This window comes from Hyaena hyaena, unplaced genomic scaffold (assembly GCF_003009895.1).
Source record: "Hyaena hyaena isolate Hyena2069 unplaced genomic scaffold, ASM300989v1 scaffold_292, whole genome shotgun sequence".
NCBI lineage: Eukaryota > Metazoa > Chordata > Mammalia > Carnivora > Hyaenidae > Hyaena > Hyaena hyaena.
The window spans coordinates 1455508-1527596 of NW_024080924.1; the positions used below are offsets into that span (position 1 = coordinate 1455508).

At 42.0% G+C, this 72089-nt stretch overlaps 1 protein-coding gene across 1 annotated transcript; it reads right to left on the reverse strand.

The window, feature by feature from the left end:
• Positions 1-49526: 49526 nt before the first annotated feature.
• Positions 49527-51640, reverse strand: GJD2 (gap junction protein delta 2). Its single transcript, XM_039247274.1, has 2 exons — positions 51570-51640; positions 49527-50512 (listed from the first exon to the last, which is right to left on the reverse strand). Exons 1-2 carry the CDS (start codon positions 51638-51640, stop codon positions 49618-49620), a joined length of 966 nt encoding a protein of 321 aa, XP_039103205.1. The 3' UTR covers positions 49527-49617.
• Between the last annotated feature and the right edge of the window lie 20449 nt (positions 51641-72089).

Consider the following 72089-nt stretch of genomic DNA (forward strand, 5'->3'; position numbering starts at 1 on the left):
CCTAAATAGCATCCATTACTTCTTCTTCTGGGGGTCACTTAACCTAAGCCTGGGCAGTCAGAGCTACTCTGACCACAAGGTTTGCTTCAGGGAGGGACATAGGATGCTAGGTCCATGGAATGCCATCCAAGACTTTTGGCAGAAGAACTGGGGGAGAAAAACCCTTGTACAGATATAAGCTCAGAGCACCTGAAGGCCATCCTTCCTCTAGGAAAGTAAAACCTGAATAAAAAAGAAGCCAACAGAGATGAAAAGTTGACTTGCAAATGGAGAAAAAAATGTTTGTGGCGGTGTCCCTTGAACACTTAGATCAAGTCATACCTGAAGGTAGGGGAGGTCTCTCCTTAGACATCCCATTTAATTTCATTTCTTTGAGCCAATAAAGTAGATGCTGTCACTCAGATTTTAAAAGTTCTGATTTATATACAAGCATGTAAAAAAATATACCACATAGTGCTACCCTAGGAACAAGCTTGAGTATTTTCTTGTAAGAACATACTCTGAAACACCAATCTTCCTGTAACAACATGGAGATCAAATTCAATGGTCTATCCTAATCCATGATACTGCGTTACTGTGTTGGTCAGGTAAGCAACCTTGGGAAAGCAGCAGAGGGTGGGATCTGGAGTTAGACCTGAGCTGGAATTCCAGCCCTTCCACTGGTTAGTCCCTTCTCCTTGGCTGGTTATTTAACCACCTGAGCCTCAGATTCCTTATTGGGGTAGATTTATTGCAAGGGCACAATGAGACAATGCTTGCAAAATGCTAAGAATTAAGAACACAATAGTGACAATAATAAGGATGGCTAATGTTTATGGATGTGTACTAGCCTGCATTGGGTATTTCATGGATATTAACTCACTGACTTCTCACAACAACTCCATACGATAGAGCCTCCGTTCCTCATTTTCCAGCTGAGGAAACTGAGAGACAGAGAGGTTAAATAATTTGCAAAAATCTCAATAACTAGTAAGTGCTGGAGCCAGAATTCTTGTTTCAGAAGACAAGCTAATTACAAATGCCTCTCATGTTTTCCGATAACTATTGGCTGCTAAGATTGTTGCTACTGATAACTGACTCATGACTAAGTTCAAATGTTGATTTAGATTGACATAGTGATTTTGAAGCAGTTGGGCCCAAAGTTTCAAGGATGCATGAGACACAGGCCCTTCTCTAAAGGTGTTTACAATTTAGCTAGGAGTGTGGTTGGGTGAGGAGAGATGAGGGTTATTTTGGAGAAGTTACAGTAAACTCTCTGAACCTTGGTTTCCTCATCTGTAAAATGGATTTACATATGTCCCAGGTTTTAGTAAATGTTAAAACACATCATTATAAAGAGCATTTAGCAAGCTGCCTAGGGATCATCATCATTATTATTATCAATATTTTTTCCCAACAATGTCTGTAAAAACAGGTAGGTCATTACAAATACTCGCAGAATTTAGCTTTTTTTAATGATCTTTTTTGGTGAACAGATCTTGTCTATGTGTTTAAACAAAAAAGGAAATTTAAAAAATCCCTGCAATCTGAGAGTCTGTTTATTAGCTGCCTCCTAATAGCAAGCAAAATAGCTCAGGAAGAGCTTCAAAAGCAGAGTCATGGAAACTGCACACATCCCTCAGTGTCCCTCATCAGTGGCCTACATCCCAGAAAGGGATGCAGCCCATGGGAAGGGGCAAAGTTCTAGCACGGAAGAGCTGTTCAACAACAGAAGACCACCTCTGCTCACTTGTACAGTTCGTTTTAGGCAAACAGCTAACTGGGCCTGATCCTCCCCAAATATGATCTAAATGAACATTTTTATACTCTTGTTTCTATTCCCTTGAGATGGTCCATTTTGGGCTTTGGCTATGTCTTTACCTCCATACTTCTCAGCAGAGTCATTATTTCCAATGTCATGACCACACTCACCTAATCTTTCCAGGTGGCACATTCACACACAGACCCCTCTCCTTACAGTGAGACTTGGGTCTTCTGTTTCTTACCACCTCCACCCAACTGCAATCTCCTGGTCAGCGGGACTCAGGGACCAAACCTCTGCCCGGCACTGAAAGTGTAAATAAAAGAGGTCTTTGTTCCTGTCGGGCAGAGCAGAACTATAGGAACTACAGGAACCGCTTTATCTCTAGTATGTACCATCCAATTGATGGATGGATAGAAAAGCAAGAATGGAGTCTGCTTGCTTTGGTGGGTGAGGTTTATCTATTCCCTTTTCTGAGGATTCATAGTTGGCTTCTGGTCATCCACCATAACCCAGAACAAGACTCCCCTGAAGACAGAACAGCAAAAGCAAGAGTGGACAGTCTTAAATCAGCGTTGTGCTTACCCTTCTATCATAGCAAGACAAACCTGGTGGTTTGCCCTGCCTGCCTTGGTAAAATATTTTCAAGATTTAAAACATTTCAGCAGTAAGAACAAACAACATGAATAAGTAAAAGTGCCTTATCGGGCAGGAGGTCATGTGTCTTAACAAAAAGCTCACAGTTTTCATATATTTTATCTCCTCTTATCTTTTCCTTTTTCTGGTGACAAAATGATAGGAATGAATATTTTCAGATGCTTTACTGTTGATTATTTTATTGTGGAGCTGTATATTTGCTCACTGCAAAACAAATGAATCAGACAATACAATAAAGCATGAAAAGTAAAAGATCACACAGATGATCCCATCATTCAGTGCTGAGATTTTTCAGACATTTCATTGTACATTTTAACATATTTTGCAGAAAAAAAAAGATCAGATCTTGTAGCTTGCTTTTATCAAGATATTCTTAGCATTTTATAATATGTTAAAACATGTAGACCTACTTTAAACTTCAGAAAAATTCCTCCATAAGGAGGACACTTGTGGGGATGAGCACTGAGTGTTATGTGGAAACTAATTTGACAATAAACTATTTGTAAAAAAAAAAAAGAGAGAGAGAAAAATAAAAATTCCTCCATAGCGTTCCCTTATATGGAGTTACTTGATTTACTTAACCAGTTCCTTATCGATAGACATTTAGATTGTTCTTAAATTTTTTTTTAACAATGAACAACTCATTGATACATCTTTCAATACTTGTTTGGTTATTTTCTTAGGATGTATTCCTAGATTCTGTAGGAGAAGCGTTTACAACTTTTAAACTCCTTTGTCAACTATAGTTAAATTACCTTCCAGAAACGTTTTTGGGAAATAGAATTACTTTCCACTTTTCCATAGGCCACAGCATAGAAATATTCAATGGCCTCCCGAAAATAATTCATTTACTCAGTGAGGTGCCTACATGTCCACCTGTTAGTGGAGATGTTTTAGACCTGGAGAAATGCATTAAAATCAGTCCATCCAAAGTCCACTCATTTTACAGACAAACTGCGGAAGGAACGTGTGTGCTTTCTGAACTCAAGGGCCTCCCTCCTCAGTCCTTCCTTGAATTGGAAGATGTTGTCTGAAACTTCGTGTGGAACCATCCTGTGTCTGCTGCTTTTTTAAGCTCTGGATTTTCTGCCATAGGTCTGTAGTTTTCTGGTAATCAGTCCTTTCCACCACAACTTTAACCAACCCCATTATGTAGACCAGTGGTCAGGGTACAGACAGGATCTCAAACCTGGTGTTTTAAAACAATTTTTTTTAAAGCTGGAAATTGTTCTCTTTAAGTCTCTTCCGGTCCTAGGATTCAGGGATGCTGTTGAGACATTTCTTCTTGTAACATGTGTGGTTAGTTCCAGGCCCTCCCTGATGACCACTAGGCGTCAGACTTTCCCATCTCTCCTCCAAATGTGCTGCTTACCCAGTAATTAACTCATTTGCTCAGTCATTAGCTCTTATCTAAGGGGGCTTCTTTGTCATCATATGAAGATGGTCATTATGATGCACAATCCTCACAGATTTCAACAGGACTTATTAAGTCTGACGGTCTCCTAGTTACTAGCCTTTCAACAGAGCTGTTCATGGCAAAGCTCAAGACTTAAACCAGAGGAAGCTGGAAGAAAGATTCATAACCAGGCTTTTCACTATTCCCAAGGGAACCCACATAATGCCACTGCCTTTCACTGAATAGACATCTGTATCCTTTTTGTTAGTAGGCTGTCAATGTGGAGAGTTCTGAACACCACCCTTCATTCATCTTAAAGACAATGAATTGCCAAAGCTGTCCATAGCAGGCTCTGAATAAACCCACATAATGTGGGTTAAAATGTAATGGCAAAGCATCAATGACGCATTTATTCAATGCCCAGGCATACAGGGCACTGCACTTAAAGTCCAGAAAAGGGTATTTTCATTCATCCAGTCATTCAGTTATTTACTCAGTACTTGTTGAACACCTCCATGGGACTGGAAACCCAGAGATTAAAAAAAAAATGAACATGGGGTGAATACAACCAGCAAAACACCTTGTGTGATGACAAGACCATTTCCACACCTCACCCAATTCCAAACTGCTTCATCCCTCCTGCCTTACAAGAGGCTGTACAGGTGGGATTAAAGCCATGGTCATGTCTCCCAGCCAAAGTGACTTTCCCTTGCAATCCATGTCACCTTCTTAAAAGTTCTTTGTGTCATAGCCTCAGCACTTTCTCACTTCCTCCTGACAATATCTCTGAGAGAGGGAGACAAATAAGATCCTCATCTCAGATATGGGGGCACTCAGAGAGAAAAGTGGAAGAGATTCTCAAACCACAGAGAAGGACAGAGGCTGATCCAGCATTCTGGGCTCCATGAGCTGCATCACAGGGAACCTTGTAAAAATGATTTTCAATCAAGACACAGATAAAAACACTAAGTACAGTGCCTTGCAGAGAGCAGCTATTCAATATTAAGAGACTGATGAATGGGAACAGAAAGCTTTATTGTTTGAACTAGTTTCCATAAAACATAGAATCTTGACTATTATGCCTCTGAGGAAGAAAACTCCTAGAGATAGCCATCTTCTCATCATCCTTTCCTGGAGAAAGAAGTAACATTCCCTGACAGGTACTAACTTACCTGGGAAAAGGCATTAATTCTGATTTCCCACAGTATATGTCAAACTTCTGCAGAATTGCTCAGACAAAATAATAGCCCAATCCTTGTAGCTGACATTCATTCAGATCTATCTTAATTTGTCCAAGAAACCACCATTACCAGAGTATCTCCCCAAATAAGTGGGTGTTTCTTGTTTGATTATTTTGAACTTTGCTTAACATAGGATTTAAAAATTAATAATGTCTCCATAAGATATGGGTTAAAAAAAGTATTATTTCCAAAGCAAATAAACACAACAACAAAACAATATCAGCATCTTCAGAGATCATGAGTCTCAGACCTTCCTTTTCAATTTGCATTGTCAGACCCTAAATGATCCAATAATAGAATTGTCCCCTACTTCCTAAGAATGCTTATAGTGGGTCTGGAAGCCACATTTCTTTCCTTTTCCACAGCTCTTAAAAAAGGGATGTGACAGCATTGATTCACCCATCCAACCCAATGTTAGGGCAGCGCCTCACCTACCAGCCTTGCTCTGGGTTGCTGGAGCCTTCAGGTCAGTTCAGCTCTTACCACATAAGTCATCTGAAAAATCAAACTGGGCAGTTCAGCTCTTGAATAGCCATTCCACTCTTGTGAAGATATTTTCTAAATAAGCATTCAGTAAGCACACTAGCTTCACTTGAGAAACAGGCTTCGAGCATTTCCTTTAGAGCTGGGCTAAAGAGCTGGCTTCTTTTGGGCATAGGAAGAAGGCAACACTAAGGCGAGACTAGTACTTTTAAACTGTGAGCATTGAGATATTTGTAATTCTTAATTTCTCAACTAAACACTATATGCTGAATACAAATTATGGACGGTCTAGAAATGGGAGCTTGCATCCTTATTTGAAACATGAAGAGCTGGACTAGGAATAGAAGGTTCCAGCACATACTTCTACTCAGGATCCTATATCTCCTACATCTTTCCCACTTCTGGTAGGAAGATAAGAGTGGCAACATCACTAATCATCATGGAAATGCAAATCAAAATCACAACATATCACCTCAAACCAGTCAGAATGGCTAGTATCAAAAAGACAAGAAGAACAAGTGTCGGTGAGGATGTGGAGAAAAAGGAACCTTTGTACACTGTTGGTGGGAATACCAATTGCTGAAGTCACTCTGTAAAGCAGTATGGAGGTTCCTCAAAAAACTGAAAATAGAAGTACCACAAGGTCCAGTAACTCCACTTCTCATATTTACCCAAATAAAACAAAAACACTAATCTGAAAAGACATGACCATTATGTTTATTGTAACATTATTTACAATAGCCAAGATATGGAAGCAACCTACATCCATTGATAGACAAATGGATAAAGAAGATATAGATATATAGATATATAGATATATGTATATATATGTATATGTACACATATATGTATGTATATATGTATATATATGTATATATACACCATATATATATGTATGTATATATATATGTATATATACACCACCACCACCATATATATACACATATATATGGAATATTACTCAGCTATAAAAATAATGAGATCTTGAGGTGTGTGACAACATGGATGGATGGACCTGGAGAATATTATGCTAATCAAAATTAGTCAGATCGAGAAAGACAAATACCATATGATTCACTTATGTGGAATTGAAAACTCCCAAAAAAACAAATAGCCACAACAAAAAATAGAAAGAGACTCATAAATACAGAGAACTGGTAGTTGTCAGAGGGGAAGGGGTTGAGGGATGGGTGAAATAGGTGATGAGGATTAAGAGGCACAAAGTTTCAGTTATAAGATAAATAAGCCACAGAAAAGCACAGCATAGGGAATATGGTCAATAACACTGTAATAATGTTGTACGGTAATTGATGGTGACTACACTTACCATGGTGAGCACTGAGTAATGTTTTTAATTGTCAAATCATTATATTGTACATCTGAAACTAATATGTTGTTTGTCAACTATCCTTCAATTAAAGGTGGAAAACTGAAAGAATAGCAATTAAAAAAAAAAAAAAAACCTAAGAGAGGGAGTCTGTGAATTTAAGTACCTAGCAAACAACTCAGATGATTGCTTGGCTTAGCTTATTGACTTGCCAAGATCTTACAGAGTTCAAAACCTGAACATTTCATCACAATTAACTAATGAAAATAGTTGATCAAATAAGAGAATTGCTTTTTTGGACAGCTCCTAATTGCTGCTGGATAATGTTTACTAAGAGTTCCTCAGGTGTTCAGGGAAGTATATTAATTCATTCTGATTTTCAACGAACATTTACATAACTGTACTCAGTGCCATGGGAAATAAAAAGAATTGTGGTCTGTGGGGAGATTACAGTGTTGTATAGACTGCATTGCATTTAAGTAAGATCTACAATTCAAAACAATTCCCAATGTTATATGTAAGTAAATTCTACTCCTAAAACCAATATTGAACTGTAAGTTAACTAACTAGAATTTAAGTAAAAATTTAAAAATATATGGGGCACCTGGGTGGCTTAGTCAGTTAAGCATCAGACTCTTGATTTTGGCTCAGGTCATGATCCAAGGATCATGGGATCAAGCCCCATGTCAGGCTCCACTCTGAGAATGGAGTCTGCCTAAGATTCTCTCTCTCCCAGAGGCAAACCATGAGAGACTTTTTTTTTTTTTTTTTTTGAGAGACTCTTGAATGCTGAGAACAAACTGAGGACTGATGGGTGTGTGTGGGGGAGGGGGGAGATGGGCATGGAGGAGGGCACTTGTTGGAATGAGCACTGGGTGTTATATGGAAACCAATTTGGCAATAAACTATTTGTAAAAAAAAAAAAAAAAAAGATTCTCTCTCCCTCTGCCCTTCTCCCCTGCTCATGCTGTCTCTCTCTCTAAAATTAAAATAAAATAAAAAATAAATTAAGTAAAATAAATAATATAAAAGGTCAGGATTGGGGCCAAAAGAAATACAACAGCCAACAACAAACCAAAACAAAATAATATCCAAGAATGGCCCATTAGGTGATAGAGAATATGTGACATATGTGTGCATATGTATGTGGGAAAAGTCTGGAAGTGGACATAACAGAGTGTTCTACTGAGGTGAAGTTTTCTTTCAGGGAGAAAGCTCAGAAAAGGGGAATGTAGTATAGGATGTATAACCATAGCGACGAGGATGATTTTCAGATGTAGCTACAGAATTATTCTCTTTATTATATAGACACATATGAAAAGTGGATAAAATTTGATTGTTGGTGGGCCATTCTATGTGAAGGCATGCACAAGAGAGGGATAGCTAAGCTGGTCAGCAGACATCAAGAGAACATCAGGTTCCAGAGGAGAAAGAGTTCCTGGCTCTCAGATCTGAAGGGAATGTCCTCATTAGGTTGTAGCACAGGGTTCCCTGACCTGGGGGAAGGTCACTTTCCCTTCAAATGATTGGAGTGTTCTAAATGCTGAACTGTGCAATGCCCCGAGCAAATTTAGCAGATGGAGCAGTGGGAGAGGCTTTTGGAAAATGCACTACCATTTCAGTAATTTGATACTACTTGTTCTTATGAAGCATTTTCAAGCTTGGCTTTATATCTATCACAACTCAGAGATGCAGGCAAGCCATGCTCACTTTGCTGGGAAGAGGCATGGCCTTGATGCCACCTTCTTAACAGGTTATAAAATATCTATTCCAATTGCTGGTGGTCAAAACTAAAATTCTTAAGCTTTCAGAAATCATCACACTTGGGTGCTCACCACTTTATGTGAATCCAGCCCTGATTTCTCATTGCCCCAGTCACTGTTTCAATATTATTTCTTCTTCATTTCATCATAAAGGCTTAAAAGTTGGAGTCCTTTTTGTTCACCCCAATCCTTACTCTGTGATCAGTCATCAACTTGCCTTGGCAGATATTGAGACTGGTAAATTTATCAGCAACCAGAATAATTATCCCCTTAATACTCATTTGCATACACTAATTTTTGGTCAAATGAAAACAGGATGCAGTATAGCCGTATTTGCAATCCTACACACACATGAAATAGTACCTGTAAAAAGACTTCCCTGGTATACTCTTGATCACATACATATGAAAACCTGCATATGAGACAGGACCAAAGACTTTAGCATGTCTCTGCTGTCACTCAGGGAACGCTTGTGGGTGACATGTGGTCTTGCACCTTCTGCCCCAAGCAGGTGATGGAGACCTGGAGCTGTACAGTAACTAAGATGTGTTTACTCATTGCACAACCCAGAGAAGGACTTAGAAAGATAATGTAAACACGTTTCTGGGTTTTCTGGGTAAGTACTGAAGAGCCGGACTTCAGCAAAGGTATTGGCTTGGCATAGCTAGATATTGGCTGTGTCTGGTGTTTTGCTCCATGATAAGCTTAAAGAATGGATCTATTTGTCCTTTATAGTCAACAGGAACTTCCTGGTACTTTCTGGACCTCTTGGGCTTCCCCAAGAGGGAAGCCACAGAGTGCCAATTCCTTTCACTGCACTGCGTAGGTCTCTATAACCTCATTGCTGATGAGGTGCTGGTGTAGGTGGCCCTGAGCTTCACCCTTCATTCATCATAAGAATGATGCCATGCCATAGCAGTTGATACTAGGCTTTAAGTTCTGTACACAAAATGAATTGAAATAGAACATCATCAATCAAACACTTGAGTGGCTACTCAATATATGACCCTGCACTTCAAGTCCAGGACAGGGTATTTTCATTCATCCAGTCATTCAGTTATTTACTAAGTATTCACTGAACACCTCCAGTGGACTGGAAACCCAGTGGTGGAAAAAAACAAAATGCGTAAATACACCAGCAATGCAGCTTGTGTGATAACAAGACTACTTTCGTACCTCACCCAAGTCCAGCCTTAGAAGAGGCTGTATAGGTGGGATTAAAGCCATAGCCATGTCTCCCAGCCAAAGTGACTTTCCCTCTGGCAACCCATGTCACCTTCTTAGAGTTTCTTAGTGTCATAGCCTCACTACCTTCTCACGTCCTTCACACCCTCCTGACAATATCCCTGAGAGAGGGAGGCAAATAAAATCCTCATCTCAGATGTGGGGGAACTCAGAGAGAAAAGTGGAAGAGGTTCTCAAATCATATAGAAGGACAGAGGCTGAACCAGCATTCTGGGCTCCATGAAGTGCATCACAGGGGACCCCAGGGAAATGGTTTTCAACCAAACCACAAATAACAGCAATTCATGCTCTTCAAGTTTTGCTTTCTCTTTGACATTGGAGAGATATCAATTATGTGAGAAGGAAAGTGAGGGAGAATCAAGTTGAGGAGACAGAGTTAATCCACCAGTAATAATCCACAGGAGCATTTTGAACTCATTCAAACAAGGACTCCAAGGGAAAGGAGTTTGAATTGTGCTGCGGAAAGGTGGTGAGACTACATCCACCGAAATACCTCCAGTGAGAGTTTGACGACTGACCATCATTTTCTCAGACCAACAGTGCATAAAATGTGTTCAGCAATATGAAGTAATTCCCATCTTAAACCTTGTCCTCAGTCCCCAGGATTGACTGACCATAAAAGCCAGCTCTAACATGAAAAGTTAGCAACACAAAACAATCAGTTCTTAGGACATTTCTTTCTGTAAATGAGTGCGGGAAACCACGTGTGTGAAGCAGCTCATGTTTCTTCATGACTGAACTGTTCCTATGGATCAAGAGCACGGAGCTGGTGAACAGCCATGCCCTTGCTGCCTCCAGCCATCTCTGCCCTGTCCAGCTGCCAGGACCGCTTGGACAGAGACTGGAAAGGACATGGTGTTTCCTGCCCTTCAGCCCTCCCGAGTGACCACATCGTCCCTTGTCTTTCAGAACAAGACCCTGATGTCCCTCAGGCAAGATGCTCATAGATTTGGGTATGTCAGTAGTTTTGGCCTGCAGGCCACTCTGCTGTGGGGACATCTCCCCTTTAAAATGACTATGTAAGGGGCGCCTGGGTGGCTTAGTCGGTTAAGCGTCGGACTTTCGCTTAGGTCATGATCTCGCGGTTCGTGGATTCGAGCCCCGCGTCGGGCTCTGTGCTGACTGCCAGCTCGGAGCCTGGAGCCTCTTTCAGTCTGTGACTCCCTCTCTCTCTGACCCTCCCCTGCTCACGCTGTCTCTCTCTCTCTCTCTCTCCTAGAAATAAATTAAAAATATTTTAAAAAATAATAAAATGAATATGTAACTATTTAAATCCATACAGCCGGGAGTGGCAGTAATAGTGTTGATAGGGCCAGGTGGGTTTCCTGGAGGACTCTGTTAGGAAAGAGTTTAAGAAGAGCAGGAATGGGGTGCACAGAGCAAATCTGCCAGAAATCTTGAAAATTTTTGTCAGACGGCTTGTTGTTAAAATCATGTCCAATGTTTACAATAAGCATATTAGAATAAACATATGAGCAGTTTCTGGGGGGGGGGAATGTCAAGCAATATGGAACTGAATTCAGTTTGCTAAAACACTGTATTTCCTTTGAATGGCCAAGCTGTGGGTTTGTAAGTGAGAACAATAGAAGGGGCCATATCTGGGGTGTTTTGAAGGGCACTGGGAAAATGCCCCTCATCCAAAACAATCACAACCCACTTACCCCATCCGCATCTTGCCAAGACCCCTGCAATTCCAGCATTCGAGAGATGAGAGATGGCTCTTTCAATTTTTACCTTTTCCTTTAATATGTAAGTGCTTTAAAAAGGGGTCCCTGTTAACCCCCGATAGGTTGCTGGGCATGACCTTTTGGCTTGCTTTCAGCCTCGTCCCATAGGAAACGCCTGGGTCTTTGGAAGAGCTCTCTCTTTGGGTTTTAGGATGATCTGGGAACACAGGTGGCAAAAGGGGACAAAGAGGCCCAAAAGGGGCATTGGAAACAGTCTTTGCTATGCCACGTAGGGCTGTCCCACACTAAGCTAGGCACGAGTCTGCAAAACTGGCTGACAAAAATTCCCCTCTGTAAGCACAAAACTTCGGTTTCACATCAAGTCCTCTGGTATTAGATTCTGACAATTCCTTCCCAATCATTATTAGAAGGTAGAATAAACTTGAGGAACTGATGTTCAGATGATGTCTGGGTCCCCTGTGTGTGTGCACGTGTGCGTGCATGCTTGACTTCCCTATACCCTCTGAAATAAATTGAGACCAAGCTTTGCAATAGTTAATTTACTATAAATACTCTAAGCAATGTGAGTTACTAACCAGACTCTTCACCATAAATGTCCTATGTGAAAACTGACCCCTGTTTGACACCTCAGCTATTTTAAAGCTACTCGTACAAATTCCTCAGCTCTGCTAATCTGTAAAGGCTAAAATGTCCCTGCTTCTAGGCTCTGTGGGGCTCTCCTGACAAGGAAAGTTGGTGTCAGGGAATAATTAGGTTCTGTTTGAGAGGAGGAGGGAAATGTCAAGAGCTTATTATTTCTGGTCACCTTGTTAGACATTTATATTGAAATGTTGCAGAAAATAACACAGACATGCAGAATATTCAAGTCAAAGACAAGAACTGCATTGGCTAAAGAGAAATTAATTCGTTTCATTTCTAGTCATCTGGCTGTTTAGTTTTAGAGCATAGACCCTAAGTAAAATAAAAATGTATCAGATTAGTTTCTCCAAAGAAGACCGAGCAAAAACCCAGGTCTCATCTCATTGTCTAAACACACTGGCTGTTAACAAACACAAGTGAAGTATGTACATCAGTGACACCCTACATCCCACCCCACAGTAGAGTGTTCTATAGATCACTCATCTCCTTCAGCCTCTCTCTCACCCCACTTCCACAAAGATTTAGTTATATAAGTCACAAAAAGAGGTTCATAGCAAATGTGATTGTTTTTAAATGTTTACTTACTTTGAGAGAAAGAGAGACGGCACAAGTGGGAGAGGGACAGAGAGAGAGGGAGACACAGAATCTGAAGCAGGCTCCAGGCTCTGAGTTGTCAGCACAGAGCCCAACATGAGGCTCGAACTCCTGAACTGCGAGATGGTGACTTGAGCTGAAGTCAGATGCCTAGCTGACTGAGCCACCCAGAAGCCCTGTCAATGAGATTTTCTTGGAATGTGTGAAAACTGGTTTGTAATTCACAATCTCCTTGAACAGAATATCGATGCTCAAGAGAAACCATTATTTTTGCTTCTGACAAGTGCAGAATAATTGAGTACTTTCAGATCCAGATTCCAAAGTGATCAGCTCTTAGCTAAATTAAACATAGATTAATAAAAAGATGACATTTTTCTTTTTACCTAGAGACTAGGGAATACAGGGAGAGCAAAATCTCTGAGAAACCCAAGCAAAGTAAGAAACCTGAAGTATAAATGTCTGTGTGATAATCTAGGACTCTTCATCTACATGGCGAACCACGCTAAGATTTACCTGACCAGTTTGCAGGTCAAGTCAGGAACTACAGAGGCACATGAAATAGTGTGCTCTATTTCATTACACCATGATGACTGAGGCTAGCACATCTGTGGGGTACTCAGCCTGGTGAGGAGGGGTATATCAGCCTGAGTTAGTGAGAACACTTAACCCAAATGCATGGGATGGAGAAACGCAATAGCAACATGCGTATCCAAAAGTCACTACAAAGGCTTTATTGTGTTTCTTAATACTTTGTATCCATAGAAAAGGAATTCTACTAACATTCTCTCTCTCCTCCTCTCCCTCCCTCTTTTCCCCCTCAATTAACCCTTTGTGTAGCTGATTAGCTTAGCTGGTCAGCACCACAGCTCCTGATTTACATGTGGAGAAATTGAGAAAGGGAGAGGTTAAGTGATTTGCTCAAGGTCACCAACAGCAGAGTTTGATTTAGAAATGACTGCTTCTTGATTCTCTGGGCACTGAGCCAGTCTGCCTCTCCTCACTTCTGTGTGAATGTTAAATACCTTTATCTGAATTCATTTTTATTTCAGATTTCTGTCTGTGTACACAGATGATGTAACCCAGCCCCCTTGCTTTTTCTAGCAGGCCGTTCCATCCTCCTCTGGAGCAAGGTGCCATTGACCCCAGGCCTGGGTCCAGAACCCCTCTGAGGGCAGTATCTTCACATCTGATCCTGCACAAGGAAATAATACTCACAGCAGCTCAGATCAGGTTCACGTTCCCCAGCTCCTACATGCTGCCCCGCCCTTGTGCCTCCAGATGCCCCACGGGAGGCTTCAAAAGAGAGCCTTTGGCTGACAAGGGACAGACTTGTCACACACTCTATTTGGGCCTACTCAGCAGAATATGCATTCCCAAGGTGGCAGAAAGGGCACAACCCTTAATACACAGTGACTCATCTATAATCTCTAGCCAACAGGGAATTTAAGCAAAACCTGCATTAGAACCAAAGTGTGTGCAACTGTAGGTCAGTGTGGGGCAGAAACTATTCAGGTCAGTGGGAGGGCTGGAGCCCGAGCCTAAAGATGCATTTTGTCCCCCAGACCTTTTCCAGAAGCACTGATGCTCTCTTGTAACCTTCAAGCCTTTGGCTCCTCTTTTCTCTGCTTCCCTTTTCAGCCACCATTTTAATCATCTGCCTGTGGCTTTTCATTTTTGCTGCCCAGTGTCACTCATCTCCTCCTCCTTCCCCAGCCTCCCCAGCCAGGGCCAAAGGTTGTTTAAGGTCCCTGAAAATTAACTTAGGCCTCCTGCAAGGTGAATTGTTGCTTTCTGATGAAGCCTCACACCTTCAATGAGCTTGTGAAAATATGCCACACAAAAATAGCCTCATGCTTACTGTGTGAGACTCAAGAGTTTTCATGCCCTCAGCCTCAGATTGTTCCCTCTGATTTTTCTCCTTGCTTAGAAGATACAGTCAATCATTTCTGGATCTTTCCAAAGAATTATTTTAGGTGATACACACACACACACACACACACACACACACACACACACACACACACACACACGATGTCTTGTATGGCTTGCAATAGTTAGGTTTGGAATCTTTACTGAAAACTAGACTGGCTCTCTCCTCCCTACTCACTTTGGATGGGATGATAAAGGATGTTAGGAAAAATGAGAATCTGCCCTACTGAAAAGATGGACTTCACAGTGAAGAGTAGGACGCACAATTCCTACTTCTTCCTCCAAAGCCTGGATTACTTAAGGGCCAATCCTAGGAGACTGGAAGCAAAGAAACATGAATGACGCTTCAAGTCCACCCTAGAGGTACCTGCCATGTTGCTTCAGCCTCCAAAGAGTCCTCCAAACACAAGGTGGCCCTGAGGCGGGTCCCTGAGCAGCTCTCACAGGTTACCCTCGATTATTCCTAAACTTCAGAACCAGTTCAGAGGAAACTTCACCATCAGTACGAGTCGTTGTCACTCTGTCATAGCCTTTCCAGGTGTCTTGTCTGGGCTGCTTTCAGCATTACCCACTGTCTCCTTTGTGAACCCCCTGTGAACCCTCTGTGAAACAGGGGGTTAAGGACAATAGAATTCACTATTTTCTGGGCTATTCTATTTTCTGGCTTAACATATACTCACCCATATGTTCTGTGTGTGTAAACTGGAGATGCTTTTGAGTGAGGTGATGGAAACATATGTACGCACAAGGGGCTTTTTTTTTTAATTAAAAAAAAAACACAAAGAAGTTTCATTTATAAAATCAAGTGCGAAATTATATATATATATCATGAGAGAATAATTTTAATAGACAACACTGCATTGCACTTTATATGCTGGGCACAGTGTGCATGTTTTGTTGAGGTGAAAATATACATACAAAATTTACCATGTTAGCCATTTTTAAGTGCAAAATTTAGTGGCATTAAATACATTCACATTCTTGTGCAATCATCACTGCCATCCATCTCCAGAACTTTTTCTATCTTCCCAAACTGAAGTTCTGTACCCATTAAACACTAACTCCCCATTCTCCCCTGCCTTTGAGCCCTGGAAACTATCATTCTGCTTTCTGATATTCTGTCTCTATGAATTTGACTACTCTAGGCATTTCATATAAAGGAATCATTCAATATTTGTCCTTTTCAGAAGCTATAGGCACTTTCTATGTATTGGATATCATAACACTAGCCTTAGGAGGTAAGTAAAATTATAATCTCCATTTTACAGATGAGGAGAGGGAGATAAAAACAGGCTAAATGAGAGGTAGAAAATAAATGCTCAGAGATCAGAAGGAAATGTCTCCCTTAATTTGGTTCTCTGTGCCCAGGGTTCCATGAGCCACGTAGAAGGAAGCAAACAGTCCTGAGGTTGGAGGCCCGCCCCAAGCACCTGCTAGTTGTATCTCTGTTTTCTGCACAAGGGCTCAGCAGCTGGTCACGGAGGGCACTTGTGCAGGAGAGAAGGGGGAATGTGCTGAATGAGTTAAGTGCCCCTTGTCCCCCCCAACCCCTCCCCAGCACGTCGCGCAGGCTGAGCTGGTGACCCGGGCAGGATCCGAGCCAAGGATTAATCCATCACAATGAGACATTCTATTTTGGGCAGGCAGTTCGAGCAGATGCCGGCACATCGCAGAGGCCGGGCACCCAGAAAGGCGGCCGCACAGGCTCACTGGCACCCACCACTCCACTTGCTGCCTAAAGATGAGAGAGGAACCGGACAGAGACAGGCGGTTCCCTGCTGACTGACGCCTGAGGAGTATCAAAATTAGACTTGTAGATGCCCATGGAATTTCTTAGCTGGGCCCTTCTGAGAAACACAATTTTCTTTTTCTTTTTCTTTTTTTTAATTTTATTTTTGAGAAAGAGACAGCGTGAGCAGGGGAGGGTCAGAGAGAGAGGGAGATACAGAATCCGAAGACAGGCTCCAGGCTCTGAGCTGTCAGCACAGAGCCGGCTGTGGGGCTTGAACCCACGAAGCATGAGATCATGACCAGAGCCGAAGTCGACTGAGCCACCCAGGTGCCCGAGAAACCCAATTTTTCTACCTAGACTGTGTTTAGAATCTGCAGAGGCCATCTGGGTTACCTCCTTTCTCCTGCAGATCCACCCTGCTCTTCACCTCTCACCCACCCTCTCCGGCCTCTGGGCTCCTGCACTTCCACTCCCTTGGCAGTGGGGTTTTCTCCAAAATGCACATTCGGCATCACCAACCAGACCACACTCCAGGCTGGGATGAGGGCTGGTGTGTATCACCCCCTGGCCTCTGCGTGTGGAAAAGGAAACCAACTCACTGCTGCTGCGCCCAGGTTTAGACCCAGCTCAGGGCAGGTCAGTGCCCGCAAGGCCTCAGTTTTTCCAGGAAGCCACACTCCCACTCCCCTGGAGAGATTATGCCCTGCGGCCTCCTCCTTCTCACAACCTTTGGCCATTTGAGCTCCTGTTGATGTTGAGCTGGACAGGGCAGCCCAGTGATTCTTTCAGGGGTTGCCTTCCAAAGATTTGTCAGGGAGGAGAGGGAAAAAAAAAAAGATAAAACAGTAGTTACATACTCTGGGGTAAGAAGCCCAATTTTGAATGGAAATTGCATTTTAAGTCAATTTTGACGGCTGACTTTTTTTTTTTTTTTTTTTTTGGTCTCTCATCAGCCCCTCCCAAGCAGAAGGAAGCATATTTTGGATCATGGAGAACATTTTTGCAGGTTTTATTAATGACTCTGTAAGAGAGTTTTGAAAACCTAAAGCTTTAAATATCTAACTATTAGATATTTAGATAGTACCTAAACATGTTGGGGCACCTGGGTGGCTCAGTTGATTAAGGGTTCAACTTTGGCTCTAGTCTGACCTCACCATTTGTGAGTTCGAGCCTGGCCTCGGGCTCTCTTTGCTGACAGCTCAGAAACTGGAGCCTGCTTTGGATTCTGTTGTCTCCCTCTCTCTGCCCCTCCCCAACTCTCACTCTGTGTCTCTCTCTCAAAAATAAATAAACATTAAAAAAAATTTTTTTAATGGGTGGTTTAGACAGAAACAAGGAAAACATTAAGTAGTAGTCGGGTTAGGCAAAACATGCTGGCAGGGTTAGAAAATTTAGGGGGAAATAATCTCAACCACTTTGAAAATCAGGCCAAAAATACCAATAAAAACATAGACAATCTTTTCCTCTCTAAGTGTTGTCCTAACATTTAGGTGTTTAGGTACTATCTATTTTTTTTAATGTTTATTTATTTTTGAGAGAGAGAGAGAGAGTGAGCAGGGAGAGGCAGAGAGAGAGGGAGACAGAATCTGCAGCAAGCTCCAGGCTCTGAGCTGTCAGCACAGAGCCCCACGTGGGGACTGCAGTGAGATCTTGACCTGAGCTCAAGTCAGAAGCTTACTGAGTAAAGTTAATCACCCATTCTTTAAGTTTCAATCTTTCTAAAGATTTAGTCAATGAAGATTTTTGTCTGATTCAAATGTCAGATTTCTATCTTACAGATCTCAGGGTAGGGAGTAAGTACAAAATGGCTTCTATGTGGTTCGAAGCATATGCTTTATAAGCATAAATGGTAACTCAAAAGGCCCAGAGCTCTGGGGCCCTACACAGACTTCTGTGCATGCACACTTGAGCTCATCATGTTGCCCTTTGCCCTCTGCCAACCCCTCAGGCTTCCTTACTCAGCCCACACAGGAAGCCAACCACACAGGAGGAGCATCTAACCAAAACCAGGCACTGGAAGCCCATTGGGACTAATGGTACAGGAACACTCTAGGCCATGAATGGACCACAGCCAAACACCACCTCAGGTGAGCTGCTGGCCTGTGTTTCCTGCCTGAGAACACAGAAGTAATCCCTGCCTGGTTTGCTCTTAAAAGCCTCTCACTTTTACCACTGAGACTCAGCCCTTTTCTTGGCCCTTAGTTGCTTCATGTGTTTCAACACCAGGCTCACTCTTTGAGCTTTGACTTCTCTTCCAGTCTCTATCCCACCCTTGCCCCAACACATGGAATCCCTTCTTATCCCCAGAGCCATACTTGCTTCATTGGTATAATGGAAAACAGGAGTTGACTGTGCCTCAGACATCAGTTAGTGCAGTGATTTTTAAATAATGTTCAAGGAGCCTTGGAATTCCTACGTGGCAAGCAACCGAGGCCACTGAGGACGCGGATATGCATGTGAGTGAGTAAATAAGCACACACAGCAGTGATTGTCTAGAAAAATAAAGGCTCCCAAAGTCCCTTATGCACATAGATGTATTTGTCAACCAGATCAAGAGACGGTTTATCTCTTTTCTGTAATGGGACACTTCCTTGTTTCATAAAAGGATTCTGTTAGTTAAAGAATATCATTTGAAAAAGACTGTGAACCCATCGTACCCTTTCTTTACCCACAGGGATGCCCCTGGGTGTGCCCAGGTAGGATTCTCATGCCTGCTTTCCTCTACACAGAGGAGCTCTCTTCAGGTTCCAGCCCTGAATAAAGAGGACAGAGCCTCATGACTCTACCTGGGACAAGGTGGGTTATTGCCAAGAATAACCTGGCATCAGGATATTCGAACTCTTGGCCTTTAAGCTCTGGCATTCCAGTAGAGGCTGAGTTAGAGCTGTCACAGAGAAGTTCAGCAGACTGGGGACCGTAAATGCAATCTAGCCTTTGGTGGAAACTAGAGTGTGGCTCAAAAATGAGCACAATGAATAAAAGTTGGAGGCATCTTTCTTTAAACAAATATATGCATGGTGCTAAGTCCTTCTGCAAAAGGACTTGAATTTTGTTGCTGTGCACTCTTGGATTCCAAAGAATCACCCAAGACAGCTCCAGCTTATTCTTGTTCTTCAGAAAGAGTGTTTCCCCAGGAACCTGTGTATAAGTAAATATACATGCTATTTCTAAGAGGAGGATGCCTATGTTCTTCACACTTAGAGTACTTCAAAGCAAGTTACACAGGACACTATGTATACCTAAGTGAGATTAAGCTACAGTCCAAAGGGAATCCTAGTCTCACCCTAGATCCACAGTGCTTGCTAATGTATATAATGCAGACTATGATAATAATGATGATCCTAATATTATTGATGGAGTCCTTCTGTGTCACATATGCAATGCTATGTATTATACATTTAATCTTCACGAGCTTCCTAGAAGATGGGTTCTCTCACCATCCTAGCTCTACAGAAGAAAACATTGAGGTTAAAATTCAAGAAGAAATACACCCAAGGTCAAAACTTGGGTGTGGCAGAAGTAAGATTCACACAAATTTTGCCTGGCTCCAAAACCCACATTCTTAATCTCAATGTAACATTTTGTTATCCTGCCCCCCTTTGGGACCCAGACACAGTCCTCATTAAATGGGAGTGGCCAAGGTGAGAGACTAGGAGAGAAGAGGAAGCTCATCTTGACTGAAACTTCTCTGGGCTTCTACTCTCGATACCAGGAGACTTTTCTCAACTAATAATGAGGAGTTGAAGAGCAGCGTGTACTCAAGAGATTTATTTTGGATCCATCAGTCCCTTGCCATGTCTATTGAAATAGTCAAATACCTAAGGCGTTGATCAGACCCAGCTGCCAGTCCCTGCCCTGGAGCCACTAAGCCATACCGGAAAGGGATCCCACTCAACACAAGCTAAGAGAGGCCGAAGCCAAATCAAGTAAAAAAAAAGAGATTTAAGAAATATGGATGGCATCTGACTAGCTCATACATTCAGCTGTTGTGCATTGAGTACATAACTGAGGGCTGAGCTTTGGCATTCCGATGTATCTTCTCCTCACCCATCAGTCAGGTGTCTGGCCAACTGCAGTGACAACTGGCTCGTATCTCTCTCTCTCTCTCTCTCTCTCTCTCTCTCTTTCTCTTTCTCTCTGACTCTGAGTATACTTTATATGTAATGTCACTTAATGACTAACACTGGAGAGTAGGCTTTATGGTAGGGAACTAATGACCACAGTTTTTTAATGTTTATTTATTTTGAGAGAGGGTGAGAGAGTATGTGCACATGTGCACAAGTAGGGTAGGGGCAGAGACAGAGAGAGAATCTCAAGCAGGTTCTGCACCATCAGCATGAAGCCCTAGTCAGGGCTCGAATCCACGAACTGTGAGATCATAACCTGAGCTGAAATCAAGAGTCAGATGCTTAACTGACTGAGCCACCCAGGTGCGCCACTGATGACCTCAACTTTTAGGAGATGAAAGAAGGAACAAAGTGCACTATCCCCTCTGCATAATAAATGTCCTAATGTCAGGGCATTTATCCCAGTGGTATCCATGTAAGGGTTGTACAGAGCAGTGATTCACAAATTATAAAGTGCATAAAAATCACCTAGGGATCTTATTACAATTCAGAATTTGACTCATTAGGTGGAGGCTGGGAGTCTGCATTTCTGTCAAGCATAGGTAATGCCACAGGAGCTGGTCTCAAGACTATACTTTGAATAGCAAAGACCCAGAGTCCGAGGAAGGTGAAAGAGATCAGAGGAATATGGGGGGAAAGACAGGAGACCATAGCCCCCTAAAGGACACTCCTTAGTCACTACAAAGCGGGGAGAGTGGGAGAGGGGAGGATGTGGGTTCTGGCAAAACTGCGTGAAAGAGCATTGCAGGAATCTAATTCTCCTCAGAATCCGTTGGCTAATCCAACAGTGTCTTGGTCCTACGTGGGCTATTGCTGTGGAATGGTTCAAATGAGTGCATCTCACAATAGTAGCATTTTATTTTTATTATTTTAAAAAATGTTTATTTATTTTGAGAGAGAAAGAGTGAGTGTGAGCATGTGCACATGAGTGAAGGAGGGACAAAGAGAGAGAATCCCAAGCTGGCTCCATGCTGTCAGCACAGAGCTTGATGTGGGGCTTGAACTCACAATCTGTGAGATCATGACCTGAGCAGAAATCAAGAGTTAACCAACTGAGCCACCCAGGCGCCCCCAAATGATTGCATTTTAGATTCACTAGAGTTCTGAAAATGAATCATGCTAGATTTCCATCCAGAGAATTAAGTCTTAATATCTGGAGGTAGAGCTCTAGCTCCAAGTTTGTTTCCTTGTTTTAACTCTCCAGGTTGAGAACCCTTGGTCTAACTGTTCCATGTAGCAAAGATTATGTGCCAAAAAAAAAAAATCCTGGACACAGAAGTTCATACTCTGGCTGGAACAGGGCTAACCCCAGAGTCTGATTCAATGGAACAAGTTGTCCTACTTAGCTGAAGAACTGTAGCTTGGTCATTTTGCTATTTGGGGATTGCTGGATTCTACTTGAAGATTTTTTTCAGAGGGATACCAGGTAGAACCATGAACAGAACATTGCCAGTGCAAATCTGGTCACAAAACTTCCTTGCATCACTTGGATAGTCTTTTCTTTTCATTTCTGATTTTTTTAAAAAATACTTTTTATTTATTTCTGAGAGAGAGAGACAGCATGAACAGGGGAGGATCAGAGAAAGAGAGGGAGACACAGAATCCAAAGCAGACTCCAGGCTCTGAGCTGTCAGCACAGAGCCCAATGTGGGGCTTGAACCCACGAACTGTGAGATCATGACCTGAGCTGAAGTCGGACACTTAACTGACTGAGCCACCCGGGCGCTCCTTTTCATTTCTGATTTTACGTGTTATGGAAAGCCATACTGTTTCAATAAAGTCTCTCTAAGAAGTCTGAGAAGTCTTTGGCCAGAAGAAGGGCTACTCAGATCCAATCCTTTGCCTCTGGGTCTTCTTGTCTATCCAGACTTATGTAGGAATCCCTCTAGTTCTAGGCTACACCTAGAGATGGGAATAGAGAGAAGTGCCTGTCCTGGCTCTGAATTTGCACCCTGAGGAGCTGTAGATAGTGTTAAACTTTCTGATAAACTGTTGTGTCATGATCAACCTGCAGGGGCCATGTATATTAGGGTTCTCCAGAGAAACAGAACCAATAGAATACACACACACATGCAGACACACACACACACACACACACACACACAAGATATATTATGGTATTGGTTCACAAGATTTTGGAGGCTGAGAAGTTCCAAGATCCGGAGTCAGCAAGCTGGAGAGCCAGGAGAGTGGTGTAGGTCCAGTCCAAGTCTGAGTCTTCAAATTCTCCCTTAGTCCACATTTTTGTTATACTTTCCTCCAAAGGATTGGGTGAGGTTCACCCACAATGGAAAGGACAATATGGTTTACTCAGTCTACTGATTTCAGTGTTAATCTCATTTAGCAACACCCACACAGGCACACCTAGAGTCATTTTTAACCAGCTATCTGGGCACCCTTGGCCCAATCACGTTGACACATAAAATAGATTCTCATAGTGGGGTGCCTGAGTGGCTCAAATGCTTAAGCGTCCAGCTCTTCATTTCAGCTCAGGTCATGATGGCACAGTTGTGAAATTGAGCCCCACATCAGGCTCCATGCAAGACATGTAGCCTGTTTAAGATTCTCCCTCTCTCTCTGCCCCCTCCCCAGCTTGTGCTCTCCCTCTCTCTTAAAAATATATTTTTTATTTTTATTTTATTTTTATTTTATTTTAAATATTTTTATTTATTTCTAGGAGAGAGAGAGACAGCGTGAGCAGGTGAGGGTCAGAGAGAGAGGGAGTCACAGACTGAAACAGGCTCCAGGCTCTGAGCTGGCAGTCAGTACAGAGCCCGATGCGGGCTCGAACCCACGAACCGCGAGATCATGACCTAAGCGAAAGTCGGACGCTTAACCGACTAAGCCACCCAGATGCCCCTCCTCACATTTTTTAATATCTGGAAGGAATATATATTTTTGGCCAAAAGAAAAAAGAAAAAACCTTGACAATCTCCTTTCTTTTCCTATATATTTCCTTTAAATCCCATAACTGCTCAGAACCTTTCTTTTCATGATGTTCAACTCCTCTCCCAGGTTGAGACCACAGAATCTTGCTGCTTTATCTTCCACCCTTTCCTGTCCCCACTCTAGTCCTGTGTCCATTTCTCCACTCTTGTAAACCTGCAGAGCAATGCAGCCAGATCTGCAAGGGGCTATTGTCCTAAACACACTTGCAAGAAGAGAATGAGGGAAAGGCCAATAAGCACAGAGAAAAGACATATTATTTCTGTTCTGCCACATGTATAAAGAATTTAGCAGGACCTGGCACATAGTACATGTCCCCAAAAGGGCAGCTCCTATTATTTTATTGCTATAATATATTGCAAAACAAAACAAGAATTATACTCCTTTTCCTTACAAATATGCAACTAGGTTGCAAACTCTTTTAAGGAAAAACCTTATATTGTACTTTTTTATATTCTGCACTAGGGCTGCCCATTAGAAGTTTCTGCGTTAATGGAAATGGTCTACCAACTGTGCTGTCCAGTATGCTAGCCCTTATCTCCATGTGAGTGTTGAGTACTTGAAATGTGGCTAGAGCAACAAAGGAAGTGATTTTTTTTTTAATTTTATGGAATTTAAATTACAAAGGCCAACCTGTCTATTGGCTACCATATTGGGCAGAAGCAGATAATGTTTACCACAATACCTTGCACAAAGTAGACACTTAGTAACATTTATTGGCTGGCTGGATGAATAAGTGATTAAATAAACCAAACTATAAATTATATGTGTTGCAGTGCTGATATTTTTACAAGTAGATAATTTTACTATCTACTTACCTAGGTGGAAAGCAGCTATTTTCCTGTGGTGTTATACTCTGGAGCAGTTTTCTTGCCACGGGAAAAATAGCAAATGCTAAAACAAATAAGATTCTATATTTAGGTCTCGTTTCTTTGTTCAGTATAAATTCCTTCTGACTCTGAGGTCAGCCTCTGTTGTTTTTCAGAAATTAAAAAAAAGCTGTGATGTACACGTTTTATTTAATGGTGGGTTCTTGTTATGACATTTCCCTTCAGGAATGAAAGAGGAAGAGATAAGTTATTGTCAATGCAGCCACAAGCGAATTCAACCATCTTCCTCAGCACTGAAGAGAAACGTCAAAAAGGATTAATCATGCATTAAAGATGCACAGACATGTTATTTCTCCCATATATTGAAGGACTAGGATATGTTTAAATATTTGTAGACCATTATTAGATAGTCAGGGGCTTAGGAATCTTGAAATAATGTTTATATCAGTAGCTCTATAATTTCAACTTTCAACACAAAGAAAAAAAATTTTATTATTTCATCTGCATAATAATTGTGTTTAAGACTATCAAGCCTTATACAGTAATATCTTTATGTTGAATTTATTTCTTCATCATGTCATGTTTTTCAAACATCATATTTGAACAAGGCCCAATATATTTGGGTCTCTTTTCTCCTCCTAGAAAGACAGTTTAGAAACCAAGATAAAGTGAAGTCATAAAAAGATTCCCAAAACAAGAGGAGAGAGGAACCTTATATTCAATCTGAACAGAAGGAGTCTGGGATCTTAAGATTAACATTATGCTAAATGAAATAAACAAAAGACAAAATACACCAGGCATGTACTCTGTCATTCCACTTATATGAAATATCTAGAAGAGGCAAATTCATAGAGGTAGAAATGGATTCAAGGTTACCAGGGTCTGGGGAGAGGGAGGAATGGGAAGTATTGCTTGGTTGGAGAGCTTCTGTTTGGGGAGTATGAAAAAGTTTTGGAACTAGATAGTCATGACGGTGGTACAACACTGTGAATGTCATCAATGCCATTAAATCGTACCATTAAAACTTGTTAAAATGGTCACTTTCATGTTATATATATTCTATTACAATAAGAAAAGGAGAAGAGTTTGGTATCCCAAAAGTAGGTCTCACAGAGAAGAAAAATAACACTGTTTAGGTGGAGTCAACAGTAAAGTTTAACCGGGTATTTATGCCAACAAAGTTATATAGAAAACATCCGACTTTAGGACTTTAATTTTGACAAGCAACATTCTATAGGGAAAACAAGGTTGTCCTCCAAACAGCAGCAATGAAATAATGAATGGCATTAAATAGGAGGCAAAGGAAGGGGTGTTAATAGGGTTTGGGAAAGCCTGCTGAAAGGCATCCTTCACATTTAGGTGATATACTGAAGTACAGCTATATCCTCACATAAACATCTCCTGGAGCCACTGGAGGAAAAAGAATGATGGGCTGGAACCAGTGAACTGACTTAATGTGGCATTTCTTGAGTCTTATGTGGCTATGCTATGACATTAGAACTAGAAAGGACTCTTAGGGCCATTTACTCGTCCCTATGAAGGACTGCAATTAAGCCATCTGAAACTGAGAACTTATACTTTTTCTGAAGACCGCCAAAATCATGCCCTGGATGTTTAATTCATATCTCCTAATGAAAGCTTAAACTGCTCCTTTTTTGCTGCCTAATTAGAAGTAGAGAAAGAACAATCATCTTGTTGTTACCTTCAAGTTTCTCCTCTGCCTCTCACAACACAGAGCCTGGAAATGGATAAGGTATTTCAGGAAGGATATAAAAAAGTGAGCGTTTCCTGTAGCAGTCAGGGTCTAGGCAGAAAAGCAGAGCCAAAATCATTACAGTAAGAATATTAATACACTAGGATGGGAAAGGTCTATAAGAAAGAGTCAGAGGATCAAAGAAAGAATCATCAGCCAGTCCAATTGAAGCACTGACATGGATTGACATGTCAGAGCTTCCAGGAAATTTGAGAAGCCAACCATGTCTAGTTGCTAGAGTAGGGCCATGAAGGAGAAACTCATGGAAAGATCCAAGGGTGGCTGTGGTTCTGTTCAGCTATAGGCAGCCAAGCCCCTGGAGGGCTTGATAACTCTGTTGGTCTACAGGGCTGGAGGCTGTAATGATGACCCAGTAGCAGAGCAGAGGACAATAAGGACCAGACAGAAGGTGCCTGATACCTCTGTTTCTGTCCCTCACCATATATGACCACGTAGTTATGTCTGCCACTTTGCTTCCATCTTGCAAATCTCACACAAATTTCTTCTGTGAACAGCTCTCACCCTGAAACAGGTTATCAGCATAACCAGGTTGAAATAGCATAATTTAGGCTATTGTATCTCCTTTCTGTGTCTTGTAATTAATGTCAAGACTTAAGCTTAAATAAAGGCATCAAAAACATTTAAGTTGGAATACAGAAAGTGCTGTCCATCCTATTCTTGCCCTGTCCAGGTGAATAAAAGATTAAAAGTTGATTTAAAAATAATCAAGAGTATTTCTCCCTTCTTCCTTCCTGACACTCTTTATTTACTTCATGTTAATCGATGGTAGAAAAAGATAGTGCTTTATTACTCCCCATTGCATCAAGCTGAGACACGAGACTGTTATTCCACATTTTCAGTTCAACTGTAAAGCATGATCTATCAACAAACTGATCAATTTCCACATTGGCTGTCTTTGCTAATCCCAACATCCAGAAGTAGAGTATCATTTGCAGTGACAAAAGCTTGGAAAGAACCAAATCATTCATCACGAGGAGAGTGGTTACATAGAAGATGCAATGGAACAAGAGGCAATGGAATACTGTGCAGCCTTTGAAAAAAATAGACAGGGCAGTGACATGGAGCCATCTCAATGTTACTTTGTGAAATAAAAAGGCATTGTAGAAATAATGTGTATGGTACTGTTAAACAAAAGATGCATATAGTGTCTCTTTTCTCTGGGGAAAGTGACTGGGGATGGAGTGGGGGAAAAAATATACAACCTTCAAATTTTGTGCCATATATCTGTACTGTTTATTAGATAGATGGATAGAGGATAGATAGATAGACAGACAGATAGATAATGATAGATAGATGATTAAATAGGTAGATGATTAATAGGTGATAGATAGGTGAGAGATAGATCTTAATTGATGAATATATAGATACATAGATTGATTGATAGATATAGATGATAGATAAATTTAGACATGAAAAGGTAGAGATGGACCCACATTTTAATAATGATGTGCTTCTGATAAAATGCGATTTAGCATACTTTACCCCCAAATCCTCTTCTCTTGGAATAAAAAATGCCCAGGAGAAAGAAACAATAGTTATCATAATTCATTTCATGATGACAAAACCAAACTCACATGTTGGCTCAATGTAACAAAGTGTACACATGTGAGAAAAAGGTGGAAAAATGTCCTACTTCCTTTACCTTGCCTCATTTCATTCCCCCATGAAACCAATATTTTTGCATATATTTACACATTTTGTCACAAGTTTAAAGATAGGTGCAAAGCACCTATTTAAAAAGGTTCCCCTTGGAGATACCACGCATTCCAAACTACAGGAAGAAGTTCCTTGATCTGATCATCAGAATCAGTTATTAAAGGGCGAGAATATTGTTACTAATCGAGGTCAGTTAAGAGGCTTATTCTACCCACCCTCCCTTTTCCTGGCCCACCTGCTACAAGAGGATTGGATTTGCTGTGCTTCTCCTCTGTGATTCATTTCCACCGTCTAAATTACATTTCCCTCTTTCATTCTGCCCAGACGTTTGACAGGTGCTTAACTTCTGGAATCCCTCACCCAATAACCACACATCCTTTCTTACGTGTAGTTGTCCAAGGCTCAGAACAAGCCATGTTTTGCATGAAAGTACAGACTATTCTGATACGAAACAAATCATGGCTTCCAGAGAAGAGTGGGACATTAGTGTGGGCTTTGAATTGGTGCTGATTTTCTGGGACCATCAAATTCTTCTCTCTGGCTCTCCCTTTCCATTTTTTCCTGGTCCTTTGATTAGCTAATATCCTTGCTCAAAACACTCAGCTGTGACCATTGCACAAAGGGCTGTGGGACACAGTCACATAAGATGCCTTTTTTCCTCTGGTACTAAATGCATCATCTCTTCATTAATATGCAGAATGAAGGGCACTGGGAAAAAACTATTGTTTTTTTAAAAGAAGTGGTTATGAGTTTTCTTTCTAACAAGAAATCTTGGCCTTGCCTTTTCTTTCTTCAGTGGGCCATGTGTATGCAAAAAGCAATTCAGTCTTCACGGAACCCTTGGCTGTCCCACACTGTGCACCTATTTTTAGTTGCTTTAGTTGCTTGTGGAGGTGAGGGGTTGACCTGACATTTCAATCCAGCTAGGCGTTCAGTTTGCAACCTGTGTATAATTTCTTGTTATTCTTCCAGTGTGAGAAACTGACTTTTAACAGGCTGATTCCATTAGAAATGGTTTATTTAGGGGCACCTGGGTGGCTTAGTCGGTTAAGTGTCCGACTTTCTCTTAGGTCATGATCTCATGGTTCGTGGGTTCGAGCCCCACATCGGGCTCTGTGCTGACTGCCGGCTCGGAGCCTGGAGCCTATTTCAGAGTCTGTATCTCCTTCTCTCTCTGACCCTCCCCTGCTCACGCTGTCTCTCTCTCTCTTTCTCCTAGAAATAAAAATATTTAAAAAGAAAAAAAAGAAATGTTTTATTTATACAAATCAAAACCACAATGAGATATTACCTCACACCTGTCAGAAAGGCTAACATTAACAACTCAGGCAACAACAGATGTTGGCAAGGATGCAGAGTAAAAGGATCTCTTTTGCACTGCTGGTGGGCATGCAAACTGGTGTATCCACTCTGGAAAACAGTATGGAGGTGCCTCAAAAAATTAAAAATAGAACTACCCTATGACCCAGCAATTGCACTACTAGGTATTTATCCAAGGGATACAGGTATGCTATTCTGAAGGGGCACGTGCACACCATGTTTGTAGCAGCACTATCGACAATAGCCAAAGTATGAAAAGAGCCCAAATGTCCATCAATGGATGAATGGATAAAGAAGATGTGGTTTATATATACAATGGAGTATTACTTGGCAATGACAAAGAATGAAATCTTGCCATTTGTAACTACGTGGATAGAACTAGAGGGTATTATGCTAAGTGAAATTAGTCAGTCAGAGAAAGACAAATATCATATTACTTTGCTTATTTGAGGAACTTAAGATACAAAACAGATGAACATAAGGGAAGGGAAGCAAAAATAATATAAAAACAGGGAGGGGAACAAAACATAAGAGACTCAAATATAGGGAACAAACAGAGGGTTGCTAGAGGAGTTGTGGGAGGGGGATGGGCTAACTGGGTAAGATTCCGTAATGGACTCTACTCCTGAAACCATTGTTGCACGATATGCTAACTAACTTGGATGTAAATTAAAAAAGAAAAACAAAGAAGAAGAGGAATGAAATGGTTTATTTAGATATCACTGAAGAATGGATAAGACTGGTGCTCTGGCCACCACTATTCATATTTACCACACCTCTTCTCCTCTTCCTCAGGTAGAAAACTCCTAAAGACCCGGGTAAAGGTCATTGGTTTTCTCCGTCTCATGCACTACCTTTCTCTCACTTCACTCCAGCTGCAGGTCCCTCAGACTCAGGGCTTTGGTATCTGCTCCTCCTTCTACTTGGAATACTCTTTTCCCAGAGCCACAGGGCTCACTCCCTCACCAACTTCTTCAAGTCGTTGTTCAAATGCACTTTCTTGTCAGCCACCCTGTTTAAAATTATAATGCCCCACACTTCCTGTTCCACTTGCTTGTTTAATTTTTCTCCAAGGTGCTTTGCCTTACATATTTCGGCTTCTGTTGTTGTATCACTGCATCCTCAGTTCCATGAGGGCAGGGATTTTTGACTCTGTTGCTGCTTGCTTTTTTGCCTGGCACATAGCAGGCATACTGGAATGAAGGAATAAGAGAATGAAGGAATACTTATAATTGTTTTCCTCCTCTTCTTACTGGATAGGCTAAACTAAGACTTTATGCCCAAAGGGCATAAGATGAGTCAATTCAAATGAGTAGAAACCAGTACTCAACTATAAACTCTTATGTTCTAAGTATTTGATTTTTTGACTCCTCATTCTGTCTGCCCAGCACCACCACCACCTCACCATGATCAATTTTTTGGAGACTGCTCTCCCTTCCTATGGGAATTTTTTCTTGTCAACTCCATTCATATGGCCACCACAGGAGCCTCCATATTAACTAAGTATGATCTCAGCTCCTGGCCTTCATTTTTGGGCATAGGGATAGACCCCTGTCTTATTCAAGCTGGACAAGAGATGTGCTCCTGAAAACTTGGAATCCAGACCAGGAGATCCAAACTCAGACTGGTTGTATAATTGAAATGAGAAAAGGTAAACCTGGGAGCTGATGTTTTCAGCAGCCAAATTTTCATTTGTGCAGACTGGCAAACGAAGAAAACTGGTCTGAGGCAAAGGGAATGATAGAACAATCATGCAGAGAGACCCAGAGACATGAAACCAAGTATGGTCCCTGGAATCCCTGATTTCAATTCTCTTCCTTCCTTCCTTCCTTCCATCCTTCCTCTCTCTCTCTCTTTCTTTCTTTAAATCCAAGTTAACATCTAGTGTAGTAATAGTTCTAGGAGTAGAATTTAGTGATTCATCACTTACACATAACACCCAGGGCTCATCCCAACAAATGCCTGCCTTAATGGCCACCACTCATCTAGTCCATTCCCCCACCTAACCCCTCTCCAGCAACCCTCAGTTTCTTTTCTGTATTGAAGAGCCTCTTACAGTTTGCTTCCCTCTCTGTTTTTATCATATTTTTCCTTCCCTTCCCCCATGTTCGTCTGTTTTGTTTCTTAAATTCCACATGAGTGACATCATATGATAGTTGTCTTTCTCTGATTGACTCATTTCACTTAGCATAATACAGTCTAGTTCGATCCATGTGTTGCAAATGGCCAGATTTCCTTCTTTTTGATTGCTGAGTAATATTCCATTGTGTGCTTGTACACACCACATCTTCTTTACATATTCATCAGTTGATGGACGTTTGGGCTCTTTCTATAATTTGGCTACTGTTAATAATAGTGCTGCTATAAACATTGGGGTGCATGTTCCCCCATTGAATCAGCATTTTTGTGACCTTTGGACAAATTCCTAGTAGTGCAATTGCTGGGTCTTGAGAGAGAGCTGCAGTCCTGTCTTTGAAATATGAAATACCTTTATATCCTTAAACTACATATCCCCTTTTTCAAAAACAATTTTTAACATTTATTTATTTTTGAGAGAGAGATAGAACATGAGTATGGGAGGGGCAGAGAGAGGGGGAGACACAGAATCTAAAGCAGGCTCCAGGCTCTGATCTCTCACCACAGAGCCCAATGTGGGGCTCAAACTCACAAACCACGAGAACATGCCCTGAGCCAAAATCAGACACTTAACCGACTGAGCCACCCAGGTGCCCCTTTATCTCCTTTTTTTCTTAAATTTACTAAAGACGATTTCTATCACTTAAGGAAACTTTGTATCTCATCCAATGCTGAGAGAAACCTGATGAGGTAGCTAATTTTTCTCTGATTTTATGGATAAGGAAGCCTCAAGAGGTTAAATGAAATGGCCAGTTACTGCTGGAAAGTTATTAAGCTGGAATTCAATCTCAGGCCATTCTGGCTCCAGAGCTTGAATGAATCAAGACTTCCATTCTGTGGTTCAGTCAAGTCTACTCTCCTTGATGCTTTGTCTCTTTAAACATGTTTTATTGTGGACACTTTACACATATAAATTAAAATAGCATAGTGATTTTCTATGTACTAGTGATCAACTAGCTTCAACCATTATTCACATTCACCAGTCTTATTTCTTTTGTTTGTTTATTTTTGAGAGACACAGAGAGAACATGAGCAGGAGAGAGGCAGAGAGAGAAAGAGGAAGACACATAATCCAAAGCAGGCCCCAGTCTCTGAGCTGTCAGCATACAGCCCGGCAAGGCCCAGACTCATGAACTGTGAGATCATGACCTGAGCTGAAGTCGACGCTTAACCACCTGAGCCACCCAGGCGCCCCAAACCAGTCGTATTTCCTCATCCCATTTTAAGCAGTGGACCCTCAGAGAAAAGAAAATACTCAATAGGCCGTGAGTCCTTGGAGTGGGGTGATAGTGCGGCTGTGCAATGATCCTCCATGGAACACTGCAGAAAAGGAAGAGACAGGATCTCAGGAAGAGTGGCTGCTGAGACCCCAGCTGTCTGCTCTGCCATTGGAGGCAGGAGGATCGACTGGATCACCCAAGACACAGAAAGGGTTTTTCCAGCCCTTTTCCCAGTGGAAAGTACTAACCATTGGAGGACCCAATAGAGTTAAACAAAATTCAAAATGCAGCCTCCTCGCCCTCCCCACCCCCACACATACTGCATGTTTGTGATAACCAGGTAAGATTAATGCTCAGATGTTGCCCTCTGAGATGCGACATTGGGAGGCCTCAGCATCAGGGTTCATTTATTTTCACCTCTCTCTGGTTCCTCTCTCTGCTCCTGGTTAATGATTTACAAGTGACACCTTGGTAACAGCTAAGAGACCCTCTTTCCCTGTTCCCTTTAAGGGCAGGAAGTAATCCTGAACCTGGGGACAGTCTCATCAGCCATGATGAGAGCTGCACCCGGGACACTGTTGGAGCTGGCCGGAGCTTTGTTCAATGAGATGGCAGGTCCCCAGCCTGACACTCTGCTGACAGCTGCTGTTTCCTCTCTCTCTCTCTCTCCCTCCCTCCCTTCCTCATGCCAGAAGGACATTTATGCAAGCGCCACTGGCTCAGGACTGAGTAAATCAAGATAAGAAATGAAATGTCTAGACTCAGCAGGGTGGTGGAGTGTGCTTTCCCACACTGAAGACGCATAGCCCCAGAACTGCCAAGATGAGCTAGAGTCATTCTCAGGAGATTCTCATCCTGAGGGTTTCTCCTCTCATTATGGCTCTTAGGTGCCCACAACTTTATTCCTGGACAGAGCCAGCTGCCAGTCCTAATACCTATCTCGTAGAAGAGTTGTAAGGATCAAATGAGATTGTGAATGGGGAGGCATTTTGTTAACTGCAAAATGCCACACAATCGTAAAGGACTGTCATTTTCACTACTGTTTTTTTTTTTACATCCTACCTGGGGACCTGCTCTCACGTGGAGTCAGGCCTTCTCTCAGCCTGGAATCCAGGTCTTTTTTCTCTAAAGAAGAAGGCTTTGTTCAGTATCTATTTCTGATGACAGCCACTCCTGAAGAGAATCCACTAATATTTATGATTCACATGTGAAAATGTGTCAAACATATTTAGCAAGCTTCCCGTGAATTCCTTGTGCCTAGCAACCAAAACAGAAAAGGCAACATATGGATTTATGGTTATTTGATACCAGTTTGATCTGAATGAACAAATTTGCCTGTTTTTCCAAATGTGAACCTGGTACAATGATCAATGCATATGTAGGGTAAATAATGCTCTTGCTACTAGAATTTCATTTCTATTTTTTTCAGAATGCAACTTTTATCCCTGGCAAGGAGAGAATCACTGAATCTGGTGTGGACATCCTCTGACATTCTAACATGCTTCTCCATGCCCTGTCTTTTCCAATTCCAAAACCCTTGAATTTCAAAGTTATTTCCTTCCTACTGGGAACATTGTAACAGGTATCTCAGCAGAAATGATTTTCTCTAGAAGAAAGCCAATGACCATAATTCCACCCCAGGCAGCAAACCCTGTGGGTGAATTTCAACGGAAAGAATCCAGAGGGCAAAAACACCTTGTCTGTTGGGCTCTTGTCTGAAAGGTGCCTCGGTTTCTGGGGAGGAGATGTCAAGGTCAACATAAGAGAGAACTTTCAAGTAGTCAGAGGTGCCAGAAGAGTGGATCCCCTTGAATGAAACCAGCTTCTCACCAGCTGGATGTAGGCTGCCAGTGGGAGAAGAGGCTGTACACGGAATTCGAACACCCAGTAAGAGGCTGGACTAATTGTACACAATGCCCCCACCAACGCCAGGAGCCTGTGAGTCTAAAACAGCTGAATGGTTCATAATAAGTAGGAAGCCCCTCTTTGTTAGTTTGAAAAAAAAATTTTTTAATGTTTATTTATTTTTGAGAGACAGAGAGAGACAGCTTGAGCAGGGGAGGGGCAGAGAGAGAGGGAGACACAGAATCAGGGCCTTGAACCCAGGAACCATGAGATCATGACCTGAGCCAAAGTCAGACACTTAACTGACTAAGCCACCTAGGCGCCCCTTTCTCCCTGTATAGTTTGAATGAGCTAGTAAGATCCTGCTTTAAAAAATCTTCATTGACCCCTGAAAATCCACCTTTAGTAATTTCTTCTTTTGTGCCAAACATTTTAATTTTCCTTAATTTTTTTAAAGGCGTAGTAATTTTAAAAGTTCATGCTTGGGGGGAAATAACTAATAAACTGCTTGCCCACCCCCTCAAGAAAAAAGATTGGAATCCAATAAAAGCATGAACAGGGTAAAGAAGGAAGGAAGGAAGGAGGAAAGGAAGGAAGGAGGGCAGGCCTATGGGAAATTTGGCCCACACCATAGTTATTTGGGACCAAGTTTGACAAGGGCTGAGACACCTTTGGAATTTCTCAATTGCTTGTGGGGTACATCTAAAAAATCTATCCTCCCCCAAATCCCAATCATCTCCCACTGTTACCTGACCAATCTCAGTGGATAGCCTACCTTCATAACTACCCACTGTCTTCCAATTCTACCCTCACTGTACCCAACTTCCACCACACAAAGTGTTAGGATTCTAGAATCATCTGTAGGGAGGGTACATTCTACCAAGATTCTTCCTCTCTTTAAATGTCAGTGACTTGACAATTACCTCTGCCTTTTCACCGCCTTCTGTTTTCTTATCTTGTGTCAATCAGGGCCCAGGCTGGAAACTAATGGTGTATTTAATCTGAATATTTGGGAAAACTTTCATGAATAAGCAATTGACAAAGGTTAAGTTCACAGAAGACCACTGTTAAACTCCAAAAGTTTCCCTAAATGCAGTAAGTAAAATTTCTTATAAGATTAGAAAATTAAATATATCACAATATGGTATCTAAGTATTATAAATTATACTGTATTTGTGGAAAATCCATAAGTTAAATTTAAAATCATCCAATTTCTTTATCATTTAGAGACAGGTATATACCTTGCAGATTTTCCTTCATGCAAATACATATAGTAAAAAATGAGTTTATACCACACTTAGCACTCCATAACCTCTTTGCATCTCAGCTTCCTCTTCTCTAAAATGTGCCTTTAGGGCTGTTGTGGTTACCAAATGCATTATTACACACAAAACCCTTAATAAGCACTCAATATTTGTTTTTCATTCCACAATACATGAATTCACTGAGGACATAACTATGTGCCAGACTGTCCATGAGAGCTTCACATCTATTAATTCAATAAATGAGTCCATTAGTAATGTCCAAGGAGTTCACAAATAAAATAAGATGGCGGTCAATTCCTCTTGATCTTCATCAAGAGCCAAGATCAGGGTGATAGATAATAAATAATAATAATATTTTCCAAATGTCTCTTTGTATTTAGAATTTGTTATACAAGCTTTTCAATGTCTCCAAGAATTTTGTTTGTTTAATCACATTCTTATCTGGTCAAGGTGAAAATAAGTTTCTTTTGGCCCCAAAAAGCCCTTTGAAGAGCAGACATTCACATGAACTGTAAAGGGGTCAGTATTAGGAGCAGTAGAACATTCTAGTAACTAGAAATTTTTAGGCTTTGGTTTCAACTCTGACTCTGAATCTGATTGTTTGAAGAATAGGCGTCATCAGGGCGCCTGGGTGGCTCAGTCGGTTAAGCGTCAGACTTTGACTCAGGTCATGATCTCATGGCTCCTGGGTTTGAGCCCTGTGTTGGGCTCTGTGCTGACAGCTAGCTCAGAGCCTGGAGCCTCCTCTAGCTTCTGTATCTCCCTCTCTCTCTCTGACCCTCCCCTGCTCATGCTGTCTCTTTCTCTCTCTCTCAGAAATAAATAAAACATTAAAAAAATTGAAGAATAGGTGTCACTAAATTCATTTTCACATCTGTAAAATGGGATTATTTTCTATTGTATCTGTCTTACAAAGTTTCTGAGAGAGGATCATTTTTTTTTTATTATTATTATTTTTTTATTTATTTCTAGGAGAGAGAGAGACAGCGCGAACAGGGGAGGGTCAGAGAGAGAGGGAGTCACAGACTGAAACAGGCTCCAGGCTCTGAGTTGGCAGTCAGCACAGAGCCCGACGAGGGGCCCGAACCCACGAACCGCCAGATCATGACCTAAGCGAAAGTCGGACGCTCAACCGACTAAGCCACCCAGGCGCCCCGAGAGAGGATCATTTTAAATGTGGATAGCACTTCTTGGACAATATGAAGATCTACACAAGGGGACATAGTTTATTTAGAACACAATAGAACCACATTCTAGGTAAATAAAAAAAGATTTCTTTCCTAACCACTGTTCCTTCCGCAAGGAACCTGATGTCCTGGCGGTCCTGTCCACCTTCTTTGGTGTCAAAGCTGGATTAAATCATGTGCTCCCTATATGCACCTGTTCCTTCCATTAAATTGACTCTGGGAGCCATTGTAGTGGCCTGAGACAAACTGGGGAATGGGAAAAAGCTGGTGTCCCTACCCAGATCTGCCTTCCTATGTTCTTTCCTCTTTTCTCAGTCTTCTTGCAGAAAAGGCTGTGATGAAGTCAATGTACCAATGGCCACATCCAGTACTCGGAGTCTCATAAATAGCAATAATTATTATTATAATAAATGAATAATATTTGTTAAGCACCTCGTGGGTATCAGGCAATGTGAAGAGTTCTTTTTACAGACATAACCAAATTTAAGCCTTCCAACACAATAAGCTAGATGGTGTTATTATTCCCATTGTACAAATCTGGAAACTGAGGTTTAGTGACGTTACATAACTGCCCAGCTCACATAGCTAGAAAATTGAATAGTCAAGAAGCTAATTCAGAGTCTAACCCACATGAAGGCTTAGTAAATGCTTGTCGAATGAATGCATCAAATGCATTAATCAGAGGTGATCATGGGAGACTATATTATAGGTCACTATTATTTTTATAGGACAGTTTGACTGTAAAGCCTATGCTTATAGCTACTCTCCAGCTATTTGTCATCCTCCTATTTTCCTCATTTAATTCTTCAACCCCCAAAAAGCCCCCAAGCGCATGTTAGATGTGAAATCTATCCCCACAAATTATGCAGACAAGTGACCTTAGAGTTTGCCTTCCAGTTTTCTTAAAACATTACTTTTTCTGCCCAACACTTGCCTCCCTTCTCCCCTCATTCCTAAAAAAAGAAATCATTACGTCATTGTACTTCCTCACCTAGGAAAGTCTTTTTAAGTACTAGCCACCCTCATTTCAACACCCGAGGACCCTGAGCACGCCAGAGAAAGGTGTGGTGAGGGGAACAAATATATCAAAGTGAGGAATAAATGCCTATCGAGCTCATTAGCACCCGGGCACAGAGAAGGAAACTGCTATTTTTATCAAATGTACCTTCATTTAAATAAATTTCAGAGTAATTTGATAGAAACAGGATTCCTTTGGAAATTTTTGATCCTTCAAATAAGGACTGGCTATTTTATGTGCCCTTTTTAGCCTGGTCTTCAACCCACAGGTGTATAATGTGTAAGTTTTTACATTTGTTCCCTTATAAAATTTCCTTCCATCTCTGCCACTTGTCTTTGGATTCTAACTGGGCATAGTCCTAATACCAACATATAAAAGCTTTATCACTGAGGTGAAGCACCACCTTCCTGACCAGGAGTTAGGGCTCTATCTCTTCCCTGCAATGCACCAGCTGGGTTTTGATCACTCAGTGTGCTTTCAGTTATCTAATTCCTATAGCGAAGGCTGGCTCAGGATCCAATGCATGAACAGGACTTCAAATTTTAATTATAGCCATTAGTATTCTCACTCAAAACTCTGCCATGATTTTATGGATACCCCACAATGCTTCCCTGTCTTGGCTGTCACCATGCTCATCCTCAGCCTTTGAACCAAGGTTTGTTTTCTCAAACTCAAGTCACAGCCACTCAGAGTCTATGCTGAGAGCTTATATTTAGAAAGTTAGCTCTCATTACACACACACACACATGCACACACACACACACACACACACACATGTATGTGCATGCACACACATAGTAAACTACAAAAATGAACTCCAAAATACTTTCCCTCCACTCTTTCCCCCAAAGCAAAGTTGAGAAGACTTAGTGTGTATTATTATCTTAGTAAGCTAGTTTTTCTGGAATCTCAGAAATTATTTTCTTCTTGAACACTCTTGTTAACTACCAACAACTGCTAACCTTCTCAAATTGACTTATGAAGATTTGGCAATGTGTAGCCACAAATCTTAGGGGCCTGCCCTGTAATCCAGCTATACTGTAGAAACAGTGTGTTAAGTGTGCACTGATGCTTACTCCACTGTTGTATAGAACAGTGACAACTGGAAACAACTCGAATACCCCAAACTAGGGAACTGTTCAAGTAAATTGTGGTACCACTATATCATAGAATATCTATCCACTAATCAAAACATGTCGTCAACTTATTTGTTGATGTGGGAAATAGTAACCACATATATCTAAATGGAGAAAGGCTACAAAATAATATGGACACTGTGATGTTATCTCTAGAAAGCCCACATCTATGGTCTTATGTGTTCCCATCTTTGTACCTATGCAGTAGAAGTCCTACACAGGTATACATCAAAGGACAGACATGGTTAATGATGATTCTTCAAATGGTAGAATGTTTTTCACTGTGCTTTTCTCTTCTCTGAGTAGGTGTTACTTCTGTATTTGGGGGAAATAAATGTTAGCTTTTTTGAAAAGGGAAAGTGATGCTCTGTATTTCCTCATCTCTGAAATCATGGAAAACAGCTATGAGGAAGATCACATGGAAATCTGGCTGTCTTTCCAGAATGTTCACTTAGCTTCTACTTGGTTTGTGGTCCAAGTGAAAGCACTCTGTGTTAACTGCACTGAACAAAGCTCAGTTCCCAAGAGACCAGACCAACATCCTCGCCTAAAGATTGGCCTGTCACCTTTCTTTACAACCTCTTAAGAAGTATTGGAAACCGGGGCGCCTGGGTGGCTTAGTCAGTTAGGTGTCCGACTTTCGCTTAGGTCATGATCTCGCGGTTCGTGGATTCGAGCCCCGCGTCGGGCTCTGTGCTGACTGCCAGCTCAGAGCCTGGAGCCTGTTTCAGCCTGTGACTCCCTCCCTCTCTGACCCTCCCCTGCTCACATTGTCTCTCTCTCTCTCCTAGAAATAAATAAAACATTAAAAAAAATTTTTTTTCAAAAAAAAAGTATTGGAAACCACTTTTTGAGAATACATTAATTTCTCTCCTAATATTTCTAGGTTTCTTTCTTGACAATCTAGGACTTAACATTTGATAAGTCAAGAAGCCATATAGGCTGGAAAGTGCACCAGAGTTTAAGTCAAAAAACTGGGTTCTGCCCTGTGTTAAAACTAACCATGGTTTTGGGGGCACCTGGGTGGCTCAGTTGGTGAGGTGCCTGACTTTGGCTCGAGTCACGATCTCCTGGTTTGTGGGTTTTAGCACAACATCGAGCTCTGTGCTGACAGCTTATGGCCTGGAGCCTGTTTCGGATTCTGTGACTCTCTCTCTCTGCCCCTCCCCACTTGTGGTTTGTCTCTCTCTTTTCTCAAAAAATAAATGAAAACTTCTAAAAATTTTAAAAAAACTAACCATTGTTTTAGATGATTACCAAACTGAGTTTTTGCTCTTCTAAGGAAATATGGGTGCCACTAATTCTATACTCTACCCACCATAGGCAGAGGTTATAAAGATTAAATAAGATAATACATAGGGAAGAGGTAAGAAAAAGCATCTATTCAAATGTTTACTATCATTATCATGATTTTTATTATGATCATGATTATTACTATTACCTGCTTTTCTAGCTGAGGAAACTAGTGGATATTGTAATTTGACTTCAGTTTCTAAGGGAGAAAGAATATCCCTGATGTCTGGGTGACCAAGTTATTCTTGGCCTATTGCACCAATTGAAATTACGTTCTTATACATTTTCATAAAATAGAAGACTTGCTTTTATGATGTCAGATGCATATAGTTTCTACTTGTTTCTCTGGAGGAAGGCCCTAGGACTCTCTTGCTTATGCTCTTTTCCATTTGTGAATGGCTATCCCTTACCTCTGCCTTTTTTCTCTATAAAAAATGATCACCCCCAAGCTGCTTCCTTTGTTTTTCTCCTACATGTCTCCTGTACCCTTAGTGCTTGGCTTAAATTCAGTATGTACAAATACTGTATTCAGTGTGTGTGTATTAATAGAATAAATGATTTTACTATTAGGTACTGCTGTTGAGTACCATTAGGTAGTGATGGGGAAAATGGGGGTGGGAGGGAATCTTCTAAACAGCAGTGGGAAACACTGACCAATGAGTATGGACAGGGCAACCACAGGCTCCTGGGGGAGTGAGAGAAAAGCATGCAGAGAAGCTGCAGTCAAGCTGGGTGAGAGTCAGAGGTCTTCATGGCCTAGGAGATCCTGAGCTCCATTTGGGACCCAACATACTGGCCAGCGATTCTGGAAGAAGAGTCAAAAACACGGTGGGGTGGGGTGGAGATGTCCAAGGTACTCCCAGAGATAGAAACACCCACCCACATGTACACACATAACTTGGGGCCAAGGCTATAGGTATGTGCTCTTGAGTTAATCCTCTAACCTGGACTAAGTCCAGGAATATGGTGGCTCAGAAATGGATGGGTCATTTGCTTAACCAATTCGAAATCTCCTTCTCTCCAACACTGTGCCAACTCATGACTCTCATGGCCCATGCTTGGAAAGATCTGGACCAAGTGTCAGAGGACCTCTGACTTTACCAGCCACCACTAAGTAACCTTTGTTCAGCCCAGGCCATCCTTTCCTGACAACTTGAGAAGCTACTCTCCTAATCCCACCCTGCCTCAACTTCCATCTAATCTAGAGTTCTTTATTCAAGCTTATCTTCTGGATCTAAGTGGTATCTAGTGAATGAAGGAGTGAATGGGTTCTGCTTTCCCATCTGCCTCAAGGTCCTGTGTCTATATTGTCATTTACTCATTCCATCAATAGACATTTGTGAAGCCTCATTCTGTGCCAGGAACTGCAGATACAAAGATGAGTCTGGCACAGCTATGCCTTAGAAAGCCTCACAGTCTCATGCTGTACTGAGACACACATGAAAACAAATTTTGGTGGGGAGGAGGGGGAGGAAGAAATGTTCTAGTGAAGAATGTACTGAGACGGAACTAGCAGACCAATACACCAGGTTTCCTGAGACCTCATTTAGCAGAGCTTTCTTGGAAGTGGTATCATTAAGTATTAAAACTTGGCTTCAGAGGCACCTGGGTGGCTCAGTCAGTTAAGCGTCTGACTTTGGCTCAGGTCATGATCTAGCAGTTCGTGGGTTCGAGCTCCATGTCAGGCTCTCTGCTGACAGCTAGCTCAGAGCCTGGAGCCTGTCTTCGGATTCTGTGTCTCCCTCTCTCTCTGACCCTCCACTGCGCTCACTCTCTCTCTCTCTCTCAAAAATGAATAAAAAATTTAAAAAAATTCAACATCACACTGCCTAGGCTGGAAACTAGACCTATCATAGACTGCCTCTACAACCTAGGCACATTGATTTACCACCTACATTTGGTTGTCTCATCTGAAAATTCGGTGTAATCATACCTGGCACTCTCCTTCCAGGGCTGTTGTAAGGAATCGGGGGGTGGGAGGGGTTATGTTTAACACATATTTGCTCCTATGAGATGATGAATAGAAATCTTTAGACCATTCAGATTTCATTAAAAAAAAAAACTTTAGTGATTTTTTTCTTTTATTGTCTTTGGGGAAATAAAAATATAGAGGGAAGGTAAAAGAAAATTATGAAAAAAGGAAAAAAATTAAAGCCATCATTTGCAAAAACAACTTGGCTGCCACCTGGAGACAGGTGTAACAAACAAAAGTTCCCCAGATCAAATGTCTCAGAGGTACCAAAATTTACCAAATCTATATTTAGGTGCCCATATGTTCCTACTGGCCAGAGTTGCCCAAAAATACAGACATTTCAGTGCACACAGCAGCAATTTTCAGAAAGATTTCCCTTTTAGGAGAGGGAGATGCTACAAAGCTTAATCAGTTCTAAGTGATTCTAAAATATTGTAACAATTTACAGCAGAAAGGTCATCATTGGTGAATAAACATAAGGCTTCTGTTCTGTGTCTGGGATTTAGCAGACTAACTCCCACTAATGTTAATGGGGCCATGCTGCCAAATCCCCAACCATCACCCTGGATATTTGCCCCAATCTCTTACTGTTGAGATTGAAATGTGTTTTCCAAATCAAAGCTGATCCTGAAATGGAATCACTGCATTGTCAGACAGGAACAGTGTGGCTGATGCCTGGGGACCCACAGCACTTGAAATGAGGGTATTAAGGAGCTTTGTTGAAAGGTATGTCTTCACAATGTCTACCCAACTCACTGTGGCTTCCTTTTCCTGATGCACAATGTAGTTTGCTCATTTTCCAAACCTACCTCCCACTACTCTGTGATGTCTGGGCCAAACAAAATCCCCCAGTCTTCCACATATGCCCCAGACTTCTCTGCCAGAGGAGAGCATTTATATTGGTCCCTTCCTGTTTCTCTCTTCTTCAGTGAGACCCATTTCAATGCCACCTTGTTGGTGAAGTTTTTCTATACTGGCTCCACACCCTCCTACCCAAACACACATGCACACGCACATGCACACGCACATTCAGCCCAGATGTGATGGATCCCTCTTTGGAACTCTGAATACTTTGAGCCTTGAGCATGGCACAGTTCACATTCTGCCTTTTGAAGTTGTGTCATTTGGCTCAGGTAGTCTGCAGGCCCTGTGAGGATAGAAAGAGCGTCACACCTGTCTATATTTCCTTTTACATCCAGTCCAGGCCCTTGCACACGTCAATGTTCAAGGGAGCACTGAATTGAATTGAATGACTTTCTATTGATTGTTGGTTTTGGAGATTGGGACTTTCAAGGAAGAAGTTGGGAGCTGGGGATTTGGGGTGTAATTATAGATGATAGATATTTTATTTATTAAATTAAATAAACATGTTTGAGAAGGCATCCTTGGTCTTTGGAGCCAGAGAAAAGAACTTGTCCATTCCTCACAACTCCATTTGCCATAGTTCTCAGAGACTTAGAATACTGGCCTGGGTAAATAATAGATCTGATTCACAGTAGCAACACATGCATTGATACTTGGCACCAACTGTCCCTCTAAGATCTCTAGATTTATGCACTGATCTTGCCTACAGCCCTCAAGGCCCAAAGCTGAATACATTGTAGCCACAGCTACTCATCTGGGCTTGATTCAACCAGGTCGGTTTTAGCTAACGTACAATCTATCTGGGGTGTAATAATATTCTAAATGAACATAGCCTTTTGGGTAGTCACAAAGCTGGCTAGCCATGCCTGTCTGAATATCAGAGCCCTGGCTGAGACCAGACTAATGATTTACCCTTTGCCTGCTCTAATTTTAATTGCTTCCAGGGAACCTGCAGGAGGTCTGGAAGTATCTAAGGCAAAGGATAGGCTGTGCTCACTGTTTCTGCTTTCTCACATCCCACTCACCAATTCTAGTGGATGTTCTTGAGGCTTTTATCTAGCTGTTATTTAGCTATTTTATAAACTGAACTAGCATCAGATCTTCTTTCCTAAAATTCTGTCTCCCTTAACTTTATGACGTCACTTTTCAACCATCCTCTGCTAGCCAGCTCTTTTCTGCCTCCGTCATAGGGTCCTCTTCTGTCCACTCCAGGTTTTACCCTGGGTCAGTCCCCTCACTGCCATGGCCACTACTTCCACTCCAGGGGCTTTGAGAATTGTTGTTAGTCTTCCATCCATAACTTTTCATCACTAACTTTACATACAATATAAACAAGGGGACCTCTGTTGTGAGAACCTCATACTTCCTTTTTCCTCCCTTCCTAGTTTCTCCTCTGAATACCTGAGTCTCATTATTTTATGCTAATGTCTCCGACACTGTTGTTTTCAACCCTGACTACACATTAGAATTCCCTAGGAATGGAAAATAAAAAATACTGATGGCTAGGCTACCGCATCAGAGATTCTATTTTAGGTGGTCTGGAATGAGCCAAAGTCACTGGATTTTCTTAAATACGATTTTTCCATGATTACTGACATACATTTTCATCTTTTTGGTGGAGATATAGCTTTGACAGCCCTTGTCAAAGGTTGAGACTCAGGTATTATTATTATCTCCAGGGTTCCAGGATTCATTGTCTTACATAAAATCTCCATTCATCTTGGTCGCTCAGGAGAGATCCAATTTATACCCATTGTTCTTGTGTCCCAGTCAATTAGCAATCCTGCCCCTTTCATTTTCTAACATATCCCTTTTTGTACAATAAGTGTATGCAGCCCCTCTAAGCGTAAGACTGCCTGAAGGTTTGAAAATACTTAGTGTGATGAGTTGCATTGTGTCCCCCAGGTCAGGAAGTGACTGTATTTAGAGATAGGGCCTTTAAAGAGGTGATTAAGTTAAAATGAGGCCATTGGGGTGGGCCCTAATCTAATCTGACTGGTGTTCTCATAAGAAGAGAAAATTTAGACACACGGAGAGACATCAGGGATGCACACATGTGCACCAGGGAAAGACCATGTGACATAACAAGACACAAGAAGGTGGCCATCAGCAAGCCACGGAGAAAGGCCTCAGAAGAAACCACACCTTGATCTTGGACTTCTAGCCTCCAAAGCTGTGAGGAAATAAGTTTTGTTATCCAAGGCATTCAGTCTATGATATTTTGTGATGGTAGCAGTCACAAAAAATAAACAAAAAGTCCCACCAGAACAACAAACAAACAAACATACTTCATAAAATATAAGGAAAGTAAAACCAATCTAAATACTGTTTCCTAAATATTCCAGTCCTCCAAGACAAATGATTACAGCATTTTTCCAGAAACTTGTTGCCTTGATTTTAGATTTTTGGGATTTTTCGACCATATAATAAAGGCCTTGACTTCATGTCTTCATTGGATGTCATTAGTTTTCATACACTCTGAGTCTCTAAGACTGTTCCCAGAGGGAAGACTGAGGTACCCATCTCTGGGGTAGTAAATGAGATGATGACAACAAATGTCACATACGGTTACCATGGGTATGGCACAATTCCTACCCTCAAGGAGCCACATACTGATCTAGAAACAACTCATTCCCATGCAACAAGTAGCAAATAGAGTGACTTTTATGAAGGCTCAGTGTAAGGTCACTAAGCCAGCCTGGAGAAGAGTTTAGTACAGGTTGCTGTGTGAGTGGACACCCAAACTGATTTTTTAAAGTTATTTATTTTGAGAGAGAGTGAGCACGTACGCAGGGGAGAGGCAGAAAGAGGAGAAAGAGAATCCTAAGCAGGCTCCGTGCTGTGAGTGCAGAGCCCAACGCAGGGCTCCATCCCACGAACTGTGAGGTTATGGCCTGAGCTGAAACCAAGTGTCATAAGCTTAAACAACTGAGCCACCCGGGGCACCCCTGCACCCTCAATTTTAAATCTAGTCCTTTGCCTCTGTCCTCAGAGGTTAGAGAGCACAGCTGTTATCCTTCACTTTTTTTTAACCCTTTAAATATTTGAGGATTTAAAAAGTACAAATTTTGTACTTTAAGCTTGTCTTTCCACAGACTAAATACCTTCAGCCTGTCCAGGGCTCATACATTGGCACCCACCTTTTATTTATTTATTTATTTATTTATTTATTTTTTATGTTTTATTTATTTCTAGGAGAGAGAGAGAGACAGTATGAGCAGGGGAGGGTCAGAGAGAGAGGGAGTCACAGACTCTGAAACAGGCTCCAGGCTCTGAGCTGGCAGTCAGCACAGAGCCCGACGCGGGGCTCGAACCCACGAACCACGAGATCATGACCTAAGCGAAAGTCGGACGCTTAACCGACTAAGCCACCCAGGCGCCCCGGCACCCACCTTTTAAACTTTTAAACCCAGTTTGTATGTTGGCGCCCCCTACCCCTACCAATGCGCATGTGTGCACATACACGTACACAAACACTCATACACAGGCCCAAAGGGCCTGCTGTTCACCAAAAGGCTCTTAAATCTAAGAGAATATATTGGTGCTGTCCTCTCACAAAGTACAGATTAAGGTCACATCCATCACATAGCTATGTGAAACATTAAATCATCAGTATATTTTCTTCATTAAATAGAAAGCAACAGAATCAGACTGACACACATCAGTCATTCTGAGGGATGACTCTACATGCCCAGAGGAAGGTATGTTCCCGCCTCCATTTCTGACAAGTGAATTAATCATTTTTCCATTTGTGGGTGTTTGGAAACATCAGGGAACTTAAATGGATCAGCCCCACTGATATGGGACGCATTTCCACCAGGAAATACTACCGTTCTTCTAATCTTATATCATGGCATAAATACAACAGCCCTTGTTTTCCACAGATTCCTACTTCTTTCACACCCAAGCATATGCTAAGAATTCTCAAACAACACTCTTTCTCCATCTCTGGGAGGTGTTTTAAAACATTTTTAGCTCACCAAACAAAATAGAGGAGGATCTGTTTCTTTACTCAAGGGTAATAGTTTTCAATTGCCTATTTATACTGCAGATAGAAACCTATAGATTGAAATAAACATATTTTCATTCTAAAATTGGCATCTGCTCTGCTATATTAAAGGGTGGCACAACTGTATTTGAAAAACAATCATCCAGGAAATGCCACATTGCTTCACAATGCTCAGACCAAGTGCTTCTGGAATCAGAAGGTGAATAGCAATAAAGAACTTAAAGAAGAACATTAACTTAGTGAGCGAATGGTGTAGACAGAAAATGCCAAAAATAATTGTGAAATGTGTGACTAAAAAGTAATACCTTATGACCTATAAGCAAAGTATGAGCCTCCTTTCAAAGACCCCAGTAAGCAATGATTGACTGAAAGTCTAAAACTGTGCTGTATAATTCAGTAGCAACTAACCAAAAATGGCTATTTAAATTAATTAAGATTAAATGAAGCTAGAAATTCAGTCCATCAGTTGCACTAGCCACATTTTAAGAGCTTAATAGCTTAAGCAGCTAGTTGTTCCCATATTAAGCAACACAGATAGCAGAAATTTCCATCATTGCACCAAGTTGTACTGAACAGTGGTGCTCTGGAGGGTTCTGTTTGGCTATTGGGTTAGCATCATTTTATTCTTACTTTTCTTATTTTTTCATTTTATTATTCTTTAAGTGGGCTTCACACCTAGCAGGGAGCCCAACGTGGGGCTTTAACTTACAACCCTGAGATCAAGACCTGAGCTGAGATCCAGAGTCTGACACTTAACTGACTGAGCCACCCAGGTACCTCGGTTTAGCATCATTTTAAACATCAGGTCTTAAAGAGATTACGGGGAGCACAGCGTACCTGCCAGATGTGACAGTCCATGGATGAAAAGTATGGTGGAAAGGAAAAATATTTTACTCATGGAATTGGCTTAATATGATATACTGTTGACATTTTATTACAGGAAATATCCTTAGAGAAGTAGAGAAATATTGGGCTAAAATGGAAAGTAGTTAGTAAATACTACTATTTGAATACCTCATCACAATCTTCTAAACATACCAAAATGTACCAGCCTCTTCTCATCCATTAGCAGCTGATTGGACTTCATCTGTCATCCATTTCTCACTTCCTGCCCCCAACGTTGTGCTCTTTTGAATGTGAAACAAAACACTTTTGAACATATATTTAAATAAATAGAACCCAAATCAAAATAGAAAAATAAAGATTCTTCCCAATTTACAAAAAAAGGCAAGAACTTTATTTTAAACAAATCCTCAGTTGTGTGTTACACCATGTCCATACCTAAACCAAAAATCATAAATGATAATGCAAAGGAAATGAAGGGCTTCACAAAAGTAATTATTCAAATATTATTCTCAGCCAATGTTTTAACTAAATACACAGTGGATGTAAAAGGTATAGTATGGCACTTAAATAAATAAGAGCAAAGAGAAAGAAACATATTCACAGTCCAAAGAAATAGGTTTTTGAACCTTTGGTATATGTCTCAAATACACATCCGTAAACACATGTTAGCCAATAGTATTTCATTACAGGTTTCTTCAGCTAGTGATTGTGTGTGTGTGTTTCAAAAATAAGTGATAAAATAATAAATTGGGATTGACATGGGGTGATTAAGGTCTCTGGTGTGAGCACACAGGTAAATTCAAACCATGGCAAAATAAAATATAAGAAAAATGGAATACACCAGTTGGAAATTCTGCGGCTCAGGTAGACACCCTTGATATCAACAACAACAACAAAATATTTTAATGCTAGCCAAAGTCCATAAGCTGGAAGGCAGAAATATCCCAAAGCTCATAGCCACATGCCTAACAGTGCAACAACCATCTCACAGAAGTGTTATACTTGTATATTGCAATTCCCTCCCTCCCACCCAAACCCTGCCCCTAATAAACAGCACCAGTGCAGTTTGAGTTAGAAAACTGGAAATACTGAGACATTCCTAAGGTTTTCATAATGACTAAGGGCTAGTCAGATGGGGCTTTAATGCAAACCACTGCCATGGCCATTCTCCAAAAAGCACCCCATGTAATTCCCTCTAGCTTGCAGATAAACCGTATTAGGTCTACTGTAAGGCTAGATTCAGAAAAAAAGCTGGCATGCTATCCTGGGTTGAAGGAGAGGAGCATGCTGATGGGGGAGGTACACGCAAGATGCCTCAAGGATGTTTGTCCTGCAGCCCAGGATGAAGGGATGTTTGTTGAGATAGGTCACAAATTTTGGACCAATGAAGTGTTTGTCTCACGCCATTCACCAGGATATAGAGCTCAGTGGAGCTAAGTCCTACTTGGTAACTGTGCAAGCACAGTTAGCAGGATCAGACAGGGCCATAAATAAGAAGGGCCCAAAGAAGTCCAACTCCTCCATCTCATCACTCTACGCAGTGGTCTCTGTAGGAACCAATGGTGTCACTTGTGGTAATGGCTCTACTTTCTCTTCTCTCCCATTGATCCAGGGTCTCCTCTTAACCAGTCTTGTCCTATATCTCAATGGTAAATGAGGGCAGATATAGCTACCCTCTGAGCAGTCATCTGCATTGGGGCTACTTTTCGTTCCCTAGGCCTTCCCCAAAGCTGCCCCTTCACACATAGGCAGAGTCACTGGACTGAGTCCTGCCAAAATTGGGAACACTGACCCGGGGCAGGTCCTTGTTGCGGATCTCATAGACTGACTTTCTTTTGGCCTGGGCCCCTCGCACAGCCAACTTGATCTTGCGCCATCCCAGGTGGTTGAGTTCAGCCAGGTTGAGCACAACGCAGATGCCACTCACAGCAAACATGAACACTAAAAAGACAGTCTTCTCAGTAGGCCGGGACACATAACATTCCACCTCCTTGATGCAGGGGTAGCGGTCACACTCATACAACCCTGGGACACTGAAGCCATAGAGAAAGTATTGGCCTACCAGAAACCCAATCTCCAGGGCATTCCTGAACACCACTTGTATAATGTAGAAGCGGGAGATGCCTTCCTGCCTTCGGAGCTTGGATCGTGCAGCAGTGCGCAGCCCTGATGGGTGTGGGGTCAGCTCCTTAACCTCTAAACAGTCTGGCTCCGTCTCCTTGCTGGTGTTTTCTGTGTTCTGCAGGACCCCATTGACAATGGCATTTTGCAATTTCTTATCATCTCGTTTGCCACCACCACTGCCTCCACCCCCAGTTCCTCCAGGACCCCCCATGGACTCAGGGGGCTCCCTGTCCAGGGTTAGGAAGACAGTAGAGTAGCGGCGTTCTCGCTGTTTGGCAGACTGGTGCACAGAGTAGGTGATGAAGCAGAGACTCGGGGTACACACCATTATGATCTGGAAGACCCAATAACGAATGTGGGAGATGGGGAAGGCGCGGTCATAGCAGGCCTGGTTACAGCCGGGCTGCAGGGTGTTGCACACAAACATGGTCTGCTCATCATCGTACACCGTCTCCCCCACAATGGCCACAATGAGGATCCGGAAGATCACCACCACAGTCAACAGGATCCTGAGCAAGAGGAGAGGGAGGGAGAGAGGTTCTCAAGGGTTGAGTCCCTGACTTGGAAACCCCTGCTCCTCCTTTCCCTGCTCTGGTTGGGATCTGCCAGTCCTTTGACTGGGGAGCTGTCCAGCCCTAGTGGTTCTGACCTGGGAAACTAGGAAATCTTTTCTGGCTCTTTCCTCTCTGCAGGTTGCTGATAGACTGGGGACACTTCATATTACAAGGATCTCAAATATATACATATATATATACATATACATATATCCATTATTGGACATGATGTATTTGCAACAAACAGATTTCGTCTGCATATATGGTATGCACAGAGGCAAAAAAAAAACCACACCTTCACTCTGGATATGGCAAATGCACATGGAATATCTAAACAGAGAGAACCTGTTTCAAAGTCTACACACAGAGTGTGCATGTAACTATTTCAAGTGGATATTTAATTTATCCTCAGTATAAACTCTGAACTTAATGTCATATAAACAGATAGCTATGAATATATATCCACATATATACACAGATATTTACAGTGTATATACACATGAATATATACATGAAGACATAAAAGTATCAATTGGGAGTGTGGGTGTCTGATACTGTAAGTTTTAACAGCCAAATCAATTTAGCTTAATAAATATATTTCTTGGGAAAAGATACATCTGTTCCAAAGAGCAGATCCATCTCCCCATTTGCCCTTCTCTGTCCAAACACAATCCTGCCTTCCTTGTAGATTCTATTTAGGGAACCGGATGGAGATTGGCTCTGACTCCAGAGAGTGGGGGTACCACGACTGAGCCAACAACTCTTTTTCTAATGGGAGAAGAGTCAACCCCCCAATGGTGCTTCAGGGGGAAGGGATAGAGAGCTGATCTGGAGCGGCTGGGGGAGGGGGACATCCCTGGGCTTCGGCATCGGGTGCACAATTACCAGGGGACACAGGCACACGGACCGAGGATGATGGGCTGGGGGCTGCTGAGGCTCGGTCTGGACGTGAGAAGGGACTCCCGGGGGGTCGCCCGACGGGGCCCGCTGACAGTCGGCTCGGCGCCCTTACCTCCCGATCATAGTGGAGTGCTGCTGCACCGCGGCTTCCAGCAGCCTCTCCAAGATGGTCCATTCCCCCATCGCTGTGCATCCGGAGGCAGCAGACAAAGACTGGGCAGCACCGGGCACGTTCCCGCTCCCGGCCCCTCCCTGGGCCGCACCTCCCGACTGGGAGCGCTTGTCCCCCAATTAAGGAAGCAAACAAAAAAAAAAAAAAAAAAAATCCAGGAATCCCTTCTCCCTTTTATTGCACTTAAAAGAGGGAAATGAGAAAAGAAATCGTAGCTCACCCCAACTGATGGGGCAGCTGGCGCGATCGGGAGAGCGGGCACCAACCTCCCGCGCCGTCCGGGGATCGGGTCTGGAGCCCACGGATGCCCAGGAGAGGGGCGGGGCGGGGGTGGCAGCGTGCAGGTCGGTGAGCTCTCAGGCTCCGGAGAGAGGTCTCACCCTCGGGATGGGGGCCAGGGAAAGGTCCGGGCACCAGCCCCCGCGTCAGGCACTTCTGCAGGCGCCGGGCGCCCCTGTGCCGCCTCCTGCGAGGCCCGGGCGCAGCGCGCGGAGCTGGCTGACGGGCTCGGGAATCCGCGGCCGCCGCCTCTAATCCGCCCTTAAGTAGTCTCTGCCTGCGTCACGCCAGGTCGGCGGAGGGGAGCCGAGAGCGCGGCGTGTGTCTGTCGCTGCGCGCCGGAGCCCGAGGGGCAGGGGACGCGCGCACGGGGAGAGGGGGGCAAAGTCCTGGGGGCCCCGCGGGGAGTGGGGTGACTTCGGGAGGAAGGATGGCAGCGCCCCTCGGGGCATCTCTAGGCGCACAGGTAACCTCACCTGACTGCCAGTCCCCTGCGAAAGGAGGGGGGTCCGGGAGAAGACGCGTGGGTGAGTGGGAAATGGAGCGAGTTGGTCGTGTGGCTTCTCTACCTGCGTCCCTCACCTTTTTGCTCAGTCTTCCGGGAGTCGACCGAAATTCCCTGTCTAAACGGAGATGCTGTTGGGGGGAAAGGGAGTGGGAATGACAATAGGACACTTTTAAATCTCCCTTGGAGAGGACTGAATGGCTGAGATGGGGTGCCTCCATGGGTCAGATGCTGGGGTGAGGAAGGCTTGATGAGAGTCCGTTTAGGCTGAAGCTTAAATGCAGATGTGAAGCTGCTTCTGAGGAAGGGGTGTGGGCACAAGTCTATACCTAGGATGTGCCTCCCAGTGAGCAGGTGGGTGGCCATGACTTAAGGTCTTGCTTCTCCCAGCACAAATGCTCTGCTATTTTTAAAAATTATCTGTTTGTTTGCTTATGTGTGTATTTATTTATGTGTTTGCTTATTTATTTGCTAATGGGGCACCTTGGTCTGAATCTGAATTTAAGGAGGCCCAGTATTCTACTAACAGAAAGAAAACCTGCTCACAACCTCACCTCATTTTCACTTCCCTTATCTGGCCTTGGCTTTCTCCTCTAGACCAACAGATTTGGTTTCTGTCCTTAAATTTACATTTTGTTGTCAGTTCTGTCCAGAGCAACTACCTAATTGGTTGCTACAAAATAGAAACAATCACACCAGGCTGCTAATTAGCTCAGGGGTCAGTATTAGGAGACACAGTAGTTGGGAGTGATTCATATAAATGTACCCAAAGCACAATGGGTAAGTCATTGTCACCCTTTTGAAACTACAGCTGTAAAAAGGTTACTAACTCATTTTAGGTGTATAATACAGCCTTAATTATCCATAAGGATCAAAGCACATATGTGTATTACATAAATCACACCATGATAAGCTTTTAATTCTAAAGCAACCAAGGTGGTTGGGTAGCTGGTGGCCCCAGCCCTGGAAGGAAGGGTAACAGGCATGGGCTTAAGTCCAGTCACACTGCACTTTTGTATAAAATGACTTTCAAAGCACAACTCAATATTTGGCGTAGGAGGGATCAGTGAAATTTCTCTGAGTCCTGATACCTTTACCCCAAGGAAGCAGTTTTTCACTGCAAAGAAGTAATAGAGTCTACTAAAAATGGGAAAGGTGTAGGATATACGTGAAACACTAGGGCTGAGGAAAGTGCTCTTATTTCCTGCTGGATGGGGAGGACACAAAAGATGACAATGTATGTATATTATTATCCAATTGGCTTCCAGATGGAATGGCGATCCTCCAACTCAGACTTGGTGTGTTTTCTCAGACTTCCTGCCTGCTTCTTTAGGATCTGGCTCCCTATATTCTCTCCCATGGCAGATACTTTTGCAGTAAAGGATTTTAGACAAGGGGTGAATGAAGGAGATGGTCCCATAGAAAATCTGTTTAACATCTTCAGATGTCCTAAAAAACTCAAAATCATTATATTCTGTACACCCTTAAAGATGATAATCCTAAGGCCAGAGATTGCAAGAAATACATTTTAAATGTTCATACAGTGCAATTTTCAAGCACTAAGTTATGACTAGGGTGTCAATCATTAGTTTCTTATTTTGAAATACAGTTTAATCTGTCATATAGATTCAACATGTAATGTTGAATATATGCAACACATGCATATAAACACACATAAATATCTATACAAAGAACCTATATTTTAAGACTCCTGTTAGATTTGATAGCTTGTTTTTAGATAAAAGCCTTTTCATCCCCAAAACTTGAAAACAATTAACTGTTTTGGTTTTTTAATTTTTTTAAGTTTATTTATTGAGAGAGAGAGAGAGAGAGAGCTCATGAGTGCAAGTGGTGGAGGGGCAGAAAGAGGAAAGGGAATCTATGCTGTCAGAACAGAGCCCGACCCAGGGCTTGATCCCACGAACCGTGAGATCATGAACTGAGCTGAGATCAAGAGTTGGATGTTTAACAGACTGAGGCACCCAGGTGCCCCAAATATGGAAAGTTTCTATGTAGAGCTGGACACTTCTGAATTTCCTCAGAGCACTATCTCATCCAGCTAGATTCTCACTGTCTCAATTCCCCTCTAACTGAAGATCATCATTTAGGTCAACTGGGAAGTTCATTCCTTTTGCTCTTGCTCTTTCTTTTCTAATGTTTGTTTACTTTTTTAAAGAGAGAGGAAAAAGCACAATCAGGGCAGGGGTAGAGATCAAGGGAGACAGAGCATCCTAAGCAGGCTCTTGCTGATAGCAGAAAGCTCCGAGGAGGGGCTCAAACTCAACGAATGTGAGATCATGACCTGAGCCGAAGTCTGACGCTTAACCAACTGAGTCACCTAGGTGCCTCCCTTTTGCTCTTATTTAAAACTCATTTTATTTCATGACAGTAATGGTTCTGGATTAAAAACAATAGAGCTTATAGAATAACCTTTGCTGTGCATTAGACCATTTGCTGGGGTCCCATCCCAAATCTGCTAACTTAAAATCTATGGAAGCAAAGTTTAAGTACCTGCATTTTCATTTACTTTTCATCAGTGGCCTGATAACAATAAAAAGTTGAAAACATCTGTTTCTGTGAGTATTAGGGCAGAGAGGGGTCCTAAGATCAGGAAATCCCATTTCCTTTTTTCACAGTTGTTAAAATTGACCCCCAAATTAGGTGAATTGCCTAAAGTTATATTAGTAAGGAAAAAGCTATGAAGAAAGTGCTATTTAAGAATCCCAGAGAAGATGACCAAATAAATTTAAGGGATGTAAGATAAGAACTTTGAAGAAGGAAAAGAGAATTAAGGTGGTTTGGATCATGGGAACGTAGCTACCTATAAGCATCTAAAGGAAAGTAATGCCTGGATTGTTGGTTTTGCAAAGCCATGTCTTACTAAGTGGTAATTTCCATAGAACAGGAAAATATTCTCCACATTTAGTGGTGATAACTGTAAAGGCACATAGCAAAGGGCATGAGTATTCTAATACAAGGAGAGAATAGAGTTACTGACAATGATCCAATTTACTACATGGGTGTATCTGGGATATGCTCTTATCCTCATACATGTTTAGAACTTCATTCTCTTCTCAGCCGCACGCTCCCAGGTGAACTTGTGAGCTTTGCAGCTTCAAACATTTGGTAAATGGAACCCCACTAGGACTTTGTGTAAGAGATAAGAATGAAAGTGAGTCTATTGACCTCTCCTTTACCGGACTGTGAATTCTTGGAGAGCAGAAGGCATGTCTTTTAGGTCATGGTACTTTCCATAGTGTCTTTAGCATTGTGGAGACTTCAGTTCATTTAAGGAGTAGGGTGGCTACTCTGGCTCTCTATTCCCCTTGGCCTGGGAATGCTGCACGTTCCCTGAGTAGAAGTGGGTCTTGGCCCCTTTGGGACCATAGGTTACATTCAAACTGAGAGGGCAAAGAGGTTCCTTTTTACCAAGTGAAAGTCCCTACACACTTGGGGCAGCCTGGGCCCCCTCACTAGAAACCTTTTTTGTTAACCTCCAGCCCTCTGCTCTCGCTTGGTGCTGCTCTCACTCCCGATGTCCCCAACCCTCTGCTGGGCTTGCCAGTCTTATGCTGCAGCATCAGAGAGGCAAGGCAGCCTGGGGAGCTGACTGTGGGCCTGGGTACATAGATTCCGATGTGCCAGCATCTGTAGCCTCCGGGATTTATGTGGCTCAGGAGGGACTACATTCCGTTTGGGATTGGTCTGTGTGTTAAAGTCCTCCACATTTCATTCACAAACAGCTAGGATTAACTGAGCTTTATCTCCCCCAGTGGCCTACATACATGTGTTTCCTAATGAAACCATCAAGTTGTCTTCTGAGGGGGCAAACCCAACCTGTCTTGTGCGACTTAAAAGAATATAGGTGGCAAGTGAAATCTACTCCTCTTTGCTGCAAAGTGATTTTTCTCTTTCTTTCTTCTGTGCTCCCTTACTTATATTTAAGCCCCAGCCCAAACGCTTATGAAAACACTGTTTTTGCTGCCCAGACAAAATGTACAGAGTAATATTTCCTATAGAAGTAAAGCTGTCCAGGGACACCTGGGTGGCTCAGTTGATTTAGCATCCCACTTCAGCTCAAGTTATGATCTTATGGTTTATGGGTTTGAGCCCCATGTCAGGCTCTGGGCTGACAGCTCAGAGCCTGGAACCTACTTCAGATTCTGTGCCTCCCTCTCTCTCTCTCTGCCCTTCCCTTATTTGTGCACTCTCTCTCTCCTTCTCAAAAATAAACATTAAAAAAAAAAGTAAAGCTCTCCAACCCATAATTATAAGTAGCCCTGAATATGGTGGCTTCTGTGTGGCTTAGGACTTCCCAGAGCCTGTTACCTTCAAAACTATTCTTCAATCTTGTGGTCTCAAATACCAAACCATGTCCTTTCCCCAGGAGAACAGGTATCCAAATAGTGAGGAAATAAAAACTCTTCTGCTTGCTAGTCCTTTGAATAAAAGGGTATAATTCTCTTTTTTAAAAAGTTTACTTATTAATTTAGAGACAGAGAGAGAGTGCAGGAAGGGCAGAGAGAGAGAGAGAAGGAGAGACAGAATCCCAAGCAGGCTCTGCGCTGGGAGTGCAGAGCCTGAGGCCTTAACACGGGGCTCACCCACTAACTGTGAGATCATGACCTGAGCCAAGATCAAGAGTCAGATGCTTAACCAACTGAGCCACCCAGGCACCCCAGGTATATATCCCCTTTAAAAAAATCATACACACAAATTCCCCATTCCCCACCCACCTTGTCTATAGAGGATACACCTATGTGTGGTGATACCTCAGGGATTAACGTAATATGACATTGTGGCCAAAGCAGATGCGTGAAATCACAGCAAATAAATTAGCACTCCATTAAGAACCAGATCAGTCCTGCTGACACATAATGTTTCACATCTATGTCAAGTCGTGATTCCCATTCACATCAGGAGCATCCCAGCGGGAGCTTATTAAACCCGCAGGAAGAGATTTCTTTTAAGTCAACACTATTCAGAAGTCATTCAGCTACAGTGCAGAAGAGCCTGCCTGGAGTCTGGGCACCCGCCTCTTCACACTCTCATTGTCGCTGTCCAGCCAGTGTCCCAGACATGCAGGATATAGCTGGGCCTCCAGCTGAGTGAATTTCCAGGCTGTAGAAAAGAGATGAGGAAATTGCAGGGGAAGTGCACGTGGGTTGGACCTGCCTCTAGGAGGTTTGTTAAACTGGGAGAATAGACGTTAGTTTCCATGTGTGCCCTTCCTTCAGGTCTTCCACATCAGAGTGTAGTGCTGAAAGTTGGATTCACCTGGTTGCTTCGTATCTACAGCCAAGATAATTGTATGGCACTGATATTCATCTCCAAAGGAATCTTCTTTAAGATCTGGAGCTTATTTTCAAGGTTGTTTCTTGCTTTTGTAACCATACATGGATTCTCCTGTTTGCCTGGAACCTTGACCTTCTGAAATCAGCCAATTTCTCTTTTTGCCAAGACTCTGGGGACTCAGGCATTACCCAGCCCAGAAGCTTTTGTCATTTTCTAGTTCTCATCTCCCTGCCTGCCTCTGATCACTTTTGGGCACCAAATCCAAGTATAGTATGGCGGGCTCTTGTTTCTGGAGCTGGGGTGAGCTTGGAAAGAAGCTATCACTCACTCATTGCTAACTATGTGTTCAGCTCCCTCACTGCAGTACTTTTATAAGTCAGCCAAGGGTTTGTCAAGACCACGGATTCTGACTTGCCCATTTGATCCACGTCACAGTCTTCTCTAATCTGCAAAATCCTTCACCAAATTTGTCTTTTTGTTATCAAATCATCATTCCATCTTGACTATAGACTGACTTTGGTCATACCTCCCATCCCTGGAACTCACCTTGAATCCACACCTAGTGACCACTGAGCCTCCTACTGTTGTACTTCACCCACTCCCCACCCCTTACACTACCACCATAAAGGAAAATAATCCAATAAATGAGCATACCAGGGTGTTAATACCTGATAACCACTTAATGTATTATCCTTCTCAGAGGCATTATCCTCATTTAACTTGGAAAGCCTTCATTCAAAGACATGAATTTTCTAGGTAGTTTTCCAAACACCATACAGAAGAAGAGAATAGCTATTTGGGGGTAGGGGATGTTCTGAGTTTTTCAAATCACACCACACAGATATTTGTCTCTTTTATTGGTCTATAAAGTGGTCCTACTTGTGGAAATATAGGAATTACATTAACACAGTGGTTCTTAAACTTCACTGTACATTAGGATCACCCGGAGAGCTTTGGAAAATCCCAGTGCCTAGGTTGTATCCCAGACCAATTAAAATATTTCTGGAGGTGGGTCCAGTGTTTTGATTTTTTTAAAAACACCCCAGGTAATTCCAACATACAGTCAGGTTTGTGCACTAGTGCAATAATACCCACTACCAACTACTTAGGCAAAATAGCCCTGTGAGAGCCCAATAAAATAGGCTTTCCTCTTGTGCTGGGAATGGTGCTTCTGGACACAAAGCCAGAATTTCATTCTGAAAATGTGTTCCTGTGGTTCTGTAAGTACTTAGTATAATCCATACAGGCTAAGTAGTTCGTTGCTAAACTGCAAACACCCATCTCATTTCATCTCGGTCCACTCCTGGCCATCTGGTCCTCTGTATTTCCATTACAGGGCCATGTGTGTATTAATGAAATGATTGCATCCGATTACATCTTTTATTCAGAGCACAAGAAGAACAGTCTATGTATTTTATTCTCCAGCATCACTGTTTCCCTCATGATGTCAATAATTAAGTTACTCTATTTCATGCAGAGGTGGGGTGGTCTTCTATTAAGGTAAGAGTGTATATCAAACATGTTATTGCTTACAATATAATTTCAATTTTGCTGCCTGTTATCTATAATATAGACATAATATAGATATTTCACTCAAAAGCATAGACTTCCCCAGATCAGTTACTTATTAGTAGTCTCCATTTTAAAATCCCTGTCATATGGGGGACACCTGGGTGGCTCAGTCCGTTAAGCATCCAATTCTTGATTTTGGCTCTTGATTTGGGATCAAGCCCTGTGCTGGGCTCAGGGTTGACAGTGCAGAGCCTTCTTGGGATTCTCTCTCTCTCTCTCTCTGCCCCCCCCCACAAGAAATAAATAAACATTTAGGGGCGCCTGGGTGGCTTAGTCGGTTAAGCGTCCGACTTTCGCTTAGGTCATGATCTCGCGGTTTGTGGGTTCGAGCCCCGCGTCGGGCTCTGTGCTGACTGCCAGCTCAGAGCCTGGAGCCTGTTTCAGTCTGTCACTCCCTCTCTCTCTCTCTGACCCTCCCCTGCTCACGCTGTCTCTCTCTCTCTCTCCTAGAAATAAATAAAACATTTAAAAAAAAAAAAGAGAAATAAATAAACATTTAAAAGATAAAATAAAATGTTATATAACTCATGTTAATAACCAAGTGGTGACAATTAATATACAAGAGAGATCACCTAAGAGCACCAAAAGACTGAGTTGTCACTTTTTCTCTAGTTTCTCTGCAATAGGTCAGAAGGTCAGAAAGCCAACTGCCTAGACTGTATTTTCTGTCATTGCTTGGTGGAGTAAGGACGGGTCCAGGGGAAGGGGACCCACTTCTTAGCCTAAATATTTACCACAGTCTTTTGTATTGTTGTTACAGCCAAGACTGTTCTCCTTCTAAGGAAATTTTATAGTGACAGTTGTTCAAATAAAAAGGAAGTTTTTCCATCCTGTTACATCTGAATGAACAAAAATGAATGAAGAATGGATGAACCAATAAACAGTATGGTGCTCACTCTTTTTCAACTGGTTACATTCTCTCCTACCTTTTACTTTACTAGAGTAGACATTAAAAATTTACATATACATATATGACATATACATATAAATATAAGTATATATGTACATTGCTATAACCAAGTTATACCAACCCATTAGTATTTTATCTTTGCACACATAGATTATTGGCCCTCACACTCATTTATTTGCTCCGTGGAGATTTTAGCCATTTTCAGGAGGCCTGCATGGCTCAGTTGGTTGAGTGTCCAACTCTTGATTTTGGCTCAGGTCATGATCCCGCTGTGTGGGCATCAGGCTTCCTGCTGATCATGGAGCCACCTTGATGTTCTCTCTCTCCCTCTCTCTCTGCCCCTCCCCGACTCATTCCCTCTCTCTCAAAACAAATAAATAAACATTAAAAAATTTACTCATTGTCTAGTAGGTGCCACGGGGATACAAAAATGAGTAAAACAATATGGTCTCTGACCTCATAGAGCTTAAAATCTAGGCTTTCTCCTAAAGTCTAGTAGGAGAGATATATACAAATTAATCCACAGTAATGTGTAATTTTAAAATTGTAACAAATGCTACCAATGGATTGCTCTGAACTATGCAGCCCTGAGTATATAATAGGGCAGGAATATTAATAGTAAAGCAGGTTAAAGGAGTAGAAAGGGAGCTCTCTGAGCTCAGGGAACAGCATTAAACAGACCCTGGAGCAGGAGAGAGCACATTCCAAGAACTGTGAAGTCTCTAGTGTTGGTTCATGGGGGTAGGGGTAAGGAGGTTGGGTTGCAACAAAGCTGGAGAGGCAGGCAGGGTCTCATCAGGCAGCGCTTTAGAGGCTAGGGTAAAGACACTGGTATTTTTCCCAAGAGTAATGTGCTGCTTTTGAGGGCTTCTAGGGAGGCAAGTGACATGATTAGGTTTGTTTTTTACAGTGCAATCTATTTGCATTATGGAGAGAATAGACTGGAGGGGGTGGGCAAGAACAGATACAGGTAAACTAGGGATGACAAGCCACTGGTGAAAGGTTACACCCAAGTAAAACCCATTCCCATTTCCTTCCTTCCCTCAAGAACTGTGTGGCTGCCCCAAAGAAACAGCTCCAGTATTTAACCCTGTCTGCTCTCAGGTTAATGAGCTAGATGATTTCCCAGAGACCATATCAAACTCCTAATCTGTTTTAATTATATAAGAAATAAAAAGGCCCTGATTGTAATGGTGAACATAAATACCTCCATGATTTAGTTGAATCTTAAAAGCATTACTAATTATGATGCCTCTTTCAAACATGTTTATTTCTGAATACAGCAAACAAATTGTGGAAGGCAGCCCCTTAGCACCAAGCAATTTCAAAGAAATGGTAAGAGCAGCCCCCCCCCCCCCAGTTAAAGAGGCCAGAGCTCTTGTGTACTTTTTTTTTTTGTACTAGAAACCCGTGTTTTGTCTCAGTTATGCAGTGCAGCAGGGGCCAGAGAAAAGTCTAGATAGAGGGTAGGGTTCTTTGAAGGAGGGAGAGGAATTCCTTTGGGATTTCCTGAGATTTTTGACTAATTTTTTAAAATGTTTATTTAGTTTTGAGAGAGAGAGACAGAGCAGGAGTCATGGAGGGGCAGAGAGACAGGGAGACACAGAATCTCTGAAGCAGGCTCCAGGTTCTGAGCTCTCAACACAGAGCCTGATGCGGGGCTTGAACCCAGGAACTGTGAGATCATGACCTGAGCCAAGGTCAGCTGCTTAACCAACTGAGCCACCCATGTGCCCTAATTTTTTTGAATAACACTGTTTAAAGATGGCACAACTATCAAATGAAACTAAGGAGATCAACACTGCTGTTAATAAACAGATCCTGGGGAGTAGCACACAGATGAAAGCTGTTTTCCTAGGAGAATATAAATATACTCCAAATTTGGTGCCATAACTCAAACTATTTCTGAGACTCCTCTTTTAGAATTGTCTCCAGAACCCCTTGTTAGCATGGAAGAAGATCCTCATTACTTGAAAAAAATCACACCTCGTGTTTTACTATAAGTGTGTGAGCCAGCCTGATTGCCCAATTTATTTTCATTAGTGGCTTCTGAAAATACATATTTTAATGAGTCTGAATTTAAAGAGGGGGGAAAATGTTTTGCACCTGCCTCATATAGGGTTTCTTGGCAACTGTGAGCTGGGATTCGGGTCCCTTCTGCTTCTCCAGGATACAAGTTGGAAAGTTTCCTTCTGTTGTCCATGAATATCTAGTAACTTTTGGTTTTTTACAATATCAAATTCCACTTCAAAGAATGGGTTTGCTATCACTAAAGATATTCAGAAACCTACTTTTCAGGCTCAGAATAAATACAACAAGCAGTGAGTTCCCAAAATATTCTGTGCACTCACAGGGTGCTATGATGTGCACATGGGCGACCCTGCTCCTCTGCCTTCTCCTGACTCCCATTTGTTCCTCCAGACTCAGTCCAGCTATGACCTCTAGAAAGATCCCCTCCTTCCCCACCACGGCTCCCACACAGTTGTGTTAGGTGCTCCTAGCATATAATTTTCCATGCTGTATAATAATCATCCTCACCAGTAGACCATAAACTTATTTAGAGCAGGAACTGTTTTATTTTTGTTTTGTTTTGCTTTTACCTTTATATCCTTCCGTGCCTAGCACAATCCATGGGATGTAATAGGCACTCAAATGTTTACTAAGTAAAGCCTTGTAAATAGAGCATCCATAGGACACTGGTCCAGGGGAGAGAGATTTAGTGTCCAGGTTTTTCCATGGCCAGCAGAATCCATCAATTCTGACCTCTAGTACCATATTCTCAGGAATCATTTTTGACCTTAACATTTTTCTTCTTTTTTAAAAAAATGTTTTTAATTTATTTTTTTGAGAGAATTCAAGGAGGAGAGAGACAGAGAGAGAGGGAGAGACAGAATCTGAAGACAGGCTCCAGACTCTGAGCTAGCTATTAACAGAGCCCAACGCGGGGCTCGAATCCACAAATCGTGAGATCATGACATGAGCCGAAGTTGGATGCTTAACTGACTGAGCCACCCAGGCGCCCCAACATTTTTTTTTTTATCTAGGCTTGGTACCCCTTAAGGGGCATATGTTTCTAAAGAGAGAATGACATGAGAGCATGAGAGATTTGGGCCTAAATTCTGCTCTGTAGTTAGTTTCTAGCTGTACAACTTGGGTTCAATTATTTAGCCTTTCTGAGTATTGATTTCCTTCACTATAAAATTGTCAAAAGTATCACTGGGTTGCTGGGAGCATTACATGACATATAACCTGACACATAGTAAGTGCTTAATAAATGTCAGTCTGTACTCCCCTTTTGTGCTTCCTCAGCACTCTGTACAAATCCCATCAGTTTCCATGTCTGCCTCCCGCATTGGATTCCACGTCAAGGAATGTATCTTTCAGCTCCCTACCATAGGACCCATGGGTATAGCTTAATAACTGCTTGTTCATTGAATAAAATCTCCCATTTTAGGAGCTTAGAGACATTAAAATGGCCTGCTCAACTCACACAGCTGAGATGGCTAAGCCAAGAACCACGACACAAATTGAATGCTTAAGCCAATACTTGTTTGGTACAACTGCACAAAACCATGAGATTGATGTATATATGTATCTATGAAATAGGATCTGTGCACATATACACAGGTATATCTTCACAAAGACTGATCAAGTATTAGGCACAATCTAACTTTCCTTAATGGGAGAAGGAAATTCAGTATTTACATCCATCACTAGCAACTCAAACCAGCACGTATTTCACTCTTCTTATTCTACCATCTTCCTGAAATAACTATATCATAATTTTGTCGAGTACATAATCAAAGTTTATATTGTGTTATATAAGTACTATTCCCAACTTAGTTTTGTAAAATTCCATAATTTTTCTTTTTTGTGTAAAATTTTACTCTCCCTGATCTGAGCATTTTTGTTTGGTTGGCTTGATTTTCTAAGGTCTTATCATTTCTTCAACCCCAAATTCTCTCTCCCAGTTACTCTTCAAAATATTTGAGTATACCATGTTCTGTCAACTACATTTTCTTAGATAAACCTTTCCCACAACATTCTGACTTCTCTAATCTGGACTGATTAGAGAAGTGAAAACTGGGACGTACCTTCACTATCACCCTGGGAGATCCCTTTCCCTCTCTCCTGCGTGCAATGGTTTGCCCCAGGTTTTCTTCTTTTGTGGAATCCTCCCTTGTTTTGATGAAGTACCTCCTCTAATAATTTTCTGAGAAATAGCCAATGGAAGGAAAATGTTAGAAGCCTCTCACATCTGAAATGGACTTCTACCTCCTGTTGTATAACCATTTCCTTCGGAATGTATAGTCCTCTGTTGTCTTATAGCTTCCAGTATTACCCTTGAGAAGTACAAAGATGTTCACATTGTTGCAAAATGTGCTCAACTTTTTCTATAGAATATTTTTCAGCTATTCTCTTTGGCCCTTATATTCTCACATTTCACAATAGTTTGCTTTAATGTAGATCTTTTCTTCATCTACTGTGCTAGATACTCAGTAGACCCTTTCAGTCTGCAAACTCATGCATCTCAGTTGTGGGAGAGGTTCTTGGATTACTTTGTTGATGATTTATTTCATGATTTCCTACTGACCCTCATCTCTATTTCCTGTTCTCTTCTATTAGAATCGATCACTTGGATACTGGTCCTTCTGGACCTGTTCTCTAATTTTTATCTTCCTCTCTAATTCTTTATTTCTTTGTTCTGCCCATTCCCTGCTCATGCTCTGCCTCTGACTCTTTCTCTCAAAAATAAATAAACATTAAACAAAAAAAATTTTTTTAAGTTTGTTTCTGTCTCCATATTTCACATTGCAGGCTTTTCTCCTCAGGTATCTTCTGACTTTTGGTTGTCAGCTCATGTATTTGCTTTTTTAAAATATTTATTTATTTTTGGGAGGGGTAGGGGCAGAGAGAGAGGGAGACAGAGAATCTGAAGTAGGCTCACACTATCAGCTCAGAGCCTGATGTGGGACTCGAACTCTCCAACTGTGAGATCATGACCTGAGCCAAAGCTGGATGCTTGACTGACTGAGCCACCCAGGCACCCCAGTTGTCAACTTATGCTTAAGAGTGAATGAAATACTATTAAACTGATTGGAAACTCTAAGTATGTGGGTAGGGCCTGTTGACTACTGGCTTCAGGGTAGAGCAGTACTACTGGCATCTGGTGAATGGATCCAAGGAATGCTGCTACACATCCCACAAGCCTGAGACAACCCCCACAACAAAGAGTTATCCCGTCCAGTAGGTCAGTAGTTTTGGTTGAAAAATCCTGAGGTATGTCATTGGGCCATTTATTTAAAAGCCTCTGACTTGGGTATTTTCTTATCTTTCTCTTGGGCTGGTCAGATTCTGCCAACAAGAATCCACCAGTGTCCTGCCTGGGGAATTCAGATCTGGTTCCCAACATTCTGGGACCCAGGGGGCAGCAGTGTACTGGTGGGTTTAACAGAGTGCAGAGGTCGCCTTAATCACTCCCTTGGCAATATTGTCTCCCCGTCATCAACTATGGCCCCATATGGACACCCAACTGACTGAGCCACCCATGTGCTCCCAAAATGTCCATATTCTGTTGGCTTTTTCTAGTTTGCAGGTGCATGTTACTAAATGAGTTTGATGTCAGGAGTGGTTTGTCTGGGTTTTTGTTCTTTAAAGAAATCTGTGGCTACAAATATGAGAAGCTGATTTGGAGCCCACATAATCTTCAGGATACAGTGTGATAGGAGCTAGAAAAAAAATTTTTTTAAACCTCAACCCCAGAGAAAACAAGAATCTAAACATAATCTGCTAAAAATAAAACAGCAGTGTGGACTAATTGACTAACTGAAATTCTGTGTGAACAGAATTCAGATTTCTCCAGCTGACCAGCTACTCAAGCAGCTGGAAAAACAGTGTTAACTCAGTGTCATTGGCTGTGGTCTCTCCCTAGAAATCTAATTTTCACTGTTGTTCTCTGAAATTTGGTGACTCTGGAGGGGGCCTGGATTGTGCTCTGCATCTCCATCCCATGTACAGATGCTGCTCTCAAGGCCAACTGGGGAGGGTCGTTTATGTTTTTAAAAATCTGCTTTGAAAGCAGAGTGGGGATATAGCCACACTTCCCAGGTACAATGAGTGCCCATGATGGTTCTGTCACACGTCAGCCTCAAGTTTCCCATGAAGGAAGACATTCTATTCCATGGCTGAGGACAATTTCTAATATCAAGTAGAAAGCAGGATTAAAGGCACATTTGCATTGAAATTGTGCAAATAAATGCCACCCAGAGTAACTGAAACCTGAGCCTAGAGTGACATGACTCTTGCATTTTAATATCTAAGGGAACTACTTGTAGGTGCCATGGCAACAGCATCACCTTCAACGGTTCTCCTGAAGAAAATCTTGCAAAAACATGATCACAATATGCGAAGGTTTTGCACTGATTTGATGAGCCAGTGGTCAAAGTATTTCATATCTTACTGTGTGTCATTGTGTACCTTTTGACTTTCAAGAAATTTCACAAAGAACATTTTAGCTTTGAAAAGTTAGAATATATAAGCAGCTAAAGAAAACCATCAGTAGTTTCTCCATTCAGATATAAGCACTGCCTTGCAGTGATTTTTCTATGCCTATATACCCAGCTATATTAGAGAGGAAGAGCAAAAATATTTTTTGAGACAAAGAATGAAAGGGTTTCCTTGTCATAAACTTTCATTGAAAGAATAATGAAGAACTATCAATCAAGACATAAATTAAGCCCAGAGTGGAATCTGAGAGGGAAAAATTATGGAAAAATAGGTAGTCTTGTTTATAAAGGTAAGTATCTACTGTAAATGCCTAATGTGGACAAAGTGGGGATAAAAACAAATTAAAAAACAACAACCATAACAAGAGGGACAGAGAAAATAACTTTAGACTGTGTTAACTGTGTATTAAAGGCTTAAGAGCAAACACGAGTGGAAATGGAATGTAAACCTTTCAGACTAGTAGAGAAAACATCAGTTCCCTAGAAGTCAGTGTCTTAGTCTGCTTGGGCTGCCATCACAGAACCCTTTAGACTGGATGGTTTAACACAACAGAAATGTATTTCTCCTAGTTCTTGGAAATCCAAGACCAAGCCGCCAGACTATTTCGTTCCTAGCAAGGGCTCTCTTGCTGGATTGCAAATGGTCACCTTCTTGCTAACTCCTCAGATGGAGAAGAAAGAGAGAAAGCAAGCTCCCTGGTGTTTCTTCTTATAGAGCACTAATCCCATCATGAGGGCCCCATCCACATGACCTCATCTAAATCTAATTCCTCCTAAAGGCCCCCACCCCCAAATACCATCACACTGGGGGTTAGGACTGCAACATACACATTTTGGGAGGACAAAAACATTTAGTCTATAATTGTCAGTAAAGGAAGACAAGGACACTAAACAAACAAACCAAAATCATAGTAAATTAAAAAGCAAAACACAAAATTCAATGATAGAAGTATCAAAATGTGATTTATTTATTTGATGGCATAGTATCTAGTAGTAAAAAATGAATGAACTTGGTCTACATCCGTATCTATAGATATCAATAAAAATAGATCTCATAAACTAAAAAAAGGAAGATGCTGGTTGGTAAGTAGAATATGGTTTCATTTGTATAAATGTATACAGGAAATCATAGCCTATGTTTCCTGCAGGGATATTTAGGAGATATATGGATATTTGAGAACTGTACAAAAAATACAGAATCATGGATTAGAAGAACAGATACCAATATCAGGAGAATGAAAACAAAACAAAACAAATCAGAAACCAAAACCAGAGAAGGGGCTAAGGAAGAGTACAAAATAAGTTTTATTTTATCTGACAAAAATTTTAAACAACTGGACGGCAGGTCTAATGTTAAGTATTGAAGATAATACAATGAGCAGAAACAGGTTTCCTGTCCTCCTAGAACTAATGGTCTGAAGGGAAGGCAGATGTTGATCAAATAATTACAAAAACATAAATTATAACTATGGTAAGTTCAAGGAGGGCAGTGGGAGAGTGCAGGAGTGGGGAGGAAGGTAGCATTCTAACTGGAGAGGTCACTGGGTGCAAAACCCTGGCAGTGGGAGTAGATATATATGACAGTAGAGCTGAGGCTGGGGAAGGGGAAGGGTATGTGAGGTGGGGCAGAACACGGAGACAGGGCGAGACCATTTAGGTCTTGCAAGGGCTCGGGCTTTATCTTTAAAGCAGAAGAAAGCCATTGGCAAGTTTCATTTGGTAGGGGGATACTGCAGTATTAAAAGATTGCGCTTGGGACGCCTGGGTGGCTCAGCCGATTAAGCATTAGACTCTTGATTTTGGCTCATGTCATGCTCTTGTGATTGTGAGATCAAGCCCTGAGTTGGGGTTCCGTGTTGGACATAAAGCCTGCTTAAGATTCTCTCCCTGCCTGTCTTTGCCCTTCCCCCACTTGTGTGTGCATTCTCTCTCTCAAAAAACAATATATATTTTTTTAAAAAGATTACTCTTGATCCCAATTGGAGGGACAAGAGGAGATATGTGGGAGTTATTGCAGCATTGGGTGAGACCAGGAGTGTGAGGAAAAGGAGGAGGAGGAGAAATTCATTTCACCAGAATACGGAGATTTTTAAAAAAAAATTTTTTGTGTAATTTATATTTGTTCTGTGATTTTTCTTTTTTTTTTCCCCACAGAGTAACTCATTTTATTTTTTTAATTTTTTGTTTACAAATAGTTTATTGTCAAGTTGGTTTCCATATAACACCCAGTGCTCATCCCCACAAGTGCCCTCCTCCATGCCCATCACCCCCCCCTCCCCGACATCCATCAGTCCTCAGTTTGTTCTCAGCATTCAAGAGTCTCTCATCGTTTGCCTCTCTCCCTCTCCCCCACTATTTGCCCCCTTCTTCTCCCCCACGGTCCTCCGTTAAGTTTATTTTTATTTTTTTAATGTTTATTTATTTTTGAGAGAAAGAGAGAAGGAGAGAGATAGAGAGGAACCACAAATGGGGGAGGGGCAGAGAGGGAAACACAGAATCCAAGCAGGTTCCAGGCTCTGAGCTGTCAGCACAGAGCCCAATGTGGGACTCAAACTCAGAAACCTCAAGATCATGACCTGCGCCAAAGTCAGAAGCTTACCCAACTGAGCCACCCAGGTACCACTCAGGAGATTTGTAGAAGAACATTCAAAAGGACAGTTTGATAGATCGGCCATGAGAAATGAGACAGAAAGAGGTGCAAAGATGAGTTCCTGGAATCACTGTATGGACTCTTGCCACTTCAAAGGGATGAAAATAAGACCAGGTTTGGAGGTAAAGATTTTGTTTGCTTTTGGACAAGTTGAATTTAAAGTGTCTTTGAGATCCAAGCAGATATTTAAGGAAGTAGTTGAATATAAATGTTTGAAATATAAAGGTGGGAATCAATCTTTGGGAACATGAGGAAAATCAATTATGGAGACACTGTGTCATGGGAAGGTGGCCTAAGTCATTGTCCTGACAAGTTCTGTTACAGCTGGCAGGTAGAAGATGAACCTGCAAAGAATATGGAAAAGCTACACGTTGGAGGCTAACCAAGAGTAGAGCCAGGAAAGAAGATATTTCACCAAGAGGTAGTTGTAAGCTGTGATGAGGATTGAAAAACAATGGCTCTTTGGACTAGGCACCATGGAGGTCATCAGAGATGTTCACAAGAGCTGTATTGGTGGAGTAAAGTGACAAACTGGAGTGGGCTGAGAAGTGAGCAATAAGGAAAAAGAGGCAGTCCCTCTGAGGGGTCTGACTCTGAAAAAGAGAAAGAACAGTAACTGCAGGGGAATGCTGGGATGAGGCAGAGTGGCTTCTAATGGAAAGACTTGAATTTGCCTGTTTGCTGTAGGAAATTGAGGGAGTTTCAGTTTCTGGCTTATCTTTTCTTTTTGAAGTTGGCAGGGCAAGTGACGAAGACAAAGAAGAGGAGGGGAGAGCAGTAGAAGTAATTGTTTGAAAGCTTAGGGCAGAAGGTTTAAGGTGGCTACCAGTTACTAAATATGGGCTAGATAGGCACTAGTCTTAACCTTTTATGTGTTATTTCCTTACATAGGGGCACAACTGATTTCTCCTACGTTGTAAGGTCTTCATTTAATTCAGCTTATTTTTTTTTTTCCTGTAGGAGTTCAGTTCGTAGTTTAAATTTCACACTGCACACACACCTGGATGGCCAAGTCCTGTAGGTAACTTCCGAAACCACCAAGAACATTCTTGGGAATATGTTGGGCCTTGTGGTCTAGGACAGCAAGAAAAGCCCTGAGTATGCAGAAGTGCATGGACAGTCTTGACAATGCACCAGGGCCACTTCTGTCTGGTTGAAGTGGCCTTGGAGAAAGGGACAGGACCATGAGGGAAATTGGTGACACCCCCATCCTGGTCCATCCCTCCCTCCACACACACTCCATCCAAATCCTGACTCACTTGGTCCAGTCTAAAGAAGAAAAGCACTGAGGTGGAAGGAAGAGATTTCATGTTTTTTCCTGATTCACTAATGATGCTCTCAGTGAGATACTGGACTTCTCTCTATCCTGGCTTCATCTCTATGAAAAGATGACCCCAATGCCAGGTTCCTGTGGGGTCTGTGACAGACTGCATTACAAGAGAGGCTCTCTTGAGTACTTCAATCCCCACCCCTAGAGTTCAATTTCTTCATGTGTAAAACAAAGGATTGGACTAGAAGTTCTCAGGGCTCACCCAGCTCTCTCTTTCTGTATTCTCTGAGGGGGAGGAAGTAAAGGGGAGTGGGGGAAGGGAACTTTGAACTAAACTGAAGACATGACTGCCTCTTCCAAAAGGCACAGTGCTCATGTGTAGCAACATGGATGGACCTTGAGGGTGTTATGCTTAGCGAAATAAGTCAGGCAGAGAAGGACAAATATCATATGTTTGCACATATAGGAGGATTAGGAGGAACTTAACTGAGGACCATGGGGGAGAAGAAGGGGGGAAATGGTGGGGGAAAGGGAGAGAGGCAAACCATGAGAGACTCTTGAATGCTGAGAAACAAACTGAGGTCTGATGGATGTGGGGGGAGGAGGGCATGGAGGAGGGCACTTGCGGGGATGAGCACTGGGTGTTATATGGAGACCAATTTGACAATAAACTACTTGTAAAAAAAAAAGTTCATATAGATGGAATTCTATGGTATATATAGGCTTCTCTGGCTTTTTTTTTTTTTTTTTTATATAACACCTAGAGGCAAACCATGAGAGACTCTTGAATGCTGAGAACAAACTGAGGACTCATGGGTATGGGGGGGGAGGAGAGAGATGTGCATGGAGGAGGGCACTTGTGGGGATGAGCACTGGGTGGCTTTTTTTTTTTTTTGGGGTCTGATGTTTGATCTTTTTGGGATTCATCTCTGTTAAGTTGGAAACAGGCATACCTCAGAGATACTGCAGGTTTATTTCCAGGCCACCACAATAAAGGAAATATCACAATAAAGTGAGTCAAATGATTTTGTTTGGTTTCCCAGTGCATATAAAAGTTATGTTTACATGATACTGTAGTCTATTACGTGTGCAAGAGTATTATGCCTAAAAATTAATGTATGTATCTTAATAAAAAATGCTTTGTTGTTAAAAAGAAAAGAAAAGAAAAGAAAAGAAAAGGCACAGTGTTGGTACAAGCAGCATCTGTGAGGTATGCCTCAATTCTCCTTCCATACTTGTTTTTCCCAGGGGTTTCCTGAGGCCTCTCAAGAAGGTTCTCAACTGACCTGAAATATTCACAACTTGAACCATCAGGAAGGATTACCTCAATTCTGCCTGAAATCTTCCCGCATTTGGTAAGACAGAGCAAAGGAAGAAAAATAAATTACTGAAGAAAATGAATAGGATAGTACTATCTATGAAAGATAATTTGGAAACTAGATGCAGATACAAGGGGTCTGTTTTACTATTGTC

Bases quoted from the DNA above. Each gene is read 5' to 3' on its own strand.
- GJD2 (XM_039247274.1), bottom strand. From the start codon at position 51,640: ATGGGGGAATGGACCATCTTGGAGAGGCTGCTGGAAGCCGCGGTGCAG. The intron at 50,513-51,569 runs GTAAGGGCGCCG...CCTCTTGCTCAG, and splicing joins CACTCCACTATGATCGGGAG to GATCCTGTTGACTGTGGTGG.